This window comes from Mustela nivalis (genome assembly GCF_964662115.1).
Source record: "Mustela nivalis genome assembly, contig: HAP1_SCAFFOLD_1002, whole genome shotgun sequence".
NCBI lineage: Eukaryota > Metazoa > Chordata > Mammalia > Carnivora > Mustelidae > Mustela > Mustela nivalis.
Window position 1 is genome coordinate 50,022 of NW_028135662.1, and position 72,089 is coordinate 122,110.

The 72,089-nt window shown below is 42.5% G+C and overlaps 1 protein-coding gene across 1 annotated transcript; it reads right to left on the reverse strand.

The window, feature by feature from the left end:
* Positions 1–16,217: 16,217 nt before the first annotated feature.
* LOC309857631 (inter-alpha-trypsin inhibitor heavy chain H5-like) lies at positions 16,218–57,233 on the reverse strand. The gene is made up of 7 exons (XM_082750359.1): positions 57,099–57,233; positions 48,186–48,230; positions 36,230–36,393; positions 35,163–35,264; positions 31,563–31,813; positions 17,049–17,218; positions 16,218–16,421 (listed from the first exon to the last, which is right to left on the reverse strand). The coding sequence occupies exons 1-7, from the start codon at positions 57,186–57,188 to the stop codon at positions 16,233–16,235; spliced, it is 1,011 nt and encodes a 336-aa protein (XP_082606485.1). The 5' UTR covers positions 57,189–57,233; the 3' UTR covers positions 16,218–16,232.
* Positions 57,234–72,089: the final 14,856 nt, after the last annotated feature.

A 72,089-nucleotide genomic window follows, 5' to 3' on the forward strand; every position in this document is an offset into this window, starting at 1 on the left:
TCCATACAAAGGAAGGAATCCAGATCACGCATATACTGCAAGTGATTTACAAATATGTGTTGGTCTTTTCAGAATTTTCATGGATGCCTGGATGTCGTAAAAATAATTTAGAATGTATTGGTATGCTTTCCTCTCCCCAGGGATGGCGTGTCATAGAGATATTTTTGAATTATTTTTCCAGGAGTAACTGGTTTAAGTGGCTCTCCAAATATCTTGTTCAACTGTGTTTTGAGCTCCAACATAATTGTTACAAGGTCACTTATAAATTCAGACTACTTGTTCTGAATCCCTGTTTGAATGAAAAGTGTGATCGACGTGTGGCTTGCATTTTCTGTCCTGTCTATCACGTCAATCCCAGAGGCAGAGTCGAAAAGAAACAAGTAAAATCTTACTAGCAAAGGCGATTTTTTAAGAGTTAGAAGTAAATAAATAAGGACCTAGGCATGACGGTCCGCCCAAACTTGGCAATAACGTTCATCAGCAAGCACGTTTCAGCAGAGAGCGGTCATGAGGATCGACCACTCCGGAGGTTTCCGATCTGCAAACTGCCGCCTGTTTAACGAGAAGAGCCATCTTTCGCCCTCTTCATTAGAAGGGTAAATTAAAAGGTTCCCGGGAATAGCTCAGTTTGGCTTAATTTAAGTCCCTTCTCAGAAAATGTGAAGATTACTAGGACACAGAAGTCAGTCTCTTTCCGCTGCGGAAACTCGAATGGTCGGTGCTCCTCTCTCTGCCCGACCGTCTGGACTCAGTTCCTGTAACCCTGAACCCCCACCTTGTGCCATCACCATAGAAACACCAGCTCGGCATCTGGCATCCGTTTTGATCAGCTGCAGGCTGACCCTCCACGGCGTCGGCCAGCCTTACTCTTCCGGCTTCGGCTCCCAGGCGGGGGTGGGGGAGAAGGGCTGAGGTGTGGAGCTGACCGGCAAGTGTCCCCCTGGGGATGGCAATCTGACGGGCCCTTACGGCGGGTCACAGCACCCATGCTTTCTGCTTTCTCCTGTGAGCCCGTGTGTAAGGGCCAAGGGCCATCCTCATTTTGAAAATACTTTACCTGACTCTGGCCCGATATAAATACCTTCCCTTCCTTCTTCCCTCTGTCCTCCCTCTGTCCTCCCTTCCATCCATCCGTCTCACTCCAGCACCTGGTGCGATGGTGCGTCTCTGGAAATTATGGGATATTTCCAACAAGTCTGAAATTGGTTCAAGTGGCAGACAAATAATAAAAGGGAAAGAGGCAATGGCCCCATCCAGTCGTTCAATTGATTAGGTCATTTCAGCCACCGTCACGATGGATGAGGGCTGCGTCTGGATTGATTGTGCTGTAGCAAAAGGCATTGATCACGAAGAGAGCAGCAGAGATGAGATCCCCACGTCGCCGTGCAGAACGCCGCAGACAGACGCCGGTTCTCCTGCTAACCTGACCACCTGCTGTACTCCCCACGCCTCTGCACTCCTGTCTCGTAGGGCGGATAACGCTCTAAGATACTTCTAAACGCGGCCCAATCTCTCTTGCCAAGTACGCCTCAAGCTTTCAGACACTTGCAGCCAATTTGAGTCAGTGACAAAGGGATGAGGAGACAGTGACAAGGAGTTTAGCACTCGTGTCGAGGGAGGGATCAAAACACAGGTGACAAAACACGAGCCGAGAGAAGGTCATGGAGAAAAATCTCCTGGGTCTTATTAGGTAGCATATTCTTTTACATGGCTCTTCTACTAGAAGGAATGAACGGAATTTGTTTGTATCCAATAGTTTGATCTGACGGCATCTCACCAAACAATTTAAATACGCAAATGAGTCATATTCCCCAAGGAAGAAGGCAGAGACATGATTGTGTTCTGTCTGGTTTGGAGATACGTTCTACTTAGCTATACGTTCTACGCAGCTGCCCGCCACGGCGAACACCGCCGAACCTCCAGCTCTGCCCAGCGTGCTCCTCTCAACCAGCTGTGTTCTAATTTGATCAGAATTTCCAAGAATCAAGTGGTGTTAGAGACTATGGATTTCTTCTTTGCTTCTGTGTGGTTGAATGTCAGAGCTCAAAGGGCAGAGTGTACGGCGGCCTTGGGGCGGTATTTATGTCTCATTAGAGCTCCATCCACATACAAACTAACCACCACCACCACCACCACCACCGCAGAAACTCAAAATTCCATTTTTCTTTCTTTTTTCTTTTTTTTTTTTTCAGCTTAAACAAGAGAAGTTTATTTTCTCACAATTCTGATGAGTGCAAGTTCAAGATCAAGGTGCCAGCAACATTTAGTTTCTAGTGGGAGCTCACTTGCTGGTTTGCACATGGCCACCTTCTCTCCAAATGCTTACAAGCATAGTTATCTCTCCTCTTCTTTTTTTTTTTTTTTTAACTTTTTATTTTTTATAAACATATATTTTTATCCCCAGGGGTACAGGTCTGTGAATCACCAGGTTTACACACTTCACAGCACTCACCAAAGCACATACCCTCCCCAATGTCCATAATCCCACCCCCTTCTCCCAAACCCCCTCCCTCCAGCAACCCTCAGTTTGTTTTGTGAGATTAAGAGTCACTTATGGTTTGTCTCCCTCCCAATCCCATCTTGTTTCATTTATTCTTCTCCTACCCACTTAAGCCTCCATGTTGCATCACCACTTCCTCATATCAGGGAGATCATATGATAGTTGTCTTTCTCCGCTTGACTTATTTCGCTAAGCATGATACGCTCTAGTTCCATCCATGTTGTCGCAAATGGCAAGATTTCATTTCTTTTGATGGCTGCATAGTATTCCATTGTGTATATATACCACATCTTCTTGATCCATTCATCTGTGGATGGACATCTAGGTTCTTTCCATAGTTTGGCTATTGTGGACATTAACGCTATAAACATTCGGGTGCATGTGCCCCTTTGGATCACTACATTTGTATCTTTAGGGTAAATACCCAATAGTGCAATTGCTGGGTCATAGGGCAGTTCTATTTTCAACATTCTGAGGAACCTCCATGCTGTTTTCCAGAGTGGCTGCACCAGCTTGCATTCCCACCAACAGTGTAGGAGGGTTCCCCTTTCTCCACATCCTCGCCAGCATCTGTCATTTCCTGACTTGTTGATTTTAGCCATTCTGACTGGTGTGAGGTGATATCTCATTGTGGTTTTGATTTGTATTTCCCTGATGCCGAGTGATATGGAGCACTTTTTCATGTGTCTGTTGGCCATCTGGATGTCTTCTTTGCAGAAATGTCTGTTCATGTCCTCTGCCCATTTCTTGATTGGATTATTTGTTCTTTGGGTGTTGAGTTTGCTAAGTTCTTTATAGATTCTGGACACTAGTCCTTTATCTGATATGTCGTTTGCAAATATCTTCTCCCATTCTGTCAGTTGTCTTTTGATTTTGTTAACTGTTTCCTTTGCTGTGCAAAAGCTTTTGATCTTGATGAAATCCCAATAGTTCATTTTTTCCCTTGCTTCCCTTGCCTTTTGCATTGTTCCTAGGAAGATGTTGCTGCGGCAGAGGTCGAAGAGGTTGCTGCCTGTGTTCTCCTCAAGGATTTTGATGGATTCCTTTCGCACATTGAGGTCCTTCATCCATTTTGAGTCTATTTTTGTGTGTGGTGTAAGGAAATGGTCCAATTTCATTTTTCTGCATGTGGCTGTCCAATTTTCCCAGCACCATTTATTGAAGAGGCTGTCTTTTTTCCATTGGACATTCTTTCCTACTTTGTCAAAGATGAGTTGACCATAGATTTGAGGGTCTATTTCTGGGCTCTCTATTCTGTTCCATTGATCTATGTGTCTGTTTTTGTGCCAGTACCATGCTGTCTTGATTATGACAGCTTTGTAATAGAGCTTGAAGTCCGGAATTGTGATGCCACCAACGTTGGCTTTCTTTTTCAATATCCCTTTGGCTATTTGAGGTCTTTTCTGGTTCCATATAAATTTTAGCATTATTTGTTCCATTTCTTTGAAAAAGATGGATGGTACTTTGATAGGAATTGCATTAAATGTGTAGATTGCTTTAGGTAGCATAGACATTTTCACAATATTTATTCTTCCAATCCAGGAGCATGGAACATTTTTCCATTTCTTTGTGTCTTCCTCAATTTCTTTCATGAGTACTTTATAGTTTTCTGAGTATAGATTCTGTGTCTCTTTGGTTAGGTTTATTCCTAGGTATCTTATGGTTTTGGATGCAATTGTAAATGGGATTGACTCCTTAATATCTCTTTCTTCTGTCTTGCTGTTGGTGTAGAGAAATGCAACTGATTTCTGTGCATTGATTTTATATCCTGACACTTTACTGAATTCCTGTATAAGTTCTAGCAGTTTTGGAGTGGAGTCTTTTGGGTTTTCCACATATAGTATCATATCATCTGCGAAGAGTGATAATTTGACTTCTTCTTTGCTGATTTGGATGCCTTTAATTTCCTTTTGTTGTCTGATTGCTGAGGCTAGGACCTCTAGTACTATGTTGAATAGCAGTGGTGATAATGGACATCCCTGCCGTGTTCCTGACCTTAGTGGAAAAGCTTTCACTTTTTCTCCATTGAGAATGATATTTGCGGTGGGTTTTTCATAGATGGCTTTGATGATATTGAGGTATGTGCCCTCTATCCCTACACTTTGAAGAGTTTTGATCAGGAAGGGATGCTGTACTTTGTCAAATGCTTTTTCAGCATCTATTGAAAGTATCATATGGTTCTTGTTCTTTCTTTTATTGATGTGTTGTATCACATTGACTGATTTGCGGATGTTGAACCAACCTTGCAGCCCTGGAATAAATCCCACTTGGTCGTGGTGAATAATCTTTTTAATGTACTGTTGAATCCTATTGGCTAGTATTTTGTTGAGTATTTTCGCATCTGTGTTCATCAAGGATATCGGTCTATAGCTCTCTTTCTTGGTGGGATCCTTGTCTGGTTTTGGGATCAAGGTGATGCTGGCCTCATAAAATGAGTTTGGAAGTTTTCCTTCCATTTCTATTTTTTGGAACAGTTTCAGGAGAATAGGAATTAGTTCTTCTTTAAATGTTTGGTAGAATTCCCCCGGGAAGCCATCTGGCCCTGGGCTTTTGTTTGTTTGGAGATTTTTAATGACTGTTTCAATCTCCTTACTGGTTATGGGTCTGTTCAGGATTTCTATTTCTTCCTGGTTCAGTTGTGGTAGTTTATATGTTTCTAGGAATGCATCCATTTCTTCCAGATTGTCAAATTTATTGCCGTAGAGTTGCTCATAATATGTTCTTATAATAGTTTGTATTTCTTTGGTGTTAGTTGTGATCTCTCCTCTTTCATTCATGATTTTATTTATTTGGGTCCTTTCTCTTTTCTTTTTGATAAGTCGGGCCAGGGGTTTATCAATTTTATTAATTCTTTCAAAGAACCAGCTCCTACTTTCGTTGATTTTTTCTATTGTTTTTTTGGTTTCTATTTCATTGATTTCTGCTCTGATCTTTATGATTTCTCTTCTCCTGCTGGGCTTAGGGTTTCTTTCTTGTTCTTTCTCCAGCTCCTTTAGGTGTAGGGTTAGGTTGTGTACCTGAGACCTTTCTTGTTTCTTGAGAAAGGCTTGTACCGCTATATATTTTCCTCTCAGGACTGCCTTTGTTGTGTCCCACAGATTTTGAACCGTTGTATTTTTCATAAAAAAACAAAACAGCAAAGCAAAACTTGTTTTTCTCTAGGTAACCTTCTGGGATTTTTCACACACACACACACACACACACACACACACACACACACACAATTTCCAATATGTATTCATCAAGTCAAGTTCTTTTCTCTCTGGTGCCTGTGGCAGGTTCTTTTCATGCCTGTGCTGTCCCTTGGCCGTCAGCACCGTATTTACTGCTCTTGGCCGGTGGGTCAGGCTGCCTGCTTCCTGCCTTTATTAAAAGGGGGGAAGGAGAGCTCACCCAGAGCCCTGCTGCGAGGGCGTGATGGACGTTGGCAATTCTTCCTCCAGACACGGTCCCACGTCGAGCTCCCCTCCGGGTCCAAATGTGTAGCAAGTCGATTCGTGTCTCTATCACAGCAAAATCCCCTGTTCTTACAGACCCTCGTCTGCTGCGGGACTACAAGGGGGAGATCGCTGCTTGCAAATCTTTGGCACGGACCGTTTGGATCTGTGCTCTCTATAAACCGTCCCGAGGCCTGGAGTGCGAATTGCATTTCCCTCCACATCTCTCAAGGCGTGCCCTGTATGTGCTTTCACATTGCTTGCTTGTCATAGACATCCGATGACGCTGACATCGGTGGGTCACGCTGCACACTGAGCTCTGGCCTCGTTACAGTAGTCTGTGTTGATAAACACTGTCATAGCCATGATCTCAGCAAGGGTTTAAAAAATGGATTTCCTAGATGGCTCCTTCCTTCCGCCTTTATTAGCTGTGATCTTTCACGAGCAGCAGGTTCAGTTGGACCTGCAGGGCCTTAACTAGGGGACATGCCTATGAATGAAAGGCGGGGGGAGCCTGGGCGAACAGAGCAGCACGGGGCAAATGCTGGGAAGTGTCCAGCCCCAGGGAAGCTGAGTGTGCAGAGCCGGAGCCGGCTGCGGACCGCATCACCCAGGGGTGAGCTGCTGCTCTGGGTCCCGGGATGCAGTGAAGGATTTCGAGAGCAGCGGCTGCAGCCTAGGATCGCCACTCCCCCTGCCACCCCGCGGGCGAGAGCCGCGTTCAAGGCCAGCACTTTCTGGTGCGAGGAGGTGACCTGTAGTCCGTTCCCGGAGGAATGGGAGACGAGGGTTCCACTGTCTCCTGTACTGTCCCGTTCGTGGTTAGGGTCTGTGTTTGTGGATCATGAACTCACGGAGCTGACTCTGTCCGGAGTGTGTCGTCCCTGCAGCCCCTGTGTTCCTGATGCATGAACTTCTCCTGCCCAGCAGGGACCCTCCCGGCTGATTCCTGCCCTTTTGACGGGGCCTCTGTGATCTCCGATCAGGTTCTTTCTCCCCGCCCCCTGTTTTATTGAGACATGAGTGATGGATACAATCATATCCATTTAAAGCCTGTAACTCCAGGTCTGAACACGTGCACACCCTGCGGACGGTCGTCGGAATCTAGTTAACATCTACCACCTCTCATGGTTATGTGGTTGGTTTTTCTCTTGCCATGAGAATTCTTAAGACCTATTCTCTTAGCAAGTTCCAAATTCCTGTGCAGTCTTACTAACCACAGTCACCGTGTGGGTGACTGTGTGGTCACCGTGTGGCTAGTGACATCCCAGGACTCACTTGCCTTAAACCTGGAGGTTCGTGCCTCTGAGCACCTTCACCAAGTGTCCCACCGCGCCCCCAACTCTGACACCCCCCCCAGCCGCTATCCGTATCTGCGAGTGAGAACCCATCAGATGCACACGTGAGAGGACAGCCTGTTTGTCCTTCCCTCCAAGCTCTTGCTTTCCACGTGACAAAGTGCCCCATCTCGTCTCCGACCTGCCATCACCCACTTCTCCAGGGTGCTCGGGTCCCTTCACCGCGGGCGGGAGGAGAGCCTGTGCTCGTCCTCCGCCATGGAGGCAGCAGAGACGCTGGGAACGAGGAGTCTTGAGAAAGAGAAGATCCATCATGAGCTCCTGGAGGTGCAGCCAGTGCAAACCGAGCACGGAGAGGCTTTTACCGATTTTCTGTGACTTCCTCCCGTTGTAACCTTTATTCCCTCTGAACACGGAAATCTTTCCTCCTAAAGGCACGGACAGAATCACTCATTTGTTGTCCCTAAGACTTTGCAAACGGCATTCTGAACACTCTCGGAACACCACCACTAACCGGGTCCTGCATGCGCTCCAGGACATCTTCGGGGCTCTTCGTGCGTTTCTCACACGGGACAAGCGGTCAGAATGCTGGGTCTCGATAGCCATGGAAGGGAAACTTTTCTTGTGGCCAAGCCCCTTGCTTGGGACACATTGGCTCAATTGGCTTTAATTTGTTTCCTTTTAAAAGATATCGCTTAGGTGTGTTTTCCCCCAATTTGATTTCATTTGATTTTTAAAAAATTATGCAATATTTCCATCCACATTTCCATCCTTAAAATTATAAAGTAAGACATGTACAGACAAGTCTCCTTCCCCTCCCTGTCCCCACCTCTCTCCTCCCTCTCCATTTTATTAATTTCTTTTGCGAAGCACTTTAAATGTTTTGTGGCAAATAGCCAGGGCTTGGCGATGGCGGGTCTCCCCTGGGGCTCCGTGAGTCACGGCAAGAGCCAGCTGCCATGTCTCCGCGGAAGCCACACGGGCCGCCAGAACACGCGCCTCCCCCTCCGCTGTCACACGCGGAGCCCCGCAACCACCCCTGGGGCTGTTGCACGGGGCCCCAGCATGCCGGACACGCCAATTCTGCGCTCTCTGCCATCCCCATAATCTGGTGTCGCCTTCTTCACTTCAGACGCAAGCCAGCGTGGTTTCTGGGATGAGTAATGAGAGGGCGAGCGTTTCCTGCAACATTCTACTTCATATATATTTGATACGTAGAAATAGAGAGTGGAAATTGCTCTGAACTAAGTTCAGGCCTGAAAATTGGTCATTTTTGACAGTTGAGTTAACTTCCGCTCAGCACTTTGGCTAATAAAACCTCTCCTGCTCTTGACAGACGGGTGAGCGCGGCCGACGTGCGCGCAACGGCGGCTGGTAATTGGGTTCCCACCTGCGCTAAGTCCCCTCTCGCCGGCAGGCTGAGAAGAGATAATGCGTGACGCGGTCCCTCCCCTTCTTCCGAGAGAGGCAAGGTGACCTCCTTTTATGACATGATCTCCAAATTAAATTCATAGTCAGATGACAGGGGCACAGAGCTTTTCAACACCAGCCCTCCCCCGGTTTTACTTTCTCATCCTGTTTTCCTTCTCGAAGTGAAGACCATACCCAGAAATGTATGTCTGTAATTAGTAAAGCGGCTTTTCTGCAACGTGTTTGCAACCCTCTCATTTTACGGTGAGGAGACCTGGTTCCACACCACCCCACGTGAGCAGCTGCTTCCAGGGTCTCCTCTGTATGAGAATCCACTTGGATTTCTTAGAGTGAATCAAGATGAAGATGATTCCGGAATGACGGTGCCAGCCCTCGTCCGTCATGCAGCGCTCTCTGCGGGCTGTGGACCCTTCCCTCCGCCGTCCCGTCTTCCGGACAGCCCTCGGACCCCCCGTGCACCCAGCACAGCCACGGGTGGGCAGGTGACCGGCGTGCCCTGGGTCCCGCGTCAATGTGGTCACTCACGTCCTGATTTGGCCTCTAGAGCCAGCCCCCGCCCATGCTCCCGGCCTCTCTGCCCTGTTTGAGACAATGGACCTGCATTATGAGGTTGGTTTGCTTTTCCTCTGGGACTCATCGTCTGCCTTATTGATCACTCCCCGGTATTATTTATCTTGGTTTGTCTTTCACAGTATCTCTACAGAGACCCCCCGTTTGTCCCCATCTGGTTAGCCCAAGCTGAGCTCTGCCGACAGATGCTGACAGTGTCCAGTGTCCCAGCCTGCGTTGGGGGTGGTCGCTGTAACGAGGGGAGGGTCGATGACCAAATGCTGCATCAGGGAGGGTGAGCTGAGGGGAGCCCATGGAGGAGACAGATCGCGGTTTGCCATTGGGCACAGGCTGGATGGGGATCGGGGGTGATCCCGAGGACCCGGTCTCCGCGGGAACCCAGGGTCACCACGCTCTACTGACGAGCACTCCCACTGTCCACATGTTCGTCTTCACTTCACGTCTTTACGTAGGAGCAGCGGAGCCAGGCCTCCATCCTGAAACTGCTCCCTTGAAGTCTGTAACGGCGCTGAATCCAGGCTGACCATTGTCCTGCTATTTGGGTTGTGCACGTGAACTTTCTCTTCACAGGTCAGTGTTTTCCTCCACCGTGTGTTAATGCTGGCTGACGAGCTGCTTAGCCAGGGACAGAGACAGACGTGCATGTGAGCAAGCTTGCGGTGAGGCTGTGAATTCTTTAAAAGGCCCCAATCCACGCTTAACGACCAATTCAAGAAGAGCTATGGGGCCTCCACATGCTTTATCTCGTCACACCTCTCATGACTTTCAGGGAGCAGCTGGGTTTTGTGGAACTTAGGACTGTCCTTCAAAGGACTGGTCTTTCAGATAAAAAAAAAAAAAGTGAGTTGAATGGAGTCTTACAATATTAATTTACAATAAATTTTACAAAATTTTAAATTTTATTGTAAATTTATAATTTACAATAGAAATTGTCATTTTTATTTAAAAATTGAAAACTATCTCCCTTACCCTAATCATTGCCACCTGGATAGTGGGTTAGACATTTTTTAAAAGAAGTCTTAGAAAAGTATGATTGAAGCTCCCAGTAATTAAAGATGTGAGCGAGAGCACCTGGTTTCTCGGTGCAAGACCGATGTCTTCAAGGCTGAAGGCCGCCAAGTAAACAGCCGTTTGATTGAAGTTGGCATTTAACGTCTCGGACTCTCATTTTTTCTCTTATGAAATAAATAAGCCAAATCGGCTGGTATTTAAGACTTTCCTAGATTCTTGTCGTATTTCTAGAAAATAAACAATAACGTGGTCTGAATTTTTATGACCAGCTCATTCAGTCTGGGGTTGCTAATGTTTGAGTCACCTTAATAAGTGTGAAAGATGTGAATTTAAACCCCCTGCCCCTCCCCCGCCGAGCCAAATGATAGTCCTATTTTTCAACGTGAGTAGAAGCCTTTTGGAACTCATCATTTCCACATGGGACCGCATCTCCCCCTCTTTCCTGGGGGCCTGTGAAGGTGATGGTAAAGGCCAAGCAAAGCTCAAATTTCGTACGAGGACTGACAATGCGAGCTGTATGATTCGGCGGTTTGCTGCCGGAGGGGAGGTCCCCGCACCCACAGACTGTAGGGTAGGAGTATCAGAGCGAACAGAAGCACTTGACCAGTGCACCCCTGTCGTCCGGGGAGGTGTGTGCACTGGGTCACTGCAGATGGTGCCTGCGTGATGCGTGCTGGGACCTCCAGCCCCCTCCCCATGCCACCTCTGGACCTTAGTGGCCAAGCGGATATTCCTAGAGCAGGAGAGTACAGAAATTTGTCTCTGGACTGGAATCGGGAGGGACTGGGCAGCTTCGGGGAAACTCCAGGAGCTACTGAGTCCGCTCACATGCCTCGGCCCCACCGGGAAGCCCAGAGATCAGCAATCGGCATCCCACGTACTCAGAACTTTAATCAACCCTTGATAGCGAGCGGACAGCCAAGGAGAACCAGACACGAAAAGAGAGTTTGCGAACATGAGAGACTAAGATTAAGTGAAACCGGGAAAGAAACACCACAGGAAACAGAAAATGGAGAAGAGAACTCTGATTTTTATGTTTAGAGAAATGAGTTGAACAAGATGTTGTAAGATGAAGACAAGGTCAGAGCATAAGAAACATCTCTTGGAAATTTAAACTGTGATAGGGAAAATAAATCCCATATAAAAGTTGGAAGATCTAGACTGTGCATTTCTCACATGACACAGGAAAAAGAGAAAGAGCAGAAACTTTGTGAGAACCAGAGGGAGAGCTCGTGGTCTGAGACTTGACGGGTGGGGATTCCAGCAAGAGGACCCAAGGATAGGGACAGAGGGGAGACTACGGAGTGTGGGGTGAGATCTGAGAATCCGGAACTTGAGTTTCCAGCCTGAAAGGGCTCGTGGGGGCTCCATGTGGGGAAAGAAAAAGAAATCCAGTAATTGTCAATAATTGTACAATCTGAGAACGCCAACGTTGAGTTGACTATTCTTCTAGGGAGAGCATAGTATTGGAGAAATAGGAAGCACCACAGAACTGGTAGCTGAAAATTAATTCTCGATGGTATAACTGAGCCACGCAGCACTAAAAGTTTTTGCCCACTTAACTCCCACTGAATCATGAGAGAGGGAGATGGTATTTCAAGGTTGCAAAGACTTACCAATTTTCTTTCTATTCACTTTTAGTGCAGAAGAAAAGACTGCAGTCTTTCTTTCAGAAATAATAGTTATTAATCCAAGAAAAACTCGGAAAGGTGGCTCTCACCTTTCCGAGACGGTCGCATGAGCCATTCCCAGGAGGAGAGCAGAGTGGCAGGGCACGACTGCGGAGAAAATAGAGCATCTTGGTCAAACCAAGTAAGGTAAATACAGAGGGAATCGAGATAAAAGTAGTCTTTCCCCGTGACAGTATCTGCAGCGTGGGTGGCGGGGGAGAGAGTAGAGGGTTGGTGCTGGCAGTGATACGCCTTGTAGAAGTCAAGGAGGACTAACAGCTGAACCCTGAAATCTCAGCAATTCAGCACAGTTGAATTTACGTCTCGTTCGGATTCCTCCGCCCGTACGACACTTCTCTGGGGAAGCTCCCCTCAGGGTGGTGCATCTCTACCGATTCAATATGGCGCCCTGCCACCTTGATGGGGAAGGAAGAAAGAGCCGGAGAGGCACGGGGCTTTACCTCCTTAGACCAGAAGCTGCGGCATGGCTCCAATTAGCCGCAGAGCAGTGAGCCGTGTGAATTTTGCGTGCTCAAGAAGGCAGGCAAGACCCGGGCGGGTGGTGTTGCTAGTCTCTAGTCTTTTGACATCATGGAGTTTTAGCAACACAAATGGGCTGTTCTGATGAAAATAACAATAAAATAGACTCTAATAAAAACAAGCTCATGGATGGCAGATCCATGATAGACTGTTAAAGGAAATTAAGACACTGGAGTAGAGAGCAAGTCACAGTCATGCCATCCCCAGTCCCCCCCATGTCCCAGCCACGGCATGTCAGGGTGCCTGGAGTGCGGCCCGAGCCCAGTGTGTCAGTGCTGAGCCCTGAGCATGGTTTGGAGTCTCAGCAGATAGAAAAGCACATTCAGAGATCATGTGTCTTTCAGGGTGAGAAGTGAGCCTGAAAAGAAAATAAACCACCCGACCCCTTTCTTTGACTATCATGTTCCAAAATATTAGTGACGGTCATCGTCAAGCCTCCTCATGGTTGTCCCTACAGATGGCGTGACCACAGCTCCCGCGGGACCGAGACCCCCCACCCTGTCACGCCAGGCAACCTCCGATCTGCAGGGACCAATGCTCCAAAGTCACCACCTTCGCTTCATGAAAGAGGGTGGCTCGCACGCCCCTTTCAGCCTCCTCTGACGTCCCGGGAGATACGTCTCTATGCACACTGAACTTTTCATCTGCGAAGTTTAGCTGGCGTTTCGGGGGCAGAGTATAACGTCAGTCTGGCCCGTCTTGTGCAGTTCTTCAAATCTGTTTACATTCTTCTTCCTTTCTCGTGCTGACTTACTATCTGCAGATCGGCCTGGTGAGCTCCTTTGGGGCAGGGGACGGGCGCCCTCTCTCCCCAGCACACTGCTCTCGGCTCCCCTGCAGGCTGGTCTGTGCCTGTCCCCTGAAACTCTCGTCAGGAGGAGATGCCCAAACTCAATGTTTTGGGGACAGAGGCATGCGGTCCACCAGCAGGCATGGGGACGGCAGCACTGCAGCTGGCCGACTGTCCCTCGCCCCTGCAAATGGTTCCTGCAGGTCCTAAGTGCCCCGAAGGCTCTGTTACCCCCATGGCTTATTCTTGCTTTACTCTGCTTGTCAGGATGTTTACACCTCCCTGAGCTGAAGAGAGCCAAGACAGGTCTTGATGTAATATTATTAAGTACTTTTAAGTACTTTGAGCAATATTGGTCAAGTGAGGCTTTCTTTCGAGGATGCTAGCTGTTGCGTGCTGAATTTTAAAGAGCACAAATGTTTCTTACGCAAAGATTGGCTGTGGCCATCAAGGTGTCCAACAAGGCAACGACGCGGGTGTGGCTGATTATCAGTTAGGGACTTAATTAGGAATTCGTCTTTAGGAAGTATCCTGACATCCAGTCATCAGCTCCCATGACGACATTCGCTATTACTACTATCAGCATTTTGGGGATCTGCTGTCACGTTTAAGATCGCCTATTATAAGAGAAGTTGATTTTACACTTGGAGACCTTGATAAATGGTGTGTAAACCAAGTTCCTGTCAATTCGCTCATTTTAAATACGCACGGGCACCGCCCTATTTGAAGCCCATGGTTTTCTGTAGAGAACGGCCGTACGACCTGACCTTAGTGTCTGTGACAGTTTTGTGTGGCTCAGAGATGTCACGTGGGAAGACTGGACCAGCTACTGCTCTTTACCTCTGATTTATTTTGGCTGATTTAAATTAGCTGTGAAAAGATAATTTGTGAACTGTAAGATAGGTTTGGAATGAAGTACGGAAAGGCAAAATTTGGAATTAATAGAAGAGAGCAAGGGAAACAAGATACAGAGGAAGTTTTCCAACACTGGAATCTCATAAGGAAAAGTGAGCCAAAGTGATTTCAGAAATAATGGCTGAGGATTTTCCCATGAATCCATAAATTCATGAAGTCCTAGGAACCTCAGGCAGAAAAAAAAAAAAAAATAAGACATCCACATCTGAGACCATCATATTAAAACTACAGAAAACTTAAGAAGAAAATCTTAAAAGCAGCCAACAATAAAAGATTACCTTTAGAGGAACAACAGTTAATATAATTACTGACTTATCAACGGCAACAATGGAAGCCCGGAGACAAAGGGATCTATCTTCAAAGGAAAGAAAAAATACTATCACTGCAAAATTCTATTCCCAGTAAAAATATCCTGCAAGAATGAGAAAGAAATAGGGGCGCCTGGGTGGCTCAGTGGGTTAAGCCACTGCCTTTGGCTCAGGTCATGATCTCAGGGTCCTGGGATCGAGTCCCGCATCAGGCTCTCTGCTCAGCAGGGAGCCTGCTTCCTCCTCTCTCTCTCTGCCTGCCTCTCTGCCTACTTGTGATCTCTCTCTGTCAAATAAATAAATAAATTCTTAAAAAAAAAAAAGAATGAGAAAGAAATAAAGCATCTTTAGACAAACAGAAACTAAAAGAATTCTTTACTAGCAGATCCACATCTAAGAAGATACCGAAGGGTATTCTTTAGGCAAAAGAAAAGTAATCCCAGATGGAAGGTCCGAGATGCAAGAAGAAAGGAAAGGAACCAAAGTGGAGAAGTCAGCAGGAAGGATTCTGTACAAGGACGTGCTGTGGAAGAGCTACATGGATTTGGCTGACAGGGCGAAGATATCTTGCCCCAATACAAGTCAGAAAACATATCTGGCAATCTTCTGAAAGAAAATAGTTAATCCTATTTTTGCACAGAATATATTTTTTACTATTTTGGGGAAGAGGAAAATAAGATGCCATGAAGAAAAAAATCAACAGATTCTACATGATCTTTTCAATGCAAATGGCCAAAGCTACTTACAAAGTAGTAGCTGAGAAAATATTTACAATAGTTTATAGCTAAGATCAGGTTTAACTACATGTGGAATGTGATGTAGGGGCGGAAAGACATAGGGTAGAGGGTTCTTTTGAGGTATGGGGTATTATTAAACCACATACTTATTAGTAATTGATAAAAATAGATAATTAAGAAAGAAAAGCAAGAGAACTAAGTGTTTGATGAATACAGAGTTATAATTTGGTCTGACAGTCAATAGCTTTTACTGTTTTGTGTTATGTGAGATGAAACTATATTAAAAAAGCAAAGTTGTGATATTTATGATACCAGAGTAAGATAAGGAATAGCTCTTTCCAGTGGCTTGCTAAAAAAGTTTTAATAGGGGTACCTGGATGGCTCAGTCAGTTAAGTGTCTGCCTTCAGCTCAGGTCATGATCTTGGGGTCCCGGGATTGTGTCCCACATTGGACTCTGTTCAGCGGTGATTCTGTTTCTCCCTCTCCCTCTTACCTCTTAACCTCTCTCTTTCTCACTTGCTCTCTCACTCTCTTGAATATATAAATAAAATCTTTTTAAAATTTTTAATACTTGTATTTTCAGTATAGACTATATTTCAATATTTCAGCATAGACTATATATCCCCTAATGCTCCTCCTATCCCTAGAATTTTAACATTTATCCTAAATGCAGCAAGAATATCCTGAATTATTGAGATAGAAGTTCTCTGTCCTAAGGGTAGACCAACAGGGCTGTCAATGACTCTGTTCCATTGATCTGAAAGGTCATCATTACAGAACAGAATTATTCCATCAACAGTAGTGCTGCTGACTGTCCCTCTCAGTGTATTCCTGCCTCACATTATCTACTCTGCCAGCTCCCTTTATTTCCAAGGGCTCCTATAGCATTCCCCTCTGCTCTCGTAAAACCACCATCCTGAAATGATAGCTTATGTCAATGGCTGAACTGGATTATCCGCTCTGGAAGGTTCTGTGTAAGCAGAACAGCTGGGTGGTAAAGCGGACATTTGGCATCAACTGAATTTTATTCCCACGGTGCATCATGGTTCCAGACAAAAGTGAGAAAGCACAAAATTGATAGTTGGCCTTCACTCACCTGCCGGAGTTTGGTTCCTACCATAGAGGCACTGCTGTCGAGCACAAATACCACATTCTTGGGCAAAGGGGGTAGGTCTCTGGGGGCAAAGTAGTGCACAAAGTAGCCATTTAGAACCTGGTGGAGGGAAGAGAAAGTAAAAATGGTAGTGCCTGGAATAGGCAGAAAAACTACCCAAGATGGACAGTCTGTACAACTTCCACAATTCAGAGCACGAAGCACATGAAACAGATTTCATAAAGATAAAGTCATCCCTTTAAAATCTATCGCCTATGCTGACTAATTCGATTTTAATTATCCACCCGCTATGGCCCTTGTCACTTGGAATTCCTGCTTCCTTCAATATGTGGTTTTAACAAGTTGAGATGTCAAAGCCGTCTACATTCTGGGTGCATGCTAATGCATTTTAATATTCCCACCCTGTCTCTGGAGCAATAAAACCTAAAGGGAAATGAGCCATGGACCAGGCTTTCTTAATTAAAATTGAAGATGAACTAAAACTCTAACTTCCATCTAAAACACCGCAGGGAAAATTACATTACAGATTTCATTTGCTCTCCAGATTACTGAAGCAGGAAATAGGAAGGGAACACCCTAGTCCCCTTGGAGACATATTTTAAGTTAAAATAAATTTCTAGGAACCAGAATGTTCTCCCTCCCTCAGATAAGAACTGGAATCCCTCATTCTGAGTCTAACTAAAAGTATCAAGCAACTGACACAAAGTGGCAAAACAAGCCCATTACCTGGATGTCCCCAATGCTCTGCTCCCTGTTGACGTCATATCTAATGATGAAATCTCCCAAAACGCCATTCTGAGCAATCCGGGCTTGCTGGACCACACTAGGCTTAAAAGTCACTTTGGCAAAGGTGTCATTTCGGTTGATAACAGTAGAAGGAGGTGGCCCAGAATCATCTGCAAGCAATATATAAACAGAATTCATATCGATATTTTCTGGAAAAGAAGCAGGGATGTTTTGCATGGACATGGGGCTAGACTTGACTTTACTGCAGGTTTATACGCCATATGAACTTCACAGACTTCACACTGATAGTACATCCCAGCACATGAGATGTTACAGATTTCACCTTTATACCTTCTTTTTCACCGTTCATGTAACCTTTTTAAACACACAGAAGTAGAGAGAATAGTAAAATGAACCCCCATGTGCATTTCACTCAACTGAACGATTATCAACCTCTTACAATCTTCTGTATCTGTTTTTTTTTAATCCCCTCATGGTATCTTGCTAGAGTGTTTGAGAACAAATCCCTGACCTCGTATTTCATCCGTAGATACTTCGGTAGGTATCTCCAACTGTAAGAACTTTTTTCCACATAAGCACAAAACCATCATCACAAGTTACAAAACCAAGGCTTGGTGCCATCTTATCCCCGAATATACTGAGTCTGCATTGAAATTCCCCCAGTTCTTTAGAATGTGTCTCAATATGACTGATTCCTTCAAATCCAGATCAAAAAAGACCACACAGCACAGCAGGTTTATGTTTCTTAAATCTCTTTTAATCTACAGGTGTTTCTTCTAATGTTACATAAACATGTTGTAAAACTGGTTATTTGTCCTATGGAATTTCTTACATGCTGCATTTTTTTTTACTGTTTTGTCTTATCTTTTAACTTGCTCCTCAATTCCCCTGGTTTCCATCCTTGGCTCAAACTGTAACATCTGGGGGAACTAGAAAAAAAATAGCGATATCCAGGCAAGAGCTCATTTAATTGGTCTGGGGGAGAACCTGGGCATCAAAGCTTTAAAAATCCCCCATGTGAGTCTAATGTGCAGTCGATGTTGGGAAACACATCTCCATCTTCTCTACTTCCCTGTGTTCTGGTAGGAAAGTTAGACGCTTGCTTAGACACAGGTCCATACCACTGACAAGAACACTTCACAGGTGATGAATGATGCTGACTGCTTACCACTTTTCCACGTCAGAAGCACACAGTGTCTACTTGTCTTTTTTCAGCTATACTAAAAAAAAAGATGGCGGGCTCCCATGTTGCCAATCTGATCACCCGTTATAAAGCTCCTCATTGATCTTTCACTTCATTGTTTCACCAGACATCGATGATGTTTGTGTGGATCTACTAATTCATTAGAGTTGGGAAAGTACGGTGTCTAATTCTTGCCACCCATTTCCTGTGGGAATCTTCCAGAAGAAACACCTCCCATCACCAAGCATTTGGTTGCCCCAGCATCCTGTTTGTCCAGAAAGATTATGGCTCTTTAAACAAACAAACAAACAATTAAACTGCTCCCAAAGTTTCTCCCAGCATAAATCCTCAAATGCAAATTAGAATTACAGAAAGATAAATCCATAAATGGATTTTACATGACTTAAGAAAAACTAGTGGGATGAAAGATTCAGTGCAGCATAGCCCATGTTTTACTCCTGACCTTCATTTCCTGTTAGAATAGAGACTACTACTACATACCTCACAGACTACCCACCTTTACAAATCTAAATACCACCATGTCTACATACTCAACAACAGAAATTCAAATTCAAATTTAGCTCTGCATGCACCAAGAAGAATATAAAAATAGAATGGAGGATACATAAATATCAGTATATGTGGAAACTTTATCCAGATACTTAATCAAAGCCAGGCTTAAAACTGCTGCAAAGCATCTGATCATTTTTTTAAATCTCTTCAAGTTGACACCATACAAAGAGTGAGCTGACCAACAATCTTCCATACCTAATTAGCAAAATAAAATAGGAAACAAGGCATAATTTGCCTGTGGTAATTTGTACGTAAGAATAAACTTTATCTCGCTAAGGGTTTATTAGACATTAAAATCAAAGGAAGTTTAAACATTTCCTTCAACAGAACAGACAATTATTTTTCAAAGACAATTTAGGTGTAACCTTAACAGGAACCACAGGGCAGAGCTGATTCTATTATTTTCACCCATGGAGGGCAGAGGTTTCAGGAGTGAAGAGAAAGCCAGCAATTAGGAAATCTTATTTTTACTGAAGACAGTTGTATGAAGATAACATGCTTCCAACAGATCTGCCCATCTGAAGAAGGACCTGGAAAATCTCAATGGCACAATGACGAATGCCGCCCTCCAGCTCACCAGCATGGTCGACTGCGCCGAAGAACCACTACAGAGAGGAACGGTGAAAGGCTGAAAATGGAAAAGTCTTTGAAATAGAAGGACCATGTGTGCTCTTCAGGGTCAACCTCTCCTTGGTGATTACTGGTAAACATGGCTGAGAACTTGGAATCATGAGTGAACAGAAGGACTTAAGTTCAATACTGTGTCAACCACTCGTTACCTGTGAGACTTTGGGCAAGTTATCAAGCTTTGGTTATCTCATCTGCAAAATGGGCTAATGGTCTACCAAACTCGTGCTATTGAAAAGACTAAGTGATGTCATGGACCAAAGTCCTTCCTTAGTCCCACACCTTTATCCCCACCTTTATCCCTAGATACACTGTGCCTTTTTTAATACATACACGTGTATTCAAAGCTTAAATATAAGTTAGACACAGGAAGTGATTAACAATCCTAATAATAAAATACAATGATCAGAACATACTGCAGTAGGAGTCACATGAATGTGGTCTCTCTCTCTCTCGAACCATCTTCCTGTGCGTCCTCACCCTTCTTGGGATAAATGGCTCCGTGCCGGATGAAGCAAGTTAAAGGAGGTAGGCACTAATGTGAAGCTACAACTGCCTTCAGAGCAGGCAACATCTGCTTCCAGGACTGTGGGTGACCGGGGATAATGGTGACTGAGGGACATGAGACCATATAGGTAAGGGGGAATGACTGTACTTAGGCCATTCTGATTCATGCCAGTGGATGTTCCTATAAACCTTGAAAATATACAAAATAGTAAAAGGGCCAGGAAATCAAATATAAGACAATACAACGGATTGAAATTGGGATACTACGTACAGTGAAAAGGAAAGAATTCCTCCTATTTATACGGCGTCTCGCAGTCCTTTTGAGCAGGCACAAAGATACAGAAGAGAATACTCTCTATGCTTCCATTTACATACAGCTCAAGAGCAAGCACGACTGGTCCACGGGACGCAGAATAATGGTGAAGAATGGTAGCCACCGCTAGCGGGGTGAGTACCTACGGGGAAACAGTATGGGAGTCCTTTGGGTTTGTGAAAATACTCTTTATCTTGGCCTGGAATTAGTTGTCTGGGTGTACACACAGGTGAAAATTCATCAAGCTGTAAAAATGAGATTTATACACTTTATTCACATGTACCCCAATTTTTAAAAAATTCTAAACTTGCTGGGATCTGGATGGAGAACAGAGTGAGCAGGCATCCCCTAGCATGTAATGGACATTATTTGCCAGAGAGAGCCTATCTATTCTTTTCCTTAGGATTAGTCTCTTAGTGTGGGCATTTATATGGGGATTAGGTGTATTCAGAGTAATTCCAGCTGGCAGAATTAGGACCGGGGTAAGGTTACTGGGAAGCACTCTTTGTTCAGCCTCAGTAAGCTCTAGGAAAGATGTCCTATGGGCACAGGTGGCAGTCACAACCGATTTCACTGGTAGTGTTCACGCAAACCCTGGATGCTTCGATCACCTGTGGGGGTGGAGCAGAGCACCCTTGTGCCATGGTCTGGGACCTGCATCCCAGATGTCCTGTGGTCACATGCAACAGCAGCATCTGCAAACTTGATAGAAACACAAATTCTTGGGCCCACTCACAAACTCTGGAAGGGGGGACCCAGAAAGCTATATTTTAATAAGTCTTGCATAGCACTAGGTTATCTCCAACTTTCAAAGTCTACCTTAGATTGACCCTCTTCATACTGTCAGCATGTACCTACTCTTCCTTGTTCCAGATCTCTCTCATTGAAATGCTCTTTACGACGCCCCTGAATTAATACCATTCATGGTTGAGTGAAAGCACCGAGGATTAAAAAGTATAATTTCTCTCTTCATAATTCATTTGACTGGGCTCTTTGATATAAGCCATGAGAAAGATAGTGTATTATTATTTTGGTTTCCTGTTGACCTCTGATGTTTGCTAGTTCATGATGAAAATTCATGAGACTCCTCTAAATGGACTTATTTTCTAAGCCCAAAGAGTGGGTTGATTCCCACTTTGGTTAAACAGCAAGAAGCCTAACTCCTGGGCTCACTTCCACCCATTAAGTATCAGACTGTCAATGTGACCCAATGAATTTTCCACTGACTATTAAAAAAAAAAAAAAAGTTTGCTGGGAAAAATTCCAGAGCAATAACTCTAGAAAATAAAATCCTCTTTTTGCTAGAGAAGGGAAAAAAACCTTTTCGTCTACGAGGTTAATCTAGGCTGCCCCAGAGTTGCTGACCAACATCCCAAACCAGAATAATACTGTTTAGTTTTTCCTTATGTGAGTCGTGGCTCATACAGCTGACAGCCACAAAACAGCTCATGGGCACAATGGACTTGATTCGCAGGCCCTCCACTGTCCCGGCATGGGTTCTGAACACAATGAAGAGGGCAAGCAAAGAGGCTGGGAGCAGACCAAAGAGTGAGACTCTGACCTACTTTTCTAATGAGAGCACACATGTCTCTTCCTGCTCTTGGCTTTCTCTCGTCCCTGCCCGCTTGGTTAGGGAAAAAAGTGCAGTGCCGTGATTGCTCTGAATTGGAGGCGCGAATCTCATGTTATCTCCCCGTTTTGATGCAAACATCCACGCTCTTGTTCAAAATGACCTTCTGCGGTCCACCAGGGCCTCAAGTGCGTCCTTAGGAAGGTTCGCTAACCGCTCCTTCTCCACCCGCTCTTCCCTGCTCCTCAGGTCACCAGCATCCTCCGGATACACTCTCCCTGTCTAGAATCCGGTATTCTTGAACAAGAAGATACAAGCTATTTTAGAAGGTGCATAATACCAAAGAAAGTGGGCTCTAAGATTTGGCAGACTCAAAATGACTAACTTAGTATCTCTGAGCCTCAGTTCCACATCCATTCAAGTGGAGTAAATCCACGTCAGAGAATCACTGTCCGAGCGAAGTGAGATCACATACATAAGGCATTGAACATGGTACGGGCACGTGGAAAGTGCTCAAGACTTATAACCCCCCACCTCTGTTCCTTCTGAAGGAGCTTCTTACTCTCTTTGCCTTGGGTGAAGCGCAACTCATGAGGGAAAAAAACACTCTCTGATAACATACAGTTTACATTTTTGCCCTAACAGTTTTCTCCATACAACTGAGAGCTTAGTGAAAACAAAATAATCATTATTTGGAGGAAAAAAGGATAAATCATAATAAACATTCATAACAGGGAGTTCAAGAATATTTATAGCAAGAACAATCTTTTTTTTTTAAAGTATCATGGAGTTGGTAGCTTCCCAAGAAGGCCCTGAAATTATACACAGAATTTCACATAAAAGTATACATGTGTGTATTTTTCCTGGACAGAGGGCCCATGCCTTTCCTTAGACTCTCCAAGGAGTCTACATAAGGTTACGAAGCATGCACACAAATGCTATTAAATATTCTTCCCACTGATTCTGTCTCGTAATGACAAAGTTCTTCATGTATTTTAGAGAACATGTAGGTCCTTAGTTTTGTCCCGGAACATGGGTGTTATTCGCAAATAAACATTCTTCTCCTAGACAACCACATGGGGATAAAAGGAAGTCAATTGCTATGCAACGTGTCTAAAGGTGAAAAGATTTAGAAGCAAAGAACCACAGTCAAGGGCATCATCTGGAAGCTATGCCCTTTGGGGTCAACTGACTCCTTCCTGTCTCCTTCCTGTGGACCCTGGGTTTGCCGACCGTCAGAGGAAGGAGGCCAACACCTGGTGCTTTTACAAAAGGGTTTCCAAACAAACTCTGCCTTCTCATTTCCCTTGGAAAATGGTCTAAACTGTCCACGTTTGTTTATGTAACCTGCTCGCCTGGACCCCAGTGGGGAGATTTCTTCAATATGGGACAGTCAAAAGTATTGTGAATAACGGGGCAACTACCCTTTGAGGGTAGCAATACGGACAAAATCCTGCTGCTCCCCCTGCTTATGTGCTCTCTCTCTCTCAAATAAATAAATAAAATCTTTAAAGAGAGAGAGAGAGAATAAATCTTAAAATTTCTCATCACAACAACAAAAAAATCTCCATAACTGTGTGGTGATGAATGTTAACTAGATTTAGTACAGTGATCATTCTATAGCATATTTAAATATAGAATCATCACTCTGTACAACTGAAACTAAGATAATGCTGTGCATGAATCACATGTCAATAAAAAATGTATACTGGCGAGGTCTCAGGGGAAAACGTGGTAAATTTGGGCAATAAAGATGAGAAGGAATTCGGTTAAATACCTTCATAAGCTCCCGGGTATCCTTTTCTTATGGGAAAGGTGTTTTATCCCCTAGATAATAGGTGTTTGAAATCTTTTTGGAAAAGAGCATCATATAGATAGGATGGCAACAACTTAGCAGAGAATACTAATGCAGATTGACCGCTGAAAGGGTTCCGATTCAACTCTGTCACTTTATAAAGTAGTACTTGTCCAAATTTCTTAGAAAGTTTGCCTTCTTCACTAGTTACTCACTGCTCTTTCTTACCAAAATACTACCTTCCTAAGCCTCAGCTTTCCCTGTGTGACTGACGTTCCAGAGAAACTACACACAAACCAAGTCAACTCTCACACATTCTACACACAGTTACGCCCTAAAAGCATGTGCTATATCCCTTCCTGGTATCATTTTGAGTCTACAGAAAACCTTAAATACTACCTCTTTAAGTATCTGAGACTGAACCAAAGGGAAACCTACCAAAAATGGTGCCAGAGAAGCAGAGGAGTCTAAGATCAAGAGATTTCTGTTACATGCCTCCACACTGGCCACCTACACAAAGTTGGAACATGGCTCAGTCACTGGGAAAATCTTCACAGCATTTCACAGATTCAACCAGACAGAGGATTTTCCTTTATCATTCAAAACTGCCAACTCTACATACCCACCAGGATGACTACTATCAATAAGAGAGAAAATAACTAGTGTTGGAGAGGATGTGGGAAAACTGGAGCTCTTGGGCCCTGTGAGTGGGATTGTAAAATGGCACAGCAGTATGGAAGACAGTATGGAGGTTCCTCCACAAATTAAAAACAGAACTAACAGATGATACAGTAATTCCACTTTGGGGTATATGCCCAATAAAATTGAAATCAGGATCTCAAAGATCATGTACACCAAGTTTATTATAAGCAGCACTATTCACAGTAGCAAAGAGTGGAAGAAACTCAAGTGTCCTTCAAGGAACGTGGTCTATGCATACAACAGACTATTTTTCAGCCATGGAAAGGAAGGAAGTTCAGCCACAATATGGCTGACCCTGGGGGGCATTACCCTAAGTGAAATAAGCCAGTCACAAAAAGACAAATACTGTGTGATTCCACTTACATGAGGTACCTAGAGTAGTCAAACTCACCGAGACAGGAAGGGAATTGGTAGTTATGAGGGGCTGAGGGGTGGGGTGGGGGTGAATGGTAACAGGGAGCTGTTGTTGAATGAATACAGAATTTCAGTTTAGAAAGTTGAAAAAGTTCTGGAGATTGGTTGCCCAACAATGAAAATAAATTCAGCACTATTCAGCTGTACTTAGAGCTGGTTAATTAAGATGGTTAAGTTAACGTTATGTGCTTTTTACCACAATTAGACTTCTTTAATTCTTAAGAATTGCTGACTAGAAGTTCTCCAAGGGAGTGAAAATGTCTTAGACACTATTAGGTTCCAGGCATTTAGCACAGCTGCGAGGAATGTGGAGAGAACTCAAGACAAGTTTGTTGAACGGTTAGCATGGAGATGACTCAACACATTGGCCCAAAGTTGGGCATATGAAGGGGGGAGCCTTTCAAGAGAATCCATCTTGAGAGTGTTTTGGTGGCCATGGCAGGTGCTCTCAGTAACCAATGTCACATGCCATGGGCACATCTCTGGCTTCAGCCACAGCTATGGTGGACAGTGCCACATGCCCGACAAAAATCCACCTCATACACCAAACAGGCAACAGGAAAAGGGAAGAGACAAAGTGCAGTCTCCCCAAGAAGAGTGGGTTGCTCACCAACGTCCAGTTAAAGAGAGAAGGCCACCCTCCTGGGTCTCTCGGAGCCATCCTGCTCACAGCTGGTCCTGACTGAACTACAACCCATGTCAGAACGAACAACATGGTTCTCATATCAGCATTAAAAACAAAACAAAACAAAACCAACTATGGAGCCAAATGATTCATACCTGAATAATTTCTGCACTGAACAATGCTGGAAACCCTCACATAACAACCAGATTATTATTTCCTGGCAAATGCACAGAGGCCAAACAGGGCCATTCCCTTCCAGCTACAGAGTGGAGCCTGGATCTAGGGGAAGAATACAGAGCAGCAGGGAGCTGGGACCAGGGGTGAACCATCAGACACAATGCAGTCCTTCAATAGAAGCTGCCAGATTCAGCAAATAAAAACACAGGATGCCCAGTTAAATCTGAATTTCAGATAAACAACAAAAGATTATTTTTAGTGTTAATACGTCCCAGAGATTGCACAGGATATAACTGTCTATCTGAAATTCAAGCTTAACTGAGCATCCTATATTTTATCTGGTAACACAGGAAAAGGAGATCTATGTATTTGTACCCAGTCTTCTGGAAACAAATTCTGCCTCTTAATCCCCCCTTCACAACAAAATAAAAGCTATACCCAAGATCTGGCAAAATTAACCAACTTATACCAGAGAAGTGTTGAAAACCTAGTTGCATTCTTTTATTTTTTCAAGTCCTTTGCCCATGTCTTAATTGGACTGTTTATCTTTTCTTGGTTGAGTTGTAAGAATTCTTTATATATTCTGGACACCAGATGCTATGACATAGGATTTGCAAATATTTTCCCCATTCTGTAGGTTGTCTTTTTAGAATGTATTTTAAGAGCACAAACTGATTCTCTTTAGCTGTCTTCAGTGTTCTTTAGTATGGGACCCCCTCAAAGATGAACCAGATACTGGGAGAAAATGAAGACAGTTATGATGGTCTCCTAGCCCCTGAAAGTAAAATTTCCTTTTAATGTCAGATTAGGGTGATTTCACATGAGTCCATTGGTTTTGACAAAGATGAGGAGTTGAGATCATTTAGGAACTCCAGCTGGGAAACTTGGAAACAGAGTGAGCAGCCCAGGACTAGAGTTTTAGGGAATGAAGAGGTAGGAATGGAGTCAAGTAACACTTGAAAACAAGAAGACAATCCTCTGGTTTCCATCCCTGGGGACTCTAATTTAACTGGCATAGCTAATAGATCTCCAAAAGCTCCCCGGCTGATCGTAACATGCACTGATGATCAGGACCCTCTGAGCCAAAGGAGCTATGTGCAACTGGCACGTAAAGGTGGACAGTAAGCCAGGCTCCGAAAGGTAGGAGCCTCTGCTCTCACTGTGGTCTGGGGAAAAGTGGGGAAGAGCAGAAGAGGTCCAGAAAGCCATGGTGGGAATCAAGGGAAAGAGAGAAGCTTTTCTGACCCCAAAAATGCCCTGAATGATTGTATTTATCTTTTCCAAGAGAAGATGGGATACCTTATTTAAGGAGCTCAAGACTATACTAGAAAGACTGCGCCAACCCCACGGGGATGGCCTGTTGGCACTTTTCCATTTCACATTCCATCTATGTTGATGAACAGAAGAAGCTGCATACGGGAAGAGGTTATTTTCCACCAACTGTGTGAGTAATTCTATGTTGGCCTGTATCCAATAGTAAAAACATGTAGGTAGAAAAGAAGAACGATACACATTTAACAAGGATCGATGGGGCGCCTGGGTGGCTCAGTGGGTTAAAGCCTCTGCCTTCGGCTCAGGTCATGATCCCAGGGTCCTGGGATCGAGCCCCACATCGGGCTCTCTGCTCCGCGGGGAGCCTGCTTCCTCCTCTCTCTCACTCTCTGCCTGCCTCTCTGCCTACTTGTGATCTCTGTCTGTCAAATAAATAAATAAAATCTTTAAAAAAAAAATAACAAGGATCGAAAGTATTCTGTAGGTTCAGATATTGACATAGTTATGAATGCTCCTAAAGTCTGCTAGAGAGTTCAAAGTAAGGGTTCCTAACCTTTGTAGGGCATCAGAATCACCTGGAGTGCTTTAAAAAATACAGCTCTCTGAAGAGACACAGCACATGGATTAGTCGCTGCCTGGGGCTGGGGTGGGTACAGGGAGCAACTGCAGAGATACAAGGATCTTTTGGGGTGATAGAAACGTTCTAAAACTGGATTGTGGTGATGGTTGCACAACTCTGCAAATTGACTAAAAATCAACGAATTATACACTTAAAACAAACAAATTTTATCCTGTATAAACTAAACCTCAATAAAACTATTTTAAAAACTGAAGAATATAAAGGGGAAACTATGAAAGCCATAGAACCATACCTATTTAGTGGGAGAGAAATATGCAGCATTATTCTTTAGCTTTACAACTACATGAACATGTCAAAAGCACTCATATATTTTTTGGTTTCTCGTATAAATTTGTAAGAGTATCACACCCAAAAATATAGCTTCCTAGGCCTTACCTTGAGAAATTCCCATTCATGTGTTTGAGGTTGGACTCAGGTATCTGTATCTTTTCTTAAACCACTCCAGGTGACTAAAGGGTATAACCAGGTTTGAGTGTCACTGATGTAAAGCAAAAGGGGAAAAAACAGGCAAGGCACCTTATTTCTTTATCTCACTCGATTCTACTCTCAGCTGTCAGGTTTCTTATCATAAATAAACATTTTCTGCCAAAAACAAATTGGAATCATGGAGAGCGCAGTGATTTAGGTGCCCTGGAACAACAAGAAGTTCAAGATTTTGACACAGAATGTGAAACAACCAGCCTTGAACCAGCCGCATGCATGGAGTAGCTATCTTGGCACACACCTTCAGAAGCCCACACATCCCATGATGTTCCAGGAAAGTCTTGGTTTCAGAGACTCTGTCCCACTGAGCTCACAAATCACCAAAATATTTTAGGAAGGAGAGGAACTGAGAGTGGGCAGGCATAAGAGAGAAGAAGTCTTGTGTTTCACTAGACACCAATTTATAGTTTTTTAGATTTTGAACCATGTACCTGGGTTAAATGTTTTAATAATCCAGTAAGTATAAAACTTTGGCTTCCAAATTACATCTCACAGAAGTAGCTTGTACACTGAGTAGGAGCTCATGAATTTACAGCGTGATGGCTCTGGCCCTGATCCTGATATGCCAGATAACTAAACTGTTAAAGGCACGTTCTATTGCTTTGAGCATTTCTTTTCATTCTTACACAACTAGGGAGAGATGTAGAATGTGATCTCACACCCTTAGGATTTTATAATCTTCTATGTACTCAGTTCAGTGGGTGAGGGAATGAATTTAGAGTCAAACAGCTTTATGCTCAGATTCTGTTTCTAACAATAATTAAATATGAGTCCTTGTTCTTGTACTTAAACTCTGTAAACCTTAGCTTGTTCACAAATAAAATGGGGATAAAAAGTATAACCCAAGAGGGCTATTATAAAGACTGAATAAGATATAATACAGCAAGTACTGAGTCCAGTACCAAGCACACAGTAATCCTAATCCAGAAGTGCATCCCTAAGGATGCAACGGGTCCAGTGGTCAAAGATTTGCTTTGAGAAATTCCAGAAGTCTGATCGCTCAGTGGTAGCCAGATCTAGGAGAGGAATGTACTGGCATGGGTCCACATTCACACAATTACAGCTCATGTTCTGGTGCAAGCCCAATTCTAGTTTGATCTCTACCCTGGATTTCTTTTGGTAGCACGCAATACTGTCCAGACAGAAATCACAACAACCTGTGCCTCTCCGTCCTGGGGCTGCCATTTTGCAGGGACAGTTAAAAGCTGAGTGCTGAAGGACAAGAAGGAGCAGCCAACAGGGAACCAGTCCACTGCACCTGGCTTGGATACATACTTGTGAAATCTCCATGCTTTGGAAGGCAGTATATCCGCTTTGGTACAAAAAGCTAGGAAAACAACTTTCTTAAAAATAAACAGATTCCCAAGGGATCAATGGTCTGGAAAAATTCCTCTGAGATTCTCACAGGCCCAGGATATAAACAGTAAGCAACTTTTCGGCTAACAATCGCTAATTCACAGGGCCTCCAAATATAACACATGCCCATACACCACAACTCATACACATCCCTGAAGAGTTGCAGTGGTTCTGAAAATGAGGCAAAGCACACACATTTCATTACTACAGCAGGACCACCTGAGTAGTCTCCCACCGCTGAGTCCTCCACACGTGGCTGAGCCCCGGGCCCTGTCCCAGACACGTGGGCCACAGCAACCCTGCCCTCTCAGAGATCCCAAGAACTCACAGAGAATCTTCTTCCTCCTAAAAACAGCCCTCTTGCACATGGCTGAACATAGGAGAATTTCCCTATAGATTATGATTAGGAAGAAATGGAATTTTAAAACATCTTTCATTATTAGTTTGGGTGCATTTCTTTTTCTTCCCTGATGTGCAAGCATGAAATTAGCTATCTACTGTTTGAAAGGCATTGTGCAAAATACTGTAAGGAAACAAAGTAACCGGACAAAGAACTGCCTTCCCAACCCTTATGCTCTAATAGGGGAGATAAGATTGCACAGAAAAAGTCAATTCAAGGTGATAATGGTAATAATAATAATAATAATAATCATACTTCGTTATTAAGTCCTTACTCTGGGCCGGGCACTTTACATGCACACACACTTCCCAATAACCTTGTGAAAGAGTTGCTGTCCCTGCTTTACAGGGCAAACAGAGTCTTCCAAGACCTAGAAAATTTTTGTCAGGGTTCTAGTTAACAGCTGAACTAAAAGTCCATTAACCACACACATGGTGGCCTCTAGGACATAAGAATGGTGTATTATATTTCACACCGTTTCTCAAAGTCAGATACCTCGACAATATTTGTAATTTTTCAATGTAATCTAGATTAAGAGTATCCTACTCAGCCTTGGGAATGGACACATAACGAAAGACCTGAGTCCCCCACAGAACCAGGACACTCTCCAGTGTCTGAGACAAAACTCGCTGTCCCACAGACAGTCACGAAGGGAACTTAGCAGAGGCAAGAGTAAAGCGCATCATCTGCACAGTCCATTCTTCCGCACACCAGCCCTGGGTCTTGACTATTTTCACATTATATGAAATAACAACATTCTCCCCCTCCCCCTTCAAGCCGTGTTCTACTCTCCTCTCAATCTCATTCCGAAATATTCTTGGCCAAGCAGCTTTCTTTCTCCTTGTGCCCACGGGGGCTGAGTTCAGATTCTGCCTATTCACTTACTGCTCAGCCGTTCCCAGACCTCAATGTCACAGATACCCGTAATCAAGAGATTCTTATCCTGGTGCAACTTTCTGACGCATCGGTCTCGTTATTGGATTTGACATGAAGCCTGACTGGTTTACTTATACTTAGGATAAGGCCCAACACCCATGAACATTTCATATAAACCATCAGTTGAAATTAATATAGTAATTAAGATTACATTGTATGGAATTTATCATTATCATTTCAACAAATGGAGTACAATTTTAAAAACCAGAATTTGGGAAGAACCTAAATGGTGGTCCTGGTAACGAACCAAAACGTTCCTGCACTCAAACAAATGTAGAATACACAGTTGTCACTGTTTAATTTAAGAATGAGTCTCATACATCATTGAAATGTGTATGTTAGTGTTTTAAAAATTCTTCTAGTTAACAACTGAAATAAATTCTTAGAAATTAGAAATTAGATTCTTAGAAAAATAACCCTGTAATCCCTCACTCCCTAGTATAAAAGTATTATTTTATAGAACTTTCTAGACATCTGTCAACTTCACATTTAACGAACTTAACATACTTAACATTACAGAGTGTGTACAAGTGTTCTCTTTCCCCCCATCCCATGTTGCGTTGTTTCCAGAACCATATTTTACTAACCATGTTTGTTTCCCTGCATATTTAGGATGACAGCAAGTTTTTGCTAGTGCAAATGTTACCAAACTGGGTTGCACGTATAACATTCCCAATATTTTAGATGCCTCACCTGGATTAGATGCTCAGAAAAGAGATTACTCTGTCAGATGATTTAAACACCTTTAAATCTCCAGATGGGACCAGCTTATAAAGGCATTGCCTTTGTTGTGTTGCTATCTTTCAGATTCTCGCAAATTCTCAGAGGCTTTGTTGCAGGGCGGCCATCTGTTTTATAGATTCCTCTAAAGCCAGCGCCCTGCTCTGAGTCAGCACAGGAGATCCGGCCATCGCACTCACCTTCCCCTCTCCCGCTGCCCTTTTGCCTGCTGTGCTGTAAGGGCAGCACCTCTAGTGACTCGATGCCGGACCTCTCCAGAATGTTCACTTCCACCGTCAGCCTCCCCACCAGTTGCTGGGGACGCACGCTGATGACGTGCTCGTACTTCCCCAGCCGCCGCTGCAAGAGCTCTTCGTAACTGAGGAGGAAGGCCGCTTTGTCTTTGCTGGGAATCACGACAGAGGCTCTGAACATATCAGTCCCCTTCTCCCTATAAGGAAAATAAAAGGGAACACAGGGTCGGTCAGAGAAAGCCAGGTTCCCTCAAATGCCCTCAGGGTCTTGGCCATTCTCTCAAGAGAATCCCTAGAAGAAAAACTAGTGTCGGGAAGAGAACCAAAGGCCTGCACTAAAGGAAGGTTACAAAGTTTCAAAGAATACTGAAGAGTACAGAATTCACCTGTTCTTTCCTACCTCTCCTGTAGTCAGGCTTGAGGGAGCCAAGGGGGAAAGGGAATACTGAAATAGGTGAACATCTGGAAAAGAGATTTTGGGGACTGGGGGTCTGGGTGGCTCAGTGGGTTAAAGCCTCTGCCTTCGGCTCAGGTCATGATCCCAGGGTCCTGGGATCGAGCCCCACATCGGGCTCTCCACTCCTTGGAGAGCCTTCTTTCTCCTCTCTCTCTTTGCCTGCCTCTCTGCCTACTTGTGATCTCTCTGTCAAATAAATAAATAAAATCTTTAAAAAAAGAGAGAGAGAGAGTTTTGGGGTCAAGATATGAATTGCATTCTTCTTTTTACAAGAATGGTCAAGTGAGCCTGACATCTGATGTCATTTTAAAATAGCTAAAACCTTAGGTTTTTATAGGTGGTAAAGTTTGGTAGATATGGCTAGGGATAAGGACGAAGAATAAAGGATTGCAAAGCATATACAAATATAAGCCATTCCAAACATTTTCAGGGCTTGGAATGAAGGTTCTCTGATTCAAGATGGCAGACTGACCATAAAAGGAAAGGGATAGTAAAGGATTAAACCCAGGCAATGAGTGGTAGGGGCAACCATCAGTGCATACAGCACTTCAAAACATTTTTGGAAGATGGGGAATAGAGCAAGAACTCTACAGCTCAGACTATGGATCAAGATACAGAACATCAGAGAGATGGAAATCTCGGGCTCAGCATAAGATGTGAGTGGGAAGGGCACCAAACACAGGAAGGAGACCTCCAAGTCCATATATGAATGAGTGACTAAGATGACAGACTTCCTACACTCCTCTTTCCCAGTGCTAAAAAGAGACACAACTATTAAGATGGAAAAGCTTCACTGATGGAAAAGCTTCATTCGCTGGGAAGAATGACTGAAGAAAGACTGACACTTGAACCCATTATTGTAAATTCTCAAAACATCAGATAGAGGACACACAGAAAAAGAGTGGTATTAGAAGACATTAGATGTACCACTAGCAACACTGGATATTATGACACTAGGGGCAATGTCTTCAAAGTTGAGATGAAAAATTATTCTCAATCTTAAACTCGATGTGCTGTCAAAATATTAATCAAGGTCTCAGAAAATTTGCCTCTCATACATCCATTCTGGGGAAGTTACTTCAGAATATACTCCAGCAAAGTTAAAGTGAAAAAAGAAAGAGGAAGATATGGAATATAAGGAATAGTAAAAGCAACCCAGAAGAAAATGAAAAGAAGTCCCAGGGTAAACATTGATGACAAGGCTGCAAAGTAATGACAGTAATCTACGGACCTGGAGACACCATTCTTCCATAACTGACAGCTCCGAAATCAGGATGTGCCTCCCAATCAATGATGCCTTCTAACTGCTGTTGGCAATAACATGGATGTCGCTGCTTATAGATCTGTCATAGTAATTCATTTAGTCACCATTTCAAAAGAGTTATGTGTCTTGCTAGATGTTAATAGTGACAAATTAAGGTTTTTTTTTAAAGATTTTATTTATTTATTTGACAGACAGAGATCACAAGTAGGCAGAGAGGCAGGCAGAGAGAGAGGAGGAAGCAGGCTCCCCGCTGAGCAGAGAGCCCGATGTGGGGCTCGATCGCAGGACCCTGAGATCATGACCTGAGCTGAAGGCAAAGACTTAACCCACTGAGCCACCCAGGAGCCCTGACAAATTAAGGTTCACCTCATTAGAAAAAAGAAAGATAACTAAAAAGTCCAGAAAAAACAAATGCATATGTTGTGATCCAACTAAACTAAACTGTGGCATAATTATGAATGACTTATGAATTGTAATGAAACATAATCCTCATAAGATTCATCTAATAAAGACCACTTAGGACCCACCTGCCGTCCAGCAAAGCTGGGTTTCAATAAACTGCTGCAGTAAGGGAATTTACACACCAAAGGCATCATGGAGAGAGAATCTGGCCAAACAAAGGTGTATAGGATTGGGAGAAAAATGGAGTGCAGATAAAGTTAAATGAAGCAATGATTGGAGGCTCGAAACAAAGCAGGGCTGTGTATAAAATGGTTAGTATCACCCTGGACTGAGAAACAAAGTCAAGGTTCTGTCCTTAGGAACTACAAAGTTAAGATAAATGTCAACTTTTTTGGCCAACAATGCCTTATCTGAAGCTGTAGACCTTGGCTGCTTTTTGTATCAAAGTAAACCTATGACTCACATCTTCCAGGCAAGAATGAGATATTCCGTTCTTGTGAATAAGATTTCCAACAGCAAAGTTTTTGACAGTCTATGATTTTAAATAACAAACTTTCTCAAAACTACATCCTTTTATTAACGAACAAAAACAGGTTCACATGTTCACACCAACTTATCTGGATAACAGAATCATTTTTCTTCAAAGGAAACATCACTTTACTTCAAATGGGCTGACAGAGAGGGAAATAGAATCTTAGTATACCAAGTGGCTCTGCAGTTAATGACTTTCATGTAATCATTAAAACTCAAATACTAGTCATTGGTTTTCAATGTTTAGATTCAAGTTATAGACAAAACAAAGAAAATATACACCATTAGAGACTAAAATTTAAATGTTGGTAATTCTGACAGTGCAAAAGTAAATGATCATGTAGAAAAAGATGGGTACTGGAAATGGAAAAGGAAACGTAGGGTTTCAGTGAAGGAGTGGAAATTTAAGATAGGTCTAGTCTAAGATGGTGTAACACGGCTTACACGGATGAAAGAAGAGAAAAGAATGTGAAAATGTGGAACGCGGAGGGAAGGTGGGAGTGTCCTACGTATGCTAAATCCTCTTCCTTCCTGGCAGAAAATCAACAGATAATGTCTGATGTTTATTAAGAATTTTTTTAAAAAACTAGACTACCTTAAGCTTTAGAGTTAGGGAAGTTGCTACAAAAAGAAATTACAAAAAATATTAGAAGTGGATATTTCTAGGAAGTGAGATCTGGGGATTCAGAGTGATAAAATGTTCCTTTTCACGATAAACCTTTTCCTGCTATATTGTTAACTGTATATATTTAATTATCGACTCTATGGTAATAATAAGAAGCAGATAAATCCTTGAAGGAAGGGAAGAAAAGAAAAAAAAAGTTGGCAAAGGAGTAAGAAATGAGGCCCTTTGCTCAAGTGGATTTTAATTCCTTAACTCAGTGGCACTTACCCATTATCTTCTGATGTTTTATTCCTTTTCTCTTTCACCTTATCACCATTTTTCTTTTCTCTCCCTGTGATTTCTCCCTGATACACCTTGTCTCCTATGAGCCTGAAACACAAGAGACAGCTATGTTACCAACTTGCAGTTCCAAGACAAATTCAAATGTGGATCTCATAACCATGACAACCCTAGAAAATATTTTTATGTGACTCTTGGAGGTCCAGAAAGAAGGCATTCCAGACCAAGGCACTACCCTTGAATCATTCATTTCATTCTAGGGCAATTTTAAAACAGGTCCAAATAGTCGGGCTTGACCCATGGTGCCTCTGGGGTTCTCCAGGAGGACATCAGATCTGTTCGAATCTCCATGAAGATTCACCAGCTTGAATCTTGCCCAGACCCCAAATGAAACCCCCAAATCCACCCTTCTTTGCACGTCTTTGCCTCCTAGTTCAGAAGAAAAGGAGAAATAGTTTATTTTGTATATCATATGGATCATGCTATCTCATCATTCAGACCTCAACTTAAACACTGCCCCTTCTGAACTACCTCCCTGATTTCTCCCCGTCTAGACAAGCTCCTCTCGGTGCTACTTGCCATCTTTAAGCATTCGCTACCGTCTGAAATTATCTCATCTATTGATTTGTTTACTTACTTATCATTTTTCCCCACTGCAATTTCTGTAGCTGAGCAACACTGTCTTTTTCACAGAAATACACTGATCACTTGGAAGAGCTCCTGGCTCAGAGCGGGCACTCATTTGTCGGAGGGAAGAAGAGAAAGCGGAAAAGAAGAGGAATGGGAGATGGGAAGAGGACAGAAACAGAACCAAGGAAGAGACTGTGGAAAGGAAGGAAGAAGGAAGAAGGGATGACGGGGAGAGAGAAAGGGAAGAAGGTAGGTAGAGAAGGAAGGAGAAAGGGAACGAGGGAGTCGACCCTCTGAGCCCCACGCCATCTGCTGGGAGAAATTCTCACGCCCCCAGGCCCTGGAGCTCACGTCCTCTCGGGCTCACCCTGGCTACCCCACACGGACTTCGCCATTCCAGGGTCTCTGACCAGAGTGTCGCTTACATAGTGAAGTTGGTGATGAAAGCTGCGGCTGGAATCTGCAACTGAAATTCAATTTCCTGGTCCTCGGAAGCTCTATTCAGCATTCTACAGGACACGGTAGTGAAGGCATAACGAGAAATAATGGTAGACTTCACTGAGAATTCCGTCATCAGGGGTTTGGTTTTCTGTTGGAATTAAAGCACGCGGTATTTTCAGTGACATGGGAACGTGCAAATCAATCATTCTGGGGTAGGGGTGAAGCTCTGTTTTCATCAGAGAAATCATCTTCAACTTGGCAGCCTTTGGCATATGATTCTTTTCTTCTTTGTCTTGCCCTCGCTTTCTGCCTCACCACTCTCCCCACTCATAAAACAACTATGGTTGGACAACCAGCTCATGAGAGAGAAGCATATCTTCTAACTTAACTTAAACAAAGGGACACGGTGAAGATTTCCTATTTAACAGAGAATACACACTGTTGAAGTAGTTTAATGAAGTATTGGAATTTTAGAAGTCAAGTATGTGAAGTATGTAATGCTTTTCTGTTATAAAATTTTAGATCACATTTACAGGATCATAAAATTGATGAACACATCAGGGCACACCTATTTCCAAATCAAATTCAATACCCACTTAGAGAAGCTAGATTCCAGAGCTTTCCCACGGAGACCACAATCACATTATTGGAAAGTGGGAATCGATACTGAGCTCAAGACAGTATTGGGGGTATTAGAAGCCAGAAAAAGGAAAGTGTATGCTAATTAAATTTATCCCAAAGCCTCTGACAAGAGCAGTCGCTACATGGAGCAGATTAAAAGCAGGTTAAAAGTTTTCAGTGTATTTCTAGCCTTCACAACAGCACTCCATCCGAGGGCACTGAAAGCAGATGCTGAAGAAGGAAGGAAGCATTAATGAGTAAAGCAACCACAGCAGTTCTCTAACTCCAAGAACTGGCTGAACAAGTTACAGGCACAGACTGAACATTTGTGACCCTCATCCTCTCCCCCCCCAACACCACCAACAAATTCATGTGGTAAAGTCCTAACCGCCCCCCACCATGTGACGGTACTTGGGGATGGGCCTTTGGCGGTTGAGTAGGGTTTGATGAGGTCACGAGGGTCTTCCTGATGGGGTGAGTGTCCCACCAGAGGAGACACGAAAGAGCTTGCTCTCGTTCTCCACGAGGACATGGAGAAAAGGTCACACAAGTGAGAATGTGGCCTTCTATAAAAGCTAGGAAGAGTCTGCACCAGAAAATGAACCCTGCCAGATACTGATCTTGGACTTTGCAGTTTCCAGAACAGTGAGAAAATAAATTTCTGCTGTTTATGTCTATGTTATTTTATTATGGCAGCCCGAGCAGATTAAGACGAGGCATTATCTCTTTATGGACACCGACACACATTCAGGGTACATGTTCTTTATTCCCATTTCAAACATGAGAAGAAGTCAAGCTTGTAAGTTTACATCTTGGCCCATTAACAGTGATGGAGAAGAGATTGAACTCGATCCCACCTGTCCCAGAGCCCACACTCACCACCATGGGGCTAGTTGTCTCGGCGGATCCGTCTTTCTATCTCTGGGTCCTCAAACCCCCGCACAGTCTTCAGCACTCTACAGGCTCTCAATAAATTCTGAAAAGAGCCACGTTACTCCAATAGGATTCTACTGTCCCTATGGGACGTGCCCTACCTAGTCAACATTTCTCTTGACTTGCGTCTGCTCTCTGAATTTCTTTCCAGCCCTAAGCTAGTTTTCAAAATAAATATAAGATGATGCCCTGCTGGTATCAAGGCATATTGCTTCTGTGACACCCAGAGGGACTCTAACACCCCATTCTAAAAGTTTCATAGTGTGTCATTCTATTTAAACGTATTTAAATGTTGGAGTCAAACCATACCACCTTTCACAGCAAACCACTGAAACTGGACAGATACTTTATACAACATGTTAGAGAGGTAGGGTTGAGTCCCCTACAGTACAAAGCACATCTGAGAACACACGTGAACAGACTCAAGATGGGAAACTGCACAGAGCAAGACCAGAATGGGCCAGCACTGGACACAGAGGTCAAGGGATTATTCATCTTTGTGGCTGAACTTTTGGTCTTGGTGACTCGAAAGGATAAAAACAAAAGGCAACAGGCTCAGGAAAAATGTTAAGAGAATGTGTATCTTTCTTGGAAAGTTGGAGAAAGACAAGCACAAAGTTTCCGTAAAGTGGTGATCAAGTAGGACAAAAAAAATCTAAACATATTTGAAAGATTTCTTCACCCGCGAGAGGAAAAGAGGTTCTCCAATTTGGTCTGAGAAGGAATTACATCAAAGCAGCGGTTCTCAGGAGTGGTCCCAAGACTGGCAACATGAGCATCACCTGGAAATCTGTTAAAAATGCAGAATTTCAAACTCCCTCCCAGACTTGCAGAATGAGAAACGCAGGGAGTGGGGCCAGAAATCTGTATTTTAATAAGAGATCCTGATGCTCAAGTCTGAGAACCACTGTTTTAAAGTAACACAAGGAGGTGGACCTCTTCATATTTCTCCATCTCTAAGTTAAGAGGGCTTGAATCAATCAATAAAATTATGTCTGCCTTTAGATCCAAGAATCTAAGGTAAAGCCTAAAGTAAGGAATGAAATGGGCTTTTAGGAAACTATTCTGGAATTTAGAAATTGATTGTAAATAGTCTCCACACAAATCTAGTCTCCTTGGGACAATATCTGTCTCTCCAGAAGTGACTCAGATTAAAAAGAGATTCTAGACGTGGATTAACCAAAGCCTTCTGTTAAATGATCTCATTAAAAATATATATATAACATTTCAGGGTGCCTGGGTAGCTCAGTTGGTTAAGCGTCTGACTCTTGATTTCAGCTCGGGTCATGACCTAAGTCCAATTTGTGGGATCGAGCCCCTCATCAGGCTCTGTGTTGAGCTTGGAGCCTATTTAAGATTCTCTCTCTCTCCCTCTGCCACACCCCCTACTTGGGCACATGCTCAAGCTTTCTCTAACATAAATAAATAAACCTTTAATATATAGAGATTTTTTAAACACACACACATTCCAGTAAAGACCATGAAGATAAGGTTGGGGAAGGTGGTAATGATAATGACCTTAAGAGCACAATAACCCACTGGGGATTTTTAAATTAAAATTTGTGTCTCCTCATCTTTCCCAAATGGAACCTTGAGATAAATTAAAGCATAAATTGAGATGCAGTGTTTTACTTTTACTCATGTTTCCCTGGAAGCAGGTTTTCTTCCTAAATTATCCATGTTTCAACATATTCTCTTATCTCCAATATCCTTATATTCTTAAATATGTGAATTTGTGAAGGGTTTCAATACCACAGCACACAACTCTAATTTCTATAGATGCACTGGGTAAAAAGGAGCCAATGCTAAAAAAGAAAGAAAGAAAGATCTCTTGAACTGAGAAAATTGTGAATTACCACCCACCACTTTATTTAAAATGTAAGCCAATTTTTAAAAAATATCAAGTAACATATGCACATGGTAAAAACTTCAAATTACACGAAAACCAAAGGAAACACAATGGTCTCCCTCCTGCCCTAGATCAACAGCTCTGTTTCCCAGAGGCAATACTTAAACTAACAGGTTTTGGTATTATCCTCCCATAAATACGTGCTGTGTTGATTTGCTCTAATTTCATCTAATGATACAGTGCGTCATCCTTTTGTATCTGTGCACATCCCAATCACCTCATGCTGCATAACCACTCTAAAACTGAGTGCTTTAACAACAGCAATCATGGTGTTTTTCTCTTGTGGCTTCTGTGGTCAGGAATTCTAGAAAGACTTGACTTGGGAGGGGGTGTGCAGTCAGAAGGTGGCTGAGCTGGAAGACTGAGCTGCTGAGGCATCTCAACGCTGGCTGACATTTCTCTATCTCTTGTTGTCCCAGGACCCCTCTACATGGTCCTTCCACATGGTCAAGGTCAGGTGAACTCACAGCATGGACTACCTCACACATTAGTCCGACTGATGACTGGAGGCTAGAGGCTCCATGTGTGCACATTTCCCAAAACATCGAGGCGGAAGCTCTATCCCCTTTCATGCCCTAACCTTGAAAGTCACATGGCATCATTTCCACCATACTCTCCTGGGCAGGAGAGTCACAAAAGTACATTCGATTTCAAAGGCAGAGGGTCCAAACCCTACCTCAATGGAAGGAGTGTTATATCAAAGTGCCACTATCTTCGAAAAATGCAATCTGCCACTGTACAAACAAATCCCTCTCATTCTTCTTTTAATAGATGCACAGTACTTTCTTTTTATAGATGCTCTATATTTTAATTAACCAGTCCCCTATCATCCATCAAAGTTTATAATTATTTTTCCTGATTGTTTGCCCCTGCCCTCTGATTCAGCTACACCAGGGATTGACAAACTAGCCACAGGATTTTGTAAATAAAGTTTTACTAGAACATAATTCATTTACACCCATTCATCTGCATATTGTCTGTGACGACTTCCATGCTGCAAAATAGAGCAGTTGTATAGTTTTGTAATTGTGACAAGCTATACAGCCTTGCAAAGCTTGAAGTACTTACTATCTACCCCTTTAAGTAAAAGTTTGCTGATCCCTTCACAATTTAAACAGATAAAACCCTGGTATCATTTACGTTGCTTTACTGATTGGTATATTTTAGGAGGAAATCTCAAATTATAGAGACCGCAGACATTTTTATTTGACTTGCACAATCTTTTAAAATTTTTCATCTAGGGGACAACATTTAAAAGTTGGAAAATTCACATGAAAGTCCATAATGCCCATTTGTCTTGGAACGGATAGTGGGGGCAACTCTGGCTGCCCATTCCCTCGTGACCATGAGCTGCTGGCACTAATTAATGATGGCTGCCACTCTAGACCAGGCACTAATTAATGATGGCTGCCACTCTAGACCAGACCCATGTCCTATGCCCCCAGCCCCTCACACCTGCCAATCCCAACTACCTCATGACATGAGGGCTGAGAGTGAGCAGCCATTTTCACTGTTTTTACTAGACTTTTTTCCTTATTCCAATCCTATTCTGCTCATCGATGTCCTCTGTTCTACTAGATTAAAAGTGGTCTCAATCTATACACCTATGGTCAGAGCAGTATTATTCACAGTAGCCAAAATATAGAAGCAACCTGTGTCCATTGATAGATGGAGGGATAAACAAAATGTGGCTTATATGTATAATGGAATATTGCTCAAAAACAGGAAAGAACTTCTGACACACGCTACAACATAGATGAATTTTTTAAAAGATTTATTTATTTTAGAGAGAGCTGTCACAAGTAGGGGGAGGGCAGAGAGAGAGGGAGAGAGAGAGAATCTCAAGCACACTCTGCACTGACTACAGAGCCCAGCGCAGGGCTTGATCCCACAACCAGTAGATCATGACCTGAGCTGAGACCAAGAGTCAGATGCTTAACTGACTGAGCCACTCAGGTGCCCCAACATGGATGAATTTTGAAGACATTAAGCTAAGGGAAATAAATCAGTCACCAAAGGACAAATACTATTTGGCTCCATTTTTATGAAATAGCTATCAGGTAATGAAATTCATTGACACAGAAAGGAGAATGGTCGTTGACAGGGGCTGGGAGTAGGAGGAATGGGCGTTTAGTGTTTAATGGGTACAGAGTTTCAGTTTTGCAAAATAAAGACAGTTCTGGAGATGGATGGTGGTGATGTTTGTATTTGGTGTGAATGTACTTAATACCGCTACACAGGACACTTTACAGTGGTTTTAAAAGGTAACTTTTATGTTGTGTGTATTTTAATATAATCATGAAAAAATTGAACAAAAAATTTTTTGATGACCACAGATTCTTTGCTTTTCTTGCCGCTGAGAGGTGGAGTTGAATTCACTGAATCTTTGACTCTGGGCCACAGTGACCTACTGCTTTCTTCCTTTACATAAAGGTAGAGGGACAGTTGGGAAAAGAACTTAGCAAGTCCCCAGCTCAGAGGAGCACAGGGCACAACTCCACCTGCCTGCCACTCCAAATGAAATCTAGCTCCATCAGTAGATGATCCTTGCCCAACCCTGTTCTGACAATAATTTGGAATTTTCTTCACTTAGTGAAGAATCAAGAGTGGTGAAGAGTCATCACTTTGTGACATCATGCTGACTTGTCCTTCCTCATGACATAACTGTCAATTATCATTTCATTAAACTTAAAATTAAAATGCGAAATTAGAAGACACCTGACAAAAACACTAAGATGAACCATTACGGTAATTTTTTTGGCCTCAAATTAAGATTATGGATATGGTTGAAATTTTCCACAGTATTACATCAAAAATAGGACACATAGTTTATGGGCCCAAGAGACAGACTGAGAAAAGTTTCAAGAAACTATTTGGGTTTTATTGCTTCTGCCCAGTTACTGTTTTCCCATAGGAGTCCCCACTGTTCCTTAAGCCTTGTAGCCCTTGCCCTACTGGATAGCGCTCTCAGCCTAGAAGCTACTAAAGCCACTTATGTGCACAGCTACCCCACACCCAAGCTGCTCATCCCTTCCCCTGCCCCTCTGAGACCATACACAAGAGCAGGAGCCATGAATTATACCTTTTATTTATTTATTTTTTGCCCATGGCTGTCAGCATAGAGTAAAACTCGAAACCATTTATGGAATTGAATTTTAAAATCTTGAACAATGAAAGAAAAATACACATTCTCCCAACAGAAATAGTAATTAACTCGAATGTATTAACCACTACTCTAGATTAAATCCCATGAAGGACTGGGAATACTACCTGTGGATCCTTCTCTCAAGGCACTTAGGATCACCATGGGAAGAAAGGGCAAAAAATAGAAAGCAACATGGGAAGATACAGAAAGATGTACATATTCACTCACTGCCTGGAAGACCTTCCAGAATTCAGAAGAAAGAGAAATCAGTGAGGTCTGTAAAAGTAAGAAAAGGTTTTAAAATAGACATAGAATTTGTTTGTGGAGAAGGAGTGCAAAAGAACATTCTAAAAACACAAAAGGCATAGAAGCAGGAAGGAGTCTTACTTAGCACATTCCTGGAACAAAGAATTGAACAGTTTAATTAGAAAGACGGGTGCCTTGTGAGAACACTGGACAGGTACACAAGACTGTCAGGAAACCGACATGCCCAAGCCAGGGACAGAACCTGGAAAGGCAGAGATTCGTGAAAATGTCATAAAAACAAGGATATAAAACAGTTGCTTCAGTTTTTCCCAATGCACAGTTCTTAAAAATCCAACATGCTTTCCATATTTATAGTTAACTCATTATTTCATTTGGGGATGTCAACTGGAAAATCGGAGGCAAAATCAAGTCTTCCTGTGACAAAACAGTTTCTCCATTATTTTTCCTACAAAGGCTCAACAGATGGAAAAGCAGTTTGAGGCAGGGAGTGTTTTAATTAGCTGCTCAAGGGACCAAAGCCTTCTGTGTGACTCATGCGAGTCACTTAACATCAAGCCACCCAGAGGATGTCCTGAATTACCCAAGATGCCATCTGGAAATTAACTGAGCAATGTTTGGTCAGAACCAGGACTCTTCCCAGAAGATTAACCCTTTGTTGTCTTATTCTGGTCTAACGGTTCTCTAGTGACCATTAGAAGAAATCACTTTGGAGATGGCAGAGACCCTTAAAAACCTCATAACTCAGCATCCCCGCACTTTATAGCAGAGAAGGCTGGCACTGGGCTGTTGGTGGACCCTGGGTCCAGAGACCTTCACTGTACCTGTTTGTCTCTCATTTTTGAGAAAAGCAACCCAGCCCATGTTGTTGCTACATGAAGCAGAACACTTTCAGACAAGGCACCTCCCTAGGGACTGTGTTTGCCACCCGGGTGACACAATTTCACTTCCTCGTAGACAGAGGGTGGCATTAGCTCTGAATTGCCATTTGTGCTAATACATTCTACTGAGCAACCTTTCACTATGATCAGAGGAAAGGAAAAAAAATGCAATTATCACCTTTACATAGAGAAAGAAACCCTACTCTATATACCTCGTATATAATTTTTATAATTTATATATTTATATATATTTATATAAATAAATAAATAAATGTATATATTTTTATATATATTTTATACTTATATAAATATATAATTATACATAAATTACAAGAGAGAAACAAGAGAGAAACCACAATGGCTGGAGTCGCAACCAAAGCGACAGACACATACGTAGCCCCCAGTGAGATGACAACACCCAGCACCATGCAGGCTGACTCTATTTTCTATCTACTTGTCGCTCTGGCGTTTGGAGCCTTGCTCTTCAAGAGACTGTCCTTCCCAGGGCAAGCTAATCCCTAAAGACAGCAAACTCCTCCTGTGTGAGCCCACCTGTCCAGAGCCCACACTCCCAGCCGCCTCCTTGGTGAACCTCCCAGACACCAAGGCAAGGTTCCCCTTTCCCCAAGTCACCCCAGAGCTAGATCCCGGACAACCAGAAACCAGCACGGTGCTTCCTGTTCCTAGGGACCTAGGAGTGTAAAGTTCCTCCTTTGTGATGAGCAGTTCCAGGTCTCCATGTCTTACCATAACTGCTTAAAACATACTCCAAGTACAGATTTTAGAACACCTCCTATGAAGAAGATGCCAAGACCTGCTCCTGCCCCTGAGAGGTTAAGCGATGACAGTGAAAACCGGGTCACTCTCTGTCAAGGACCACGCTACTCAGATACAAAGATACCGCCTGCTTCTTCAAATACAAATTTTCTTGGTGTCTGTGTTGCCAAAGAGTGTCATAAAAAGGGTATCCAGTTAATTCAAAAGAAAATCAAGCAATCCCTGTGGTTCATGAGTTGGCAGTGATAGGAGAGGAACAGCTGTTGCCGTCCACATTCTATTCATTAGTTAGAGAACATCTGGAGACCTTCAAATTAGTGTGGACAGCTAGAACATAAAACATAAGGAGATTCCCAGGATAAACTAAAGCTACAGAGGCTGACCACAGTCAGATCACACAAGGCCTTACATGTCCTTGGAATCTATCCTATATGTAACGTGGAGGCACCAAAGACATGTGCAAAAGGGAAGGAAGCATCAGGTCTACTGCTGGGAAGCTCATGCTTGTACCAGCTGGATGTATACACAAGGTTCATGGTAAAAAAAAAAAAAAAAGAAGCATAATGTATGTGAAAGTAAGACTTTTAAAATTCTTAGAGATGTCTGAGAAAATCTAAGTGATTATATAAATAATATAATTTTATATTTATATAAATATACAATTATACATAAATTACATATAAATTATACTATACGTTCTATATAATACATACCATATAAATTATAATAAAATTATAATTTAAATTAAATTATGCATAAATCATAATAAAATCTATAAATTATAAAAATTATATAAATATTCTTCTCCTACCCACTTAAGCCCCCATGTTGCATCACCACTTCCTTAAGGGTCGAGAAAATCTTTGAAACCAAAAACAAAAACTCAAAGGCTAGAAAGAAAAGATGAACTCATTTATTACTAAGGAACTTAAAACTTCTACATGAAAACATACTGTAAACAAAGTTCATCAACAAATGAGACATTGGGGTGGGGGGGATTCTTCCAATTCAGAAGACAGTAGCTCTCCATACAAAGATCTCTAACATACTGACCACTGGGGGATTAAAGACATAATAGAAAGATGGGTACAGGACACACACACACACACACACACAAATAATTCCCAGAAGAACCACTGTAAATGGCCAATAAATGTATAGGAAGAAAAAGTCTAAATTCCTAAGTAGTCAGGCAAATGTCAGTTAAAGGAACAATGAGACAACACTTTCTATCTAAGAGACTGACAAGCCAAAATGAGTGATTATATGTTTGGTGGCAGAAATGTGCATATTTATCATGGCTCATAGAAATGAAATTAATAAAGACAGAATTAAGAGCAGTAGTACTCAAAGGCAGTCTGACAGCTATCAAAATGTAAAATGCCCATGCACCTCTGATCCAGCAATCTTTCTATTGAAAATCTAGGTCATAGACTAAAAAGCACCCACATAACAGAATAAACAAAAAAAACCCTCCTGCAGCATTTTTTACAGGGGTCAGAAAACTGAAGACAAATCGAAAGCTCGTCCACAGCCAAATGCTTAACAAATGATGGTGCGCCAACTACGGAGAATGTTTTTCACCACCTAAAAGAATGGATACAGTTAGGCCAAGTGACATAAGATTGATTGAAAATAATAAGAAATGGACCAAAAGATCTGTCCTTGACGAGGCAGTATGTGTGTTACGAGCACACACAGAAGCCGGAGGAGTGACTCAAATCCTGGTTCTGCCACCTCTTCCCAAACGTGTAGTCTTGGGTGAGTTAGTCAATCCCTCTGAGCCTCTGCCTTCTCATGTCTAACACCTCAAAGAACGGTACAGAAGTGACTGAGTATGACATGGGCGCACTTAGAACAATGCCAGGCACACAGCAAACCCTCGGCCAGCCTCAGCTGTCATTGTATGATCCCACTGATTGGCAGCGATGATCAGAAATCTCATATATGCGAATGTCTCTATTTCGACCATCTTCTGGCATGTTCTTTCTTTCAATGGCACCGTCACCTTCTCTGTTACTGAGACGCTTATGATTTATTTATTCACTTTGTCTTTTTCGTCTATTTCTGCCCCACTTCAGAATTCAAGGTCTATGAAAGACAGGGTCTTTGGTCTGTCTTGTTCATTACCGCCTTCCCAGTGCCTACAGTGGTGCAAGGGACATAGTAAGCATTCAAAAAAGTACCAGCTGGGTTGAAGGCAGGCATGAACAAAAGAAAACTTGTACAGGTCTTTCTGGGCCACTATTCTCCAGGAGTCCCTGGTATTTCTGCACGCTTTTTTGAGCAGAGGCTCTAACTACCTTTGTTCTGAATTGTCTTTTCAAGAATGTTTGAATACTTGAATACTGAACAGCTCTGGAAGAGGTGGGATCTCCCTCCAGAGCAAAGGGGAAGCTGGTTTAATATCTAGAATGATGAAGAGAACGTGCCCATCAGATCCCAGGAATGATACAAACACTGGCTCTCCCGTATGGCTATTCTGCGCGCAGTGATCGCCCTCTGTCTCTGACCCAGGAGTCTCCTGTGCTCGGCTGGCATCCAGGCAATGGCAACAAACCCTCTCCTTGGCTTGCAAGTTGGGGGAAGTCCAGATTCTTTGCAATTCTTGACATGTTTATGTTTGTCTATGGCTGTCTGTGATGATGTGAACGTGGAGACAAACACCGAAGAATGATTATGAGATTAACAAACCTGGGAGAAGAGAGGAGGAGGGAGAACCAAGCAGGGACTAACAAGAATACAACTTCGCAGCCCGACAAAGACGGTACTGATCGTGACATGGGTCGTGGTAAAGCTAGAACCGACTCAGACACTGCCCAGGTGTAGAGAGGCCCCGGAGGGATGCCTAGCCCCTGAGAACTGCTGCCAAATTCACATCCCAGGCCCGAAGGCATGTTCCCACATTCTGATCCATCTCTGCATACACAGGGATAAGGAAGAACAGAGACGGGATCAAATAAGCTCTTCAACTTCCTGAACGCACGCCCAAATTCCAATCTGATAGCCTCCAACACACACCGAGAGCCTTGCCCAACTCCATTCCATGGAGCTGTAGATGACCAACGTGAATTCTTTGCTTACTTCAGTTGTTTACTTCACTACAAAGCCTTTATTTCTTGTGTAAGAATGCCATAAAAAGTACAGGTTATTTAAGCTTTTTCATTTTTTGGAAAGGCTCTGAAACTCCATCCTTTGTCCTTAGAGCCCTACTGAAACAATCAGGTCTCTTTCCAGAAAGAAAATCCAGTTCAAGCAAGCCTTATAAAAGCTATGCTGTTTAATGTCAGCATTCTTCTGTGAGCAGCTTTGCAAGCTTTGGAGGAGCCGCAAGCGACGGTAGGGCCTGGTTCAAAATATACAGAGTAGTGAGGGCGCAGACACGGAAGCTGTCCCTGGAATATACATACCAGCCTTTGCAACAGTCGGACTTGCCTTGGCACCCTGGGTCCAACCTACAAGGAGAAAAGAGTCATGAAATAGGATTGGGAGGTCATTGTGAAATGCATTACACGAGGGGGCTAAAATCAATTCAAATTCACAGAAGAGACAGTCCACCCTGAAAAGCAGATTGGACCTTTGATGAAGGAGCAGTGGGCCTGGCAGTGGAACCCACCCCCCTCCACCCTGGTTAACTGCTTCGACCATGACGGCGCTACCTCGTCACTTGCATGTTCTTCCACCTGTCGGAGGAGCACGAAATGACGAGAGCAAAGAATTCATCTAATATCTGTACTTCATTTTATTCTATTTCTGCCTTGAAGCTCTTTGCTATTGTGTCTCTTACAGTGAGTAAATGTATTCAGTTCTACTCTGAGGGGCTCGGTTATTCAACTCAAAACTTTTGGAAACTCTGCAAGCAAAATTGAACTTACCTTGAATTTTCTCACTGTGTTTTTTCTGGTTATTTAAACTGTACTTTCCCACATGGGGAGGAGGGCTATGGGAAGGTGATAAAATCCTTATTTTAAAAAACTTGTATTAAGGGATCAGCCACTCTGGACTAATGTAAAAGTCCTAGCTGGTGGTTGAACATTAGTCATAGAAAATCACTGTTCAAATATTGCTGAGTAATAAACCATCCTTTCTGGAGGCCAATTTGATAATGCTGATCAAAAACTTGAAAAATATGGTCTTTATGCAGATCTTTTCTTTTTTAACAGCTCAAGGCTGTGTAACTTACAGACAATATAATCATTCACTTAAAGTGCACAACAATGTTGTCTAGTATAGTCAGAGTTGTGTACCCATCACCACCTTCAATTTAGAACATTTTTACTAGATCAGAATGAAACCCCATACCCTTTACCTGTCACCTGTCAAACACTAACCTACTTTGTCCCTGTGGATATGCCCATTCTGGACATTTCAAGAATGGAATCACATGATAAATCGTCTTCTATAACTGGCTTTTTTCACTTAACATAACCTTTTCAAGTTTGTCCCTGTTGTAGCATTTATCGGTATTTCGTTCCTTTTCGTGTCTAAATAATACTTCATTGTACAGATATAACATATTGTGTTTATCCATTTGCCAGGTGATGTTCAGGATTTTTCCAGTTTTTGGCTATTATGAATAATGTGAAACTTATATAAACATTCACATGCAAGTCTCTGTGTTGGACATAGATATCCAGGAGTAGATTATCTGGGTCATATGGTAAATTTAAGTTTCACTTTCTAAGAAATTGCCAAACTGATTTCCAAAGTGGCTGCAACATTTTTCCATTCCCATCGGTACGCATGCCTTTTAATTGAGAAATTCTACTTACAGAAGAGTACTGTAAGAGGGAAAAAGTAAGAAAATTTTTTGAACTTTTAAAACAATTGTTAATGATTAGAAATAGCCTAAAATATCTTTAAAAAGAGGTTTGGTTCAGTATATTATTCAGTATAATCAGTATATTATGATACATGGACTAATTACATGGCTATAGAAAATAATGATGTGTGGGGCACCACCTGGGTGGCACAGTTAGTTAAGCATAAGGCTCTTGATTTTGGCTCAGGTCATTATCCCATGGTTGTAGGATCGAGCCCCCACCAGGCTCCCCACTCAGTCGGGAGTCTGCTTGGGATTCTCTCTCCCTCTCCCTCTGCCCCTCTGGCTCGTGCTCTCTCTCTCTCTCTCCCTCAAATAAATAAATAAATCTTTAAAAAGAAAAGAAAAGAATGGTGTTATCTCTATTTACTGGCATCAACAAACATTCACTTTACTGGACTTCAGTGCTGTCCACCAAATATTTCTCTAGCTGTCTGCCAGAAGTATTGCATTATCTGGGCCCGTTGTGAGAAGGCAGATGGCCATGCACCTAGCTCCGCCAGTAAGTTAGGAATGTAAGTGGCATTCGTCACTCCTGGATCAAGTGATTTCACTACGGATGTATGATCCTACAGAATTGTTTTAGCTTTCTGGTACAGTAATTAGCAACGTGTGAAATGGCAGCTGCTTCTGAAGCCAAACTTCCTAAGTGACAGCCATCATCCCAAGATGGACGGTTGTATAAGCAAGAAGTCAGTGTGTGGTATTTAAGAAACTGAGATTTTTAAGACCTTGTCACCACAGAATAACCTAGCCTATCCTGATTAATATATCCATGACACATTTCAAGTGACTATATCTGGTAACAAAACCTTACAGTTAATATGATCTAATTTTTGTAAGCGTAAGTGTTTGTATGTGTAGAATGTACACCACAGTGTAAATGGCTGCCACCTTTGGGTGGCTGAATTATTTTTCTTGAAACTTTCCCGTGTTATCTGAGTTATTCAGTAATTAACACATTTTACTTCCACAACAGAAAAGGAAACAATAAAGATATCTCCAGTTGGTAAACTAAAGTCATAACAGTAACTGTTTTAATCTCTATCCTCCCTTGATCTACCCTGGGCAGGAGGGTGGAATGCACACACACATACACACACACACACACACACACACACACACACACACTATGGTATATATACTATTGTAAACTATCATTATAAGCCATTACAGAGCCTCCTATTCTATAGAACATGGAACAGGAGAGAGAGTACAAGATTTAAAATCCGCCACCCTGAGTCCAAATGAGAACCAATTAGTGGGATGATACTAGTTTCTCTCTCTCAGACGAGGTGTTCTGCCTGAGATACTGTCCACAGAAAGCCAGAATAAGCATTCTGGGCAAGGTCTTTGCCAGCTCTGCCAGTTCACGCCGGGCCTTTCCCTTCCTCAAATTGTGGAATAGGCTGGGGACCACTTAACAGCTAAAGTCAGAAAGAAAGCCCAACCTCTCTCAGGTATTAAGATCTGCGATTGATCTCAAGTATTTTCTTTGAAGTTTCCTCCTCTGTAAAATAGCTTTTCCAAGAAAATAAACAAGCTTTAAGGAGAACAAGAGAAGTTGGTTTTTCATTTTTGAGATGACTATCTGATGTCTCAGGGGATCGCTATGGCAACGCTTCAGTCCAAGTTTAAAAGAGACGGAACCAGAATCAAAGCTTCCCAGTACAGAGAGTCTCCCGGTGCCAGCTAGGACTGGAACTGGAAATGACACCAATGTCGTCATCTTTGGTTTTAGTTAGGAATTCCTGATCCTTTTTATTGTTCGAATGTTTCCCAAAGCCTCACAAGAATTTGGGAGTAGAGTTTCAGGACAGATATGGAACTGACTCCCGTCCATTGTCAAGGGTGCCGTGAGTAGTAATGTCGAGAGCTTGAGGCTCCAAATCACAGACTTCAGAGAGGGCCTAAATAAAGTTCTTTTCTACTACTGAACCGAGCTTGTTTCTTCAGCATTGGAACAGAAGATGTCCAGGCCACAATTTTAACTGAGAAATGTAAGCCATGATCCTTGCTGTCAAGGACCATAGTATATGACTTGAAAGAAAGAAACGTACTCATGAAAACTTAATAGAAAAGATAGTTTTCATAAGTTACAAAGGAAATGGAAAAAAGGAGAGTTCTCTATGCCCCGGAGTAACCGTGGGAGGCTCTACATTGGAGGTACGGTTAAACCAGTGGCACAGGCATTACTGGAGTGGGATGAAAGGGCAGGAGAGGGGCGCCTGGGTGGCTCAGTGGGTTAAAGCCTCTGCCTTTGGTTCAGGTTGTGGTCCCGGGGCCCTGGGACTGAGCCCTGAGTCGGGCTCTCTGCGAGGCAGGGAGCCTGCTTCCCCTTTCTCTCTACCTGCCTCTCTGCCTACTTGAGATCTCTCTGTCAAATAAATAAAATAAATCTTTAAAAAAGGGGAGGGGCCGGGAGAAACTGACAAAGCATCAGGTTCAATACAGGAACTACGCTGAGAAATAGCCTCAGAGGTCTACCACCGCCTCTCCAACTTGTATGGACTAAGCAGCATTCACTACCAGGAGGGAGAGGGTTGGGCAAGATTTCCTTCGCACAGAAAATGTAGCAATACCACTGTTGGGGATGTGGAGTCTAGAATCTCCCATCTACATTATCAGTTAGCCAAGCTCTGGGCGAAAGATGGTGTAGGCATTGCTTATATATTCATAATTTGAATAACAGGGACTGTATTCCCCCCCCCCCAGATTTATCACAGTGTTGGATCACGATTAAAGGAGAAGGGAAATACTCTTAGAACATTCCCAAAAGTCCATAAATGGGAAAGAGCATGGGAAAGAGGAAAAGAGTGAAACCTAATTCTAACCCGGGTGAAAGAAACTCAGAAGATGCAGAACACAGACATTCCCTCCTGGCATGGGTGCCGTAATGACCCAGGCTGACTGTACAGAGATGTCTGGGTCCCATAACAGATCCAAGGGATGCTGCGTTTGGGCCAGCCTTAGCCACACCCTCATCTGGGGACAGAAGTGATGAGCTCCTAAAGGGCTCTGTACTGGGAACCTACCCACCAGTTGGCCCCCATCCCCCTGGGGGTGTTCTGATCTCAAAACCAAGAGCCAGGAACTCAGGAGCCAGGGCCTCCGAAATCTGCTAGAGGGCCTAACACGGAATCTAGGGCCACGGGTTGGAACATCACTGCAGTCACTGCCTGTCACCTGGGCTGAGAACAAGTCCTCTGGGAAGATTCCTGTTTGGGTAACTCGACATGCCTCGTACAAAAGTTTTATTCCTTCGGAGTAATGCTGATGCAGGATGTTTAGCTAATGACCATTTGCAATTCGGGGCGCCCATAACCTCAGCCATGGAAGAAGAAACTTCACTTTTGGGCTACAATTCCCAACAATTTCCAGGCAGGTTTATAAGGAAAAAAAAAAAAAGAAGAAGAAGAAGGCAACTGGACTTAGACAAGTCACTTTCTTCACCTGCGAAAAACAAGGGAATTGGACTTTGCCTCTAGGAAAATAAGGAGGAGATTTAGGAACCCTGCCCCCCCCAAAAAAAGCTTAGGTCTCCCTCCCATGATCCCATCTTCCTAAATGGAACCAGCCAGCCAGTCGTTAGCTACAGAGAGCCAGTTGGGGTCTCTGACAGGAACCCGCACAGCAAGAAGGCAAGAATGCTTTCAACAGAGCATCCAAGGTGTGGGGAAGACTGCTGGGTAGGAAAATGAAGTCACATACAGATCACAGACCCGGTTCTCAATACGCCCTCTCCTTCCTCCTCCTTCTACTCAGTGAAATAGGAGATGGCTGGTTAGAGAGTGAGTAAATCTCTGGACTGTCTCCCACAATATCCTCCTTCCCATTCATCGGATGGCTCCTTTGTAACAATCACAGCCAGGCCCATAAAAGGAGACAGTCCTGAGTGGTCTGGAGCTCACAAAATCTTTTAGTAACTTCACTTTTTAAAGAGTTAAGAACAAAAACAAAAACAAAAACAAAAATTGTTTTCTTGATTCTTGATTTGTGTTTCCAGATGCAGAGGTCTGGTTCTGAGGGGCGGATTCTAAAATAACTAAAATTCCAGAAATTCTCAATTCAGGTTATCAGAAACGTATCCCCACCATCAATGCGGTATCCCAGGCATATATTGAACACTACCCGTATGCCAGGAGCCGCAAATAAAAAGCACATTGAAACAAATTCTATTAGGTTATAAATACAAAAGTGGCTTGGTCTTTGGAGGAGTCTGTAAAGCCCAGCCTTGGCATCCAGCACACCTGGGTTCTAATCCAGGTTCTGCACCTGTCACTCTGGTGTCACTCTCCCTGGGAGAGCTTCCTTGCTTCTCCTGGGAAGGAAGCAAACAGAGACTCTCCTTGCAGTGGTCATCAGAGATTTAAGCAAGCGCTCCATAAACAATGAAAATAGCGAATATCACTTTAGTGCTTACTGAATACATGTATTTCACGTGAATTAATCCACTAAATCTTCACAGCAACTGTGAGAGCAAGAGTGGATTTATTATTTTATTATTATTTAGAAGCTAATAAAATGTAAGCGTCAGGATCCCTCCCTCGCACAGTCCCTCAACAACGGCTGATGTCTGTGGTGTCTGTCAGACTGTAAACAGGTGGCCTGTGTTGTGATCTCTTTATCATCCTAAATACATGTTCATTTTAGCACCTAAATTTTGTAGTCCTAATTGGATATTCTTTTTCTTCAAAGAGGGCCTTACCAATGATGTAAACTTTACTTGCCTCTAAAAACCTAGATCCACCCCTGCCAATCTCAGTAATAATTCTGTCTTGTAGACAATGAAACGGAGACCCAGAGAGGTTAAGTTACTTGCCCAGGTACACACAGTCAGTGCTGGAACGCAGATTTGAACCCCGGGCAGTCTGGCTCCCCCTGGCTCCCACCATAGTCTCCATTGCTTCTCACTATTTTTACACAGAGCCGCTAGCGAACTCTCCAGAACATTAGGAACACTCAGTCTATTAGTGGTTATCGCTATTCTGTAAATTAAAAACTGTTTTTGTAGTAATAGGTATACAGCCCTATCCCAATTTAAGGACACAATATCAATCTGAAATTAGGAAAGAGATAAATCTGCGTCAGGCTGATTTTATACAAGAGACTTCCTTTTTAATATTAGTTTCCTGAAAGATTCTTTTAAAGCAGTATTATTCTATGTGTGGTCACTGGGTCATCTAATTCAGAATCACCCAGCCACCCCCCCCCCAAACCTAATGGATCTAATCTGATGGGGGTCTGTGTATTTTTTTAAGATTTTATTCACTTGACAGAGAGAGGGAAAGAGAACACAAGGAAGATGGGGTGCAGGGGGAGAGCAGCAGGGAGAGGGAGAGGGAGAAGCAAGCTCCCCACTGAGCAGCACTCGATATGGGGCTCAATCCCAGAACCCTGGGATCATGACCTGAGCCTAAGGCAGATGCTTAACTTACTGAGCCACCCAGGGTATTTGATGAGCTCCCTGAGTACCATTTTGCATACCAAAGTTCGAAGACCACTGCTGAGAGCAGTCTCTTGCTATGGGTAATATTGTCTACAAATGGGGTGAAGGGTCAGAGAGGAGAAAGGAACTTGAATTTAAGGTGTTATCAGTAATACTGCCAATTGAAGGTAAGCAACAAGTGACAATGCAAGCTAACAGGCATGTTCTTGGGCATTAAAATTTACATGAAATTGACATACTCGTTTACATTTACAAATTAAGTTTACGTGTAATTCTGAAGACCATAATTATGGAGAGTCAGCACTAAGGCCATCACCACATACTGTTCAAAGCTTCAATCTTCAAGATTCTTTTAACTGAGTTATTTCACCATCCCATTCTACAGATGAGTGAACAGAGACTCACAGAGAGTAAGTAACTCTCTGGAGAGTGTAGGACCAGGGTTTGGACCCAGGAGGGCTTGTTCTCGACAAGAACACTCTGGAACCTGTGTTCTTAAATCCTACATTATTCATTCTCTCTCCCTCTCTCTCTCTCTCTCTCTCACACACACACACACACACACGCACGTTGTTGCTTTTTGTTTCTTTTTTTAATAGAGATAAAAAGGTAAAATTTGCAAACTTTCATAGAACTTCCTATCTTGGGAATTTTTGTCTGAGTCATTTTCAAGACGCATAAATCGCGCTATGGTTTGAAGGCAGCATGAAATCGCTAAAATGGGCCAAGGCCATGTTATTCTATGCAGGAAAAGTTTAGTGTGAAGCTTACTCGCACTGCCAGATGCTGGAGCTTTCATCCCTCCTCCTAGCTCATAAACAGAATCCTTGTTTCGGTTCCTCCCACACTTTCCTCCCTCTGCCCCCCCCAAAACTTTCAAGCTCTTTACCCCAAATCCTTCCCGCTGTGCTTCAGCAGCCCAAGCCTGATGGCAAGAGTGAACTTAAGTGCTGCCACTGTACCAAGCGCTTTAGGAGTGTTAACTCTTCAATCCTTAAAACCCTATTATTTCCCACAGTTTCTGGACCCAAAGCTGGCCCTTTCCCCCCTCTACTTTTCACCCTCCTCGAATCTGTCCTGGTTACTCCTCCTGACGACGCTATGTGAGAAGGACCCTTTCGTTCATTGTGCAGAAAACACATCCCTGTGCAGAGTCAACAAGAGAGGAACCGTCTTCCAGATGTGCTCTTCAAAGCGAGCTGCTGGAGAACGGGGAGGAAAAGTATGCCTACTTCTCTCTTGTTCCCATCATCTGAAATATGCTTTAAGCTAAACGATTCTGTGATGCGTGTGGAAACAGTACGAGGAGATGCCTACTTTAACTGGGATACAGCCGCCCCCTGCCCATTGATATTTTGGTCAGTTCCTTTTATATTTTTCAAAAAGCTTTTCCGTTTCTCGGGCATGGCAGTGAGATCTCATACTTGCGCGTTTATCCACCTGTGAGCTGAGCCCTTCAGAACACAAACTCCGGCAGATGCACAAGTTGCTAACTCCGGTAAGTGCACACTGGGTTTTTGGTCCTCCCGGACCATCAAGCCACCTTTGAACTGCTAACCCACTGTTAAGAGCCTGATGGGAAAGTCAAGTCCCCCTGGTTTTCAGATGGGGAAAGTGGAGGAGAGTCTGCAACTTCTAGATGGTGTTTTTCTCTGAACTGCTAGGAACAACAGCAACACCACCCCACCCCATGCGTGCATCTTAAAGGAGAAACTGTAGCTAGCTTGGGCTCGCTCTCAAAACTGACACCATCCACAACAGGAACCAAGATTTGGTTCTGCGGGGCTTTCAAACCCCAGGAACAATTCTGCGGAAAGTTCATCCAAACTCTCTCCAAGAGTGACCAACAGATGGGGACGCTTGCGAGCAGAAGGTTGGGGAATGCAGAGAAGGGGTGACGATATGACGGGAGGTGGGGGTGATCTCTCCCTTCCCTGCGTCCTGCAGCCATTCAAGGGAGTCTGTCCAACAGCCACGCGCCCGAAGAACGCGGCGGGAAGGGGTGGCAGCCTGCGCCCGGGGCCGCCTCTAGGTCCTCCCACTTCTACTTACTCGGTCCGAAGTGTCATCCCGGGTCCGCGCGTCTTCCAGAGACCCCGCGCAGAGCGGCAGCCCCAGGCACAGCCCCAGCAGCAGGAGCATGGCGGGGGCGAGAGCGCGGCGGTGCACTGGGACCGGGCGGGACGCGCGCGGAGGACAGCTCCGCGGCTCGGCGGCTGCAGACGTGCCCCGCCCCGCCGCCCTCCGGGCCCCGCCCCCCGCGCGCCCCGCCCCCGGCCCGCCCCGCGTCCACCCAGGTCCCAGTCCGGTCCCAGTTGAGGCCCTACAGCCCCAGAGAGAGGCTGCCCCCCGCTCGCCACGGGCTCTCCTCCGCGGCCCGCCCTTCAGCTCTGCCTTGTGCAGCCACCTTCAGGGCTTGGGACACCTGCCACCGGACCCCAAATCCTTCTCTCCTGCAAGGTGTGAAATGATTTCTACAGGGCTGGCTTAAATTCCTGCGGCAGGAGGATACGGGAGAAGCTGGCCTGACCCTCAGTACACAGCCCACCCCCCCACCTGCTCTATATACCGCCCCCCCAACACACCTGCTGTGTATACCTCCATATTCCCCTCACCTGCTATAAATACTACCCCTTCGCTGCCATATATAACAATAACCCCCATCCGTTCTACATACAACCCCGACCCACTCTATATTCCACCTGCCCTCACCTGCTAGCATAAAGCCAACAGGAGACCTGCTTACTTCTGCCCAGAGAGCAGCACATGCCTCCTGGCATCCTGCCTTCATGCTTAGAAGCCAAATCAAGGGACGCAAATTACTAGTCTACTGCAGAAAGTGTCAGCAATGTTGTCCCCTTTTATGCGGTTCTGGCCAAAGGGGGCAGAAAAGGAGAGGCTAGAACGGCACCGTGTAGCAGTGTTTCTAAGGCTTTGGTTATTAATCATGGAAATGAATATCACTGGGTATGTTAGTTACAAACCATTGGTGATATTTTGTCCAGCCATAAGAATTATTGCCTGCCAACCATCCACACGCCGCTTTTACACCCTGCACTGTCTTTTTCTCTGCTGGACACACAGTGTTGCTAGAGCCACTTGTTTATTTCAAGTTTCAAAGGCCAATCGCTTCAAAGACATATTCTGTCTCTCTAGAAACAGCATCTAAATCCATGAGCTGAATGAGAGTGAGAAACTGACCAAAACCGGGATGGCCAAGAACAGAAAAATGGCTAACTCAAATAATGGCACATCCGTCCTCTGGAATATTATGCAGCCATTAGATAAGAATCACAAGGTCTGTAGAACATGAAAAATGTCTACGGTGTAATCTAGAGCAAAAAACCAGATTACATAACCCTATCAACAATATGATTATAATCAGATAAAAATATAGATGCACAAAAATGTGGACATAGAACTAGGGAAAGAAAACATGAAAAACAAAAAGAATTGGTGTTTATGGTGACAGCTCTTCTTAAAATATTTTGTTTACTCTTATTGAAATGCTGTTTGTTCAACAAAGACATTAGAAGATTAGGGAGAAACAGGTTGCCATTGTAAAAGAAAGAAAAGAAAACCCTTGTCTTTAGCAGTTAATCATTTCCACCCCTAACCACTAAGTGAAACACACTCAACCAGTAGGAAGCAACAGCAGCCCGTCCAGCAAGATTTTACAACCAAATCCCTAGTAAGGGAGAACTCTGAAGCAGGTTAAAGGATTATTTTTAGTTCTTCGACATAAATTCATCATGAGGTTGCCAATGTACCCCGCACCGAGGCTGACGCAGGAATGTGGCAGCACAGGAATCATGTGCACACACACCCCCCCTTTCTAACTAAGGAGGACAGTCCTCAGTCTTCTGGAATCAGAGCCTGCCATGTCCCCACCCCCCTGAAGGAAATACCTACTTGTGAACGGAAAGTTGAATTGGAACAAAGCCCAGTTCTTTGAAAGGCGACAATAGCAACTATGATCCCAATCCTCCAAGAGAGCTGGGACCGCATCTTTGTCTTCCCCTTCCTACTGCTTCCCTCAGTGTCTCAACTCTCTTTTTTGGCCTTCTATCTGCTCTTTTCCCAAATCTGTCCCAACTGGCTTCTGCAGAGGTCCAGCGTCAAGGAACAGTTTTCCTTTCATCTTGTAGGACTCTCCAGTTCTACTGTATGCCATGGGGCTGGGGCTTATGATGTGCAGTTGAAGGCCAGCTTTACCAGTGGGATCAGAAATTCCTTGCAGAAGAGCATCTCCCACAAGTTCTAGTGCTGTACTAAATGTATGGTTAGCACCTAATGAACATTTGATGAAGGAAATTAGGACACGCGAGGCCCGGCGGTAGGAGCCTGCGCTGGCTGTGCCAGGGATGAGGAAGGCTGGGCTATAGTCCCAACTTGGCCGCTATCTAGCTACAGGACTTAGGAGAGTTTCCAAAATTCCCAGTATTTGCAAATGATAATAGCCTAGGTTTCTTTGTGACTTGTGAGCATCTGCAGGACTGAATAGGGACAGTCTTTAAAAGCTAGGTAGGTGTAATAAAATTAAGACCCAGTGAAAGTCTTCCAAAACTGTTCCCAAACATAGGCCATGATTTATATTGACCTCATAAATAAGGATAAAAAATTAACTGTCCCCCAAAAAAGGGGTGGAAAATTAATATAACAAAATTACTTTTTAAATTTAAAAATAAATAATTAACTGTCCCCACAAACATTTGTCTTTTGAAGTGATGTTTCTCACTTCACCTCGAGGGGAGCTGGTTTTCTACTTTGAGGCTACCAAGCTTTTAGAACCTCAGAGCTCAAAGCTCAAACCTCAAGACTGCAAAGGACATCTAGCGCACTTGGGATTTTTCCACCGAGACACCTCACAGTCTTGCCCAGGACCTCACTCCGTTAGAGACAAGTCTCTGGCCAGGCCCCAGGTGTTCGCGGACGGAATCTAGCGTGGAGCTCAGCAGCAAGGGCTTCAGGGAGGGGGACAAAGAAGAGCTGCCTCGCCCAGGTCAGAGAGGGCCTCTGTGCCAGCTCTTGCTAGGAAATGGCTCCCTGAGTGACTGAGGGTGAGCTGAGGGTCCCCAAATTTTAGCATCAGACTCATTAGAATTAGGAGCTTTCTCCTGCTCTTCCACTTGAGATGGCCCACTGATGGCTAAGCCTGCCAGGGCAGAGGCTGAAGAGGAAAGGGGGTATTGTTGTCCATTTGTTCGCTTTTCCTCTCCCTTGAATGTGTACCCTGAAGCCCCAAGTGCCTCTGTCTAGCTGTTCGGAGATTCAAGCCCTCCCCAGGTCCTCTGCGCTCCCCCTTCGGTCCCTCCTTTGCCCCATGCTCCTTTTTGAGTGTCTATGAGGCCATTGTTCTAATCTGGGTCAGCTATTTTCTCCCCCCCACCACCCCCGCCCCAGGCTCACCTTTTTATCTACTTATATGGCCTTGTGGTTCTCTTGGACCCCTGACAACTTTGCATAGTTGCTACAGTTCCTTACAACCTTGGCTTTTTTTGTTTTTTCCTTAATCAAAAAGCCTAGGGAGGAAATGGATTCCCTTCAAAGTTGGCTCCATATTTCTCGGGATATCTTGGGAGTCTAGTTACATCCACTTTTTTACCCATTTTACCAACCACGGAGTTTTACCCAAGGAGAAGATCTGGGGAAACAGAAACAGAGAATACAGTTTTCTAATTTCTTCTGATGACGACTTGCGGAATTAATCAACTAATCACAAAGTGTAACACATCACATTTGATTTTAATATGGTTTCCTAAACAGCCTCTAGCCCTCTCTTGACCTTTGCCCTTCATGGATTCTTCTCCTTTCCGGAATGCCTCTCAGTGGCCCCCCACCCAATCCTGCAAATGTCACTTCCTCCACAGTCCTGGTCAAGTAGACAGGGGCTAGTCATACTGCTGATGGAGCCCCCATCTCTGTGTTTACGTGTCTTTCTCACTCAACCAAGACCCAGGAAAGGGCAGGCTCCACGTTTTATTCATCTTTATATGCTTTAATGAATGAGTAAAGAAGACTCAGTTAGAATGGTCTGCTTTCCATATTGTGCATTTCACAGAGAATTTGTGTAACACCAGCCTGCATGGCCAGTGACCAGACACAAGACCAGAGACAGAGTATTGACCTCTCTGGAGGTATATATCTTCAAAGAAAACATAATATTGACTCCTCAACTTCCAAAAACATTTTAGCCCACAATTATCCCACTTTATTATTTACCTGTCTTTCTAAGAGTCATCATTACAAGAACTGGGGGGAACAAGTGAACTTTAGACCCTCAATACAATACCCTATGGGATGAAGAAATGAAATCTTGCCATTTGCAACAATATAGATGGAACTAGAGCGTATCATGCTTAGCGAGATAAGTCAAGCAGAGAAAGACAACTATCATATGATCTCCCTGATATGAGGAAGTGGTGATGCAACATGGGGGCTTAAGTGGGTAGAAGAAGAATCAATGAAACAAGATGGAATTGGGAGGGAGACAAATCATAAGTGACTCTTAATTTCACAAAACAAACTGAGGGTTGCTCGGGGGAGGGGGGTTGGGAGAAGGGGGTGAGATTATGGACATTGGGGAGGGTATGTGCTTTGGTGAGTGCTGTGAAGTGTGTAAACCTGGTGATTCACAGACCTGTACCCCTGGGGATAAAATATATGTTTATAAAAAGTAAAAAATTAAATAAAAAACTAAAAAAAAAAAGATATTGCCTTGCAAGTGAAAACAAAATCCCAATTGCTGACTAGACGTTTATAAATCTAGGTAAGGAAAATTCCATGCTGTTTAATCTAGACCTTTCAGGTCCATGTCACTGCAGTATTTTCCTATAAATCAACAGTTGTATAAGTGGAACACAGGAGGCTTAAATATGGGCAATACACAAAATGTACTTCATTTTTCTCATGACCCCAACTCTCATCTTCTGGTATACGAGATTCACAGTATACCAAATACAGGATGTAACAAGGACCAACAAAGATTATAGATAGCTTTCAGTTAATTGGTAATAGAAGGTCTGGCCTTTGATCTGCATCAAGGATCTGTTTTTATCTTTGTCAGTCTTAATAGTCCATGAAATCTAAACTCCTGCGATTGTTGCTGATTTGTCTCTAATGTAGATTTCATTTCTGTTTTCTTGATATAGAAGTACTAAGTAGGGGAAGGGGAGAGGGATGGATTCTTAGGGACTGATTCAGGGTTTTCATTGCCCACAGTGCCTTTGTGTGAATATTTATGTACTGTACATCTACTCTGAGCAGAAGAAATACATCCTGGAATGTTTCACATCCCTCTTGCTCAAAATGCACTTACTTTAAAGTGATATCATGGGGATAATTTGCTGCCAAATACCTCCTTACTTTAGAATAAAAATGTACATGTCAAACAAAAACATATAAGCACATGGTGAAACTATCTCTTGGCAGTTTCTAAACAATATGCTTGCACTCTTATTCACATGCATTGAGTAGGAATGGGAACAAAATATTTACCCATTAATATAAATGGTAAACATGCTGATATTTAAAAGACCTGGTATATTACAAAAAATAAACATGACATAATATTTTAACTTTTTGGAACTTCAGCTTCATATGTCTGTTGTTCATACTTGGGCAGCATTTATCTTGCAGACTAAGATACAGAATCTAGAGAAGGGATGGTACATTTCTTAGGATTAGGTTTGTAAGATTCATTTGAAAATCTCAGAAAATGAAATTTAAAAATGTCTCAAGACAGAGTTTCTATGTCACATAAATGAATTATAGAGGCTACTGGCTCTGGGCCAGTGATTTCAAATTATTGAGAGAGAATTTCTTGGGTTGCCCTTCCATCTTACTAGTGATAATTTAGTACATGGTCAGATACAGTGCTGAGGGAACCTAGGAAATACAGTATTGATTCTGTGCAGCAAAACAAAGACTTATGAAAGATGTACTTAAGATACTTTACAGAACAGAAAGATACAATCAAATCTACCGGGGGTCAGCTTTGAGAGAAGTGAACAACTAAAACACAGTAAATTAAATAAACTAAAAGAAAAAAAACACTTTGTTGATTTAAAGAAATTTATTTGGATACCATTAGACAATAACATGTTCTAAGCACTGTGGTTCCTAAGTACACACACACACACAGACTGACTTCACAGACTTACATGTTAGCAGATAAAGACAGTCTTTTGTTTTGTTTTGGTATATTGGAGTGGGTAGACTGATTTGTTATAATTGAGGAATCATACTTTCTTCCTAAGAAGCTTGAGATTCAAGTTTTAAGTAATATGTCCTTCCTATCCTATATCTTCTACCCTATATCCTATACCCTGGGCCGTATCCAACTCCACATTTCCGTTCTGTTACTAGTGTTATCTTCTCTCTGTTTCTCACATCTATGTATTTATGTCTCTAATTTGTAGAGAAACAAAATGCCAGTTATTTTCTCTGCAAGTTGATTTATACCTTCCTTCATTTCTAAAAAAAAAACAAAAACAAAAAACAAATTTAAAAAACCTCCAGGAAACCTGGGATTTTAATGTCCTAATTCTCCTCTTTCCTTTTACCAATGGATAGGATATGTGCACCATGTTATCTGCCCCCATCCCTGAAATCTAATCCCACACTTAATGCTGGGGTTTGTTGGATTTATTCAACTAACTGCAGTCAGTATTTTCTCTTCTGTGTGTTTATTCAATTTCAAGAATATTAAGCACCAATATTACATTATTTTTCACTAATTTTGAAACTTTGGGGAGTCCACTGTTATCTTTCACTTTAATTACACTTAAAAATAGAGATAGCTCAGAAAAGCAGCTTTATGACAACATAACGACAAAATACAAGGGTGCTTCAAAGAGTCAAATAGGTTAAAGTATTTAAGATGTTGTACCTCTTTACCCCATCACTTGTTTAACTAACACACATGATGTAAAACATGTTCTGCCTGATATTCTGATAGGAAATACCTGTGTCAAAATAATTGGTGAGGATGTCATTAGCAAAAAAAGAGAAAAAAGGATTTTCTGTCTAGAAAGTACTATAGCTTCCCAAGATCTAGTAATAGGATTATTACACATGTATGGGCATGTGTGTGTTTATACCCATAGTCTCATACTCAATACAAAATTTGTGAATATACTCATGACAAAAGTAAGTATAAGAGAAGATAGAATTAAATTTCTATCAATTAACTGTAGGCAGATCCATTATATATTAAGTTTTTGTTGATGCATTGTTAATAAAGTTGTAGATTTGTTTATAAAGTATGATTATATTTGTATGAAAAAAAAAATGAAATCGATGTGTGTACATATTAGTATACATATGTGTAAACAATGAGAATTTGGTAAAAGTATGAAAGAATAAAAATGAATTTCTTTAACATTTATTAATCATTAAGAGTACCCCTTGAGAGGCACCTGGGTAGCTCAGGGGATTGCTCAGGGGATTAAGCTGCTGCCTTCGGCTCAGGTCATGATCTCAGGGTCCTGAGATAGAGTCCTGCAATGGGCTCTCTGCTCAGCGGGGAGCCTGCTTCCCTCTCTCTCTCTCTGCCTGCCTCTCTGCCTACTTTTGATCTCTATCTGTCAAATAAATAAATAAAATCTTTAAAAAAAAAAAGAGTACCCCTTGAAAAATTTTAGAGTGTTGTTATTTATGAATTACATTCTTTGCTATTTGATGCCCTGTGAGAAAAACAAGTAAAAATGTAGTATATTCAATTAGTATTCAACTTCTTTTTGTTTGCAAAAATGAAAAGATTCAGAGGCATAAATATTTGGACTCTGGTTTATATTGGGATTAAAGATGTTTAAACATATTTTTCAGATTTCCAATTTCACAAAATATTTTGTACTCGGGTTGTTCCTTCTTGTTTTCGAATTTAGCTTTCTCAACTTGGCAATATTTTTAGAGGAGTATTAATTTGTATAAAATTTAGATTTTATAAAATAAGTCACCCATTCACCACAAGTAATATTATGCCATGCATTTTAAATTCTAGAATTTCAGTTGGCTGAAATCTTATTATGCCACGATCATACTACAATCAAGCTTATTTCTGAGTCTGTAATGTGGCCCTTTAATTATAACATGCAACATGAAGATACTGATCCCTAAAATTCTTTGAGATATATTACCAAGTTTTAAATTGCTACTTCAATTAGAGCAGAAAGAGCTTACTTTCTGCCAGTTATGTTAATATGTGCCTATAAGAAAGTCTATTAACTGGCCTAGCATTTTAAACATATTCCAGTGATGACTTAGCATTCTGTTAGACTGGTGCAGGCATCTGCCCAGATGGCCTACTCCTTCATGAAGGACTACTTTCAACAGCGGCAGGCAATAAGTAGACAGCTCAGTGTTGTGACCTTATACACACACCTCCAAGATGTTCCCTCTCTGTAATGCAGCTTCTGCAGGACGCCTCAATGTATAGCTTTGCCTTTGATCTTCCCATCTTATTGGTGAGTCTCCCCATATATGTATAAATAATCACATTTCAACCAAATTCAGCTTAAGGATCTGCATATCTTCAAACAAGGAAGATCTACATGAAAACGGCTTTGAGGCATTTCTGTTTACATTACTCACTTCATTAATGACTTCATTCACCCACAACCTACCTTCACAGGATTCACCAAGATTTTTTTCAGCAATGCCACTGAAGTATCATCAGCATAAACATTATCAACATATATCTTATATATATATCTTATATATCATACATATATCTTATATATCATACATATATATTTAATACTTATGTTACCAATATCACCATATGATGAGAACTTTTTAGATTAACTCAACAACTGTCAAGTATACAATTCAGTGTTAACTATGGCCAGCACCCTGTATATTAGAGCCTGGAAACTTACTCATAATGGTTAAGTTTGAACCCTTGGGCCACCTTCACTTCTTTTTTTCCATCCCTTCCCCTCCCCCCACTTCACCCCAAACACCACCCACCAATCTTCTGTTTCTGAGTTTTCTTCAGATTCCACATACATGTGAGATCAAACAGTATTTATTAAACAAGATTTGTTTTTCTGTCTGAAAATATTGTTTTTAATTTGTATGTTTTAGATTTTTATACTGAAATAGTCATAGAATTTTGTGCCACTCCCTGCCTCTGAATAATCAATAATCCTCAAGGAATGCCTGAGGGCACTCACAGGGGCTGAGGTAAAGCCCACACAAGCATTTCCCATCTGGGAGTCAGGCCTGTGGCCAGACCGCTCTTGTGTTTCTTTTTTCTTTCTTTCTTTCTTTCTTTTTTCTATTTTTTTTTTTTTATATTTTGTTTATTTAACAAAGAGTGGGCAGCCAGAGAGATGGGAGAAGCCGGCTCTCAGCTGAGCAGGGACCTTGAGGAGGGGCTCAATCCCAGGATGCTGAGATCACGACCTCAGCCGAAGGCAAACCCTTCACCGACTGATCCACCCAGACGCCCCACGCTATTGTGTTTCTTATTATGATTGCAAGACCCAGCTCAGCGACAAGGGTCAGGACACTTTCAGAAAAAACAAGGTTTATTACTCACAGGTTCGGAAGGATTCTCGGCCCTCCGCGAGGTCGCAGGTAGGGCCGAAGAGCGCGTGTCTCGGTTCCGCTTCTGTGGGGGTGGGGGATGGGCGCCTGCGGTGTCCGTTTCCCGGGCTTGCAGTTTATTGGTGACCTTCAAACAGGGGCGGGAAAGTCGAAGCGCGGGAATTCATGCTCCGGAAGCGGAAGGGGAGGGAAAAACAAGCCGTCGAACCAGAGATCCCTGAACAAAAGGAACTTCAGAGGTGGGGCCGTCCAGTGGCTGGCAAGGTGTTTATTCCAGATAGTTGTCTCTGAAAAGCTGAATGTGAGTCGCCGCCGTACAGCCCGACAGGCCCGCTGTCCAGGTGCTGGCACGTCACAGAGTCCCAGGACGTTAGGAAGGTCATACCAAGGGGACCCACGTACCCTTCGCGCTTTCCTCTAAGATCGCGTCTTACAGAATTATAGTACGACATCTGAAGCAGGAAGTTGGCGTTGGAACAAAGTGTGTGGTTCTGTGCCATTTGACTGGAGTAAATGTGTGTAACCACCAGTTCAAGTCAGGATCCAGAGCCGTGTGGACACGGTACAGATCTCCTTCCTGCTACACTTTCTAGTTCCTGCACTGCCCTCCCGCCCCAGTCCTTAACCCATGGCAATCGCTAAGCTGTTTTCCATTTCTAGAATTTTCTCATTTCAAAAAATGCTATGCGTCTTGAAACAAAGTACACAACAGTTTCGGTTTTGTTGTTTTTGTTTTTCTCGGCATAATGCGCTGGAGACCTATCCAAATGGTGTTTATCAGTCGTTTATTCCCTTTTATTACTGAGTAGTATTTCATGATATGGAGATATTATTGTTTGTTCAACCATTCACCTATGAAGGGATATTTTAGTTTTCCAGGTTTTGGTTATTTGCTGCTATGAACATTCATATACATGTTTATGTGTAGATAAAAGTGTTTATTTCTCTGGAATAATGTCCAGAAGTAAAACCTCTGGGTCATAGAGTAAATATTTATTTGGCTGTGTTTGTTTTCTTAATACATTGCCAAATTATTTCCAGCAATTGATACTGTCGCAGTAACAAAATTTTTTAGCTGTTCTAATAGGTATATAGTGATTTCATATTATATTTGTATTTTATTTCTTTATAACTACAAAAAATGTTCCTGGGATTATTGATAGGAATTGGTGGGAATGAAAGCCCAGTCTCTTATGGTGTCTCCTTGTACTACTTGAGGTTGGGAAGGGGATATTACTGCTCAGTAGGGTAAAAGTCCCCTCCCTGGGCTTCCTCTCTGATATCTCTGTGTGTAGAGTGGGGAATTGGGTCACCTCATGGCAAGGGTGGATAACTAGGATCTCTACTTGGTTTTTGCTGACAAAATTAGGGGGAGGGCAGTTTTTCTGTGGTGTCTGGCTGGAATAGAGCAGTTATTGTCTAAAAGGTTTCTGTTTTGTTAATCTCCTTTCCTGGTCCTTTGACTAGACGGAACGGATTTAGAGAACACAAAAGGTATTTTAGGGTGCTTTTATTTTTTATCTGTTTAGGATACTTTTGATTGGTGTTTTGGGGTTGCCAGTTTACTCCACCCCAAGTCTGAGATATATAAGGTAAATTAAGCCCCCCCAAAAGAGATGGTCACCACTGTATCAATCCTTGTATCATTATCCCATCAGCCTTCTCTCCACCTTTCAGAGTTTTTTTATAGTTGTTTCATATATGGTGTTCTTATCTTTTACTTGTACATAGTAAGATGAATAAGGAAGATACATCTATTCCATCTTCCTGGAAGCCACTGTCACAGTTTGTAATTTAATATTACCCTGCACTGTGCCCTGTACTATGCAAGGCAAGGAAAGTTTAGACTTTAAAGAAATTATCTTCCACTAGTGAAGGAACAAACCTAGACAGATTATTTCTAAATGGCATAAATTAGAAGATATAAATCCTTGCCAAGGAGAACTCAAAGGAAGCCTCCACCACTAAAACAAGAAATTTAGAGAAATGTCTTATAGGATACAATGCCTGAATTGAGTCTTAAAATATAAGCAAAAGTCACCAGATAAAGTAGAAAAAACAATACAGACAAAAGAGTACTTACATGAAAAACCATGATCTGGCATAATATATTTAAAGCTATTTCAGGATATGAGTATAAAGAAATACATAGAGACTAGACTTTGAAAGTCCTTGAATTCTGTCATAAAGATCATATATATATATACGTTTTTTGAAAAGCAAAGCTGAATCATTGAAATATTTCATGAAAATTTAGAATGGGCCAAATTGCTTTCAAATGGAATTATCTAGTTAGATAAAGCCAGGTAAAGAATAAATTGAAAGGGGACAATATTAAAATCAAGGTGAACAAGTATGAAATTACATATCTCAAGATACAGATAATAAGGATCTTAAATATAGAAATGAATTAGGGGTTTTAAAGGGAGAATAAAAATATTCTGTAGGTAATATTCTGTAGGTAAACTTTTTCATATTATTAATCATTTCCCCTCCACTGCCATAAGGAAGTGTCTAAAATGTGAAGCTCAGAAGAGAGGTTATGATTTTGAAGTCCTCAGTAATCTCAAAAAAATACAGTGAAGCACACACAGGGGGGATAGAACCCAGTAATCTTAGAGTGAAAGGGAGAGCTAGCTAGAACAGAGAATTATGAGAGTATAATAATATATCTGTCTTATGGGGGTAGAGACATTTCACAAGGCAATGCCTGTTACAGTTACAAAAGTGATTTAGATGTTCAGTAGGAAACCTTAAATAGCATGCTTGTCTGTTTTGGCAATAAGATAATTATTGGTATTCCTCAAAAGTAGTGCCTTTCTGTGTTGTGTGTGCGTTGTAATGGGAACTATTTTGAAAAGTAGTAAGAATAGAGTAGACAATCATTTTGACTTTATGAAAATTGATAAGGGAAACAAAGATTCTTATAGTTTAGGGATAACGATTAAAATTCACTTTTTTAAAAATTTTAGATCAAAGAAAATAGTCTTACTCACAGGCTGATATGAATAAATTAACTAAAACTGAGAAAAATAATGCTGAAGACGACTATGGGAAGAAGGCAGTGATGTACATTGGGGAGGGTATGTGCTATGGTGAATACTGTGAATTGTGTAAGACTGATGATTCACAGACCAGTACCCTTGAAACAAACAATACATTATATGTTAATAAATAAAATACAAAAAATAAAATGAGTATATCATGATAGCATGGCTTCAAACACTGCTCCTCATAAGGCTTGTCACAGAGCAAACACATTTTAATTCCTTATTGACTAAATGGAAAGAGGTTTCAGCCCATGAAACTATAGGATAGAAACTGTTTTAGATCATAAGTATGTATGCATGAGAGTTATGACCAGGGAGATAAGTGGTTCATACCTAGTTGCTTCAATTTCTAAGATTTCAGTGGAAATCCTATTTAACTGGTAGGAGTAGGAGGCTTGGTCTTGACGACCATCTTGAGGAAAGGGCTTACATTTTATAAAAAGTGAGAGAGACTACGAGAAAAAAAAATATTAAGCAGGGAAGAAAATAATCTAAAAATCAGAAGGATGCCTGTGTGGCTCAGTTGGGTAAGTGGGTGCCTTCGGCTAGAGTTGTGATCCCAGGGTCTTGCGATTGAGTCCTGCATTTGGCTCCTTGCTCTGCAGAGAGTCTGCCTCTCCCTGCTGATCCCTTTGCTTGTGCTCTCTCTCTAGCAAATAAATGAATAAAATCTTTAAAAAATTTTAAAAAGTAAAGATACATGACTCCATGATTTTTTGTATTTTTTGTATTTTTGTATTTTATTTTTGTATTTAGCTATGATAAAGAATCAGTTGAAACTGAGAAAGTATCAATTTGTAAATAAAGCATCCACAGTATAGATTTGTCTTTCCTTTGTCTTATGCTTTAACTGACCAAGACAGAGTTCTTTGAATAAATTAGAACTGGGAATATTGGATTTTGGAAAAAAAAAAAAACAGAAACTCTAGTTACTTTAATTTAATTCCCAATTTTCTCCTATGAAAAAGCATTTAAAAAAATTGTTAGCACCTAACAACTATCAAAGTGTATTAATTATAGCCACTTAATATTTGGTGTGTAACGCATCATTGAATGAATGGGTGGGTTTCTGACCTTAATGAAATGGGCACAAATATCTGTCTGGTACTAAAATGCAGGCCTTTCATCATGTTAATAGTCTCAAGTACAGAGTAAGCCTCCATTCCATCTATGTCATCCCTTCCTATTATTCTTCATTTTCCAATGTTCAGTTATTTTCTTCAGGATGGCAACTTGCTACTGTAATATTAAATTTATCAGAAGAGGCAAATCTAAGAAGTAACCTCATTCATCATTCTGTCTTCTGATGAGATTACATCTAAAATAATTGTATTTATAAACACCTGCAGAAGAGAAGATTTCACAACTTCTAACAACAATTTAACCTTCTTTGCTGTCAGAAAATGTCTTCCTTAGGGGTGCCTGAGTGGGTCAGTTTGTCAAGGGGCTACCTTTTGCTCAGGTCATGACCCAGAGATCCTGAGATCAGCCCTGCTCAGCAGGGAGTCTGCTTTTCCCTCTCCCTCTGCATCTCCCCATCTCTTGTTCTCCTGTTCCTCTCTCACTCACTCACTCTCCTCTCAAATAAACAAATTAAATCTTAAAAAAAAATTTATTCCTTAGATTTTCTTAAATACTGCATGTTCAAAAGGGAGCCAGGTTTCTCTTGTTCCCTATTGATTTTAAGAGATCTGGCCACAATCGTCATATAAAAATCTTGAGTTTAGTATCAGTTACTCTTAATAACTGAATCATAAGTAGTATGTGAGCAATCCCTGACTAACACAGTAACCAAATGAATACATTTATGACATGATTTATGACTGTTGATGTGTAACCCAGATGAACCACAAGAACATAACTGTCTTTAGCCTTAATAGTTTCCCTTGTTCTGAAGTTTGGCTTTATCTGAAATTAATATAGTTATTTTTGTTTTCTTCTGATTAGATTAGCATGGTGTATGTTTCTCCTTCTCTCAACCTGTATTTATATTTGGGTGAATTTCTCATAAACAACATATATATTTGGGTCTTGTTTTATGCACTCTGATAAATTCTTTCACTTGATTATATTTAAAGCAGTTATTCACACAGTCATTAGCCTCTGAGATTCCTCAGTTTTACCCCACCCCAGTATTAATATGCATGATCATCTGGATGAGCAGATTCAGAGGTCAAAGTTAGCTCTTTACAATCCTAGGGCTCACCCCCACCATGCATCCAGTCATTTTGCTTTTTAGCCCCTCAAACCCTAAGAAAGGGCTCAAACGTTAAAATCATTCTTTCCCTGTAGAAAATCTCCTCTCTTTCCCAAGTGTAAAGGTCACCTATACCTTGAAAATGTAAAGGCCTGTTAACTCTCTTATACATTGGGTTTGGCTGGGACTTGGAGACCCAGCCAGACCCAATGTATGAGCATCGCATTCCAAGTCAGACGGGAG

Coding starts and splice junctions, on each gene's coding strand:
- LOC309857631 (XM_082750359.1), bottom strand. CDS start 57,188: ATGCTCCTGCTGCTGGGGCTGTGCCTGGGGCTGCCGCTCTGCGCGGGG. Junction 35,265..36,229: donor TTCATCACCAACTTCACTAT/GTAAGCGACACT, acceptor CTTGTGTTTCAG/GCTCATAGGAGACAAGGTGT. Junction 17,219..31,562: donor GGGCAGCGGGAGAGGGGAAG/GTGAGTGCGATG, acceptor TATTGCTTGCAG/ATGATTCTGGGCCACCTCCT.